The sequence below is a fragment of the Sminthopsis crassicaudata genome, chromosome 3, assembly GCF_048593235.1.
Source record: "Sminthopsis crassicaudata isolate SCR6 chromosome 3, ASM4859323v1, whole genome shotgun sequence".
In the NCBI taxonomy this organism is placed as follows: Eukaryota; Metazoa; Chordata; class Mammalia; order Dasyuromorphia; family Dasyuridae; genus Sminthopsis; species Sminthopsis crassicaudata.
This window is the reverse complement of record NC_133619.1, coordinates 235,853,528-235,925,616: the sequence shown is the minus strand read 5'-3', so window position 1 is coordinate 235,925,616 and position 72,089 is coordinate 235,853,528. Positions and strand designations below refer to the sequence as shown.

The following is a 72,089-nucleotide window of genomic DNA, read 5'->3' as shown; positions in this document are numbered from 1 at the left end:
TCATTAATATACAATAGCATATTACAAGCATTAACCAAGCTGTCACTTGAAAGCTGTGTTGCTGAGATCCCATTCCTCTAATCCTTGAGCATTTTTATTTAGAGGTTTTGTGCCTCCCATGCAGGGCTTAGAACAAGTTAGAAATTGTTTACCTGCATAGAGTAAGGATGTTCATTTCCCCTCTCCTAGCACTAACATCAGGAGAAATGAACACTCATCACCTGTACTTAATAGGACAAAAACAAAGCCTTTTCTAGCTTTCAGAGTTTTCCTGTTTTGTTGTCTCTACTTTCAGCTAGTGCTATACCAGAAATAACTTTGAAAGAATGATGGCTTCTTTTAAGGATGGAGGACCCAAACTATATAGAAATTCAAACTGAATGCAAATAACTCTCCAAAGTAAAATGGCCTTTATGATCAATACATTTTAACTCATGTAGGATCAAGATAATTCCTAAAGAAACTTTACTTTTTCTGAACCTCAGTTTCCATAACATTAAAAATTAGAGTTTTTGATTAGATAACTTCCAAAGTTTCATCTTTTATAGAAAGTGTGTTAACACTCTTAATTCTTGTAGCTTTCCCTCTTTAATTAATTCCTATTCATCCTATATTTAGGTTATTTGTACATATTTATTTGCATAGTATCTCCCCCAACAGATTATGAGCTCCTTGAGGACAGATACCATCTTTTGTCTGTTTTTGTAATCCCTATACTTAGTTTACTACCTGACACATACTGGGTACTTTAAAATGTTTACTGACTGATGTCATTAGATGTTAGGTTCTTACTAAGTGCTAATGAGATAATGAGATTTTGGGTTCTTACTAAGTGCTAAGTCGGTACTTGACAATTTTCTAGTTCTGGCCTTTCCTGGTAGTTTGACTTATGAATTCCTGGGGAAGAGCTTGCTTGCTTGGGAGGAGCAAGTTCATTGGTTGAAGTGGTTCTTCCCAGAAGCCCTTGCATTATCCCACGCCCATTCTCTAGAAGGATAAAGAGGGCAGCAATCCAGAGATAATCAGTCTCTGCTTTAGAACAGGCTTGACGAGGCTCTCTGCAGGAAGGGAAGTCACTTCTCTGGATGACAGTTAACGGCAACTGTCTGGAGACAACGGTACTCTACAGGAAGAAGAATCTGTCCGAGAGATTTGAGTTGACACAGCAGATCTCCTCCCAGAGAGTGATCGGCAGCTTCTGGAGACAACAGCACGTTACAATTAAATGCCCTTAATTTTATAGATGTAGAAGCTGAGGTCTAAAGAGATTAAATTAGTTTTAGTTTTCAAAAGCCACATAGGTAGTAAATGGCAGATTCAGTATTTGAATCCAGGCCTTTTTTTTTTTTTTTTTTTTTTTTTTTTAATAATATGGCCACTCTTGCCAAAGTAAATCTCTCTACTTTCTATCTTACCTTCTCCAACAGATCAATTTTCCCCCCTCTATAATTTCCACTTTTTCACTTATCTTTAATTTTTCCCTATCTTTCCCAGTCTCTCTCTCTCTCTCTCTCTCTCTCTCTCTCTCTCTCTCTCTCTCTCTCTCACACACACACACACACACACACACACACACACACATTTCCCTTATCTTCACAAAACATTCACTTAATTCATCCATTCCCTGATAGTTAGCGTCCTATCTTCTTTTCACAGCTAAACTCCTTAAGAAGGCCATCTATATTCGTAATTCCAATTCCTTTCCACTGATTCTGTTCTTAATTTTCTGTAGTCTGACTTGTGACCTCATCATTCAGTCAAAACTACTCTCTCCAAAGTTATCAATGATTTCTTAATTGCCAAATCTAATGGCCTTTACTCTGTCTTCTTCTCTGTTGGTCTATGGTTTTTAAGCACCCCCCTTCTTGATACACTATCCCCTTTGGATTTTCATTGCATGTTCTCTTCTGGATTTCTTCCTAATTACTTTTTCTCTTTATTGTTATCTTCATCTAGGCCATGCCAAATAATTGTGAGTGTGCAACAGCATTTTCTTCCAGGACCTCTTCTCTTCTTCCTCTAAACTGTTTAATTTAATAAGTTTATCAGCTTTTATTGACTCATTTGTCATCTTTATGTATATGGCATCCAGATCTATTTGTCTAACCCTAAAGTTTCTCTTGACTTTCTGGCTCACCTGCCCAACTGCCTATTGGATATTCCAAATCAAGTATCCTACATCTTTGAACTCAACTCTTCCAAAACCAGAACTCTCTGTATTTTGGCTCAAGTTTTCCCTTCTTCCTAAGTCCCTGTTATTGTAAAGGTTACCACCATCTTCTTAGGCACCCAGATTTTCAGTCTAGCTGTCATCCTCAGTTTATCATTCTCTTTCAGCTAATAAATCCTGTCATTTCTACCTTCATATCCTTTAAATAGATTTCATTTTCTCCTCTGACTGACACTACCATAATGCAATTAGCACTACATGTAGTACACCAGCACTCATCACCTCCTGGCTAGACTGCTGCAAGAACTTACTAGTTAATTGACTTCTTTGCTGAGAATAGTAAATGGAGCTCTTATCTTTGAAGCAAGAAAAGCAAGGTTCAGATTCACCTTTGATACACACTGAATGCATGAAGCTGAACAAGTTGCCTAATATTTTCTGCTCCTGAATCCAATATTTCCTCTTTCACCTTAGCAATCTTTTCATCCATGGGTAGCTCTCTGGGACAATCGCCTCTCTTCCAGTTGAGGAATTTTCTTCTGGGACCTCCATTGAAGAAAATGCTTAGACTAGCTGTGCTTACTTCTCTTACAACATTTCTGGCTTTTGTACCTTACTCCCCTTCCCTGCCTTCCATAGCATTTTTTAATGTGTTGGTCTCTTCCCACTACAATGTAATCTTGAGTGTTAAGATTATTTTTCTGTGTATATTTGTATTTCCTTCCCCTAGTGCCTAATACTAACTAAGCTCTAGATTCACATTCCCAAATGTCTGTTATACATCTAAAACTGGATGCTCCATCAGACATATTAAACTAAATATATTCATTATCTTTCTCCACAAATCTTCACACCTTATAAGTTTTCCTGTTCCTGTCAATGATACCATCATCTTCTAAGTCACCTAGGCTTCTAGCTTAGATGCCATTTTCAATCTCTCTCAATACCCAAATCCATTCTCTTACAAATACTTCTCAGTTTTATTTTAATAAAGATAATAACTCTGAGATCCAGCTTCTTTCCTCCTCTGATGTTGCCACATATATAGGACCTTAATACCTCAGGCCTACGCCATTGCAAGAAGCTGCTGGTCAGTTTCCCTGCCACAAATTTCTGCCTACTCTAGTCTATCCTCTACTCAGCTGTCATATGAACTTACCTAAAAAAAAATTAAGTCTGACTATGTTATTATCCTTCTTCATAAACTCCAGTGACTCCTTTCAGAATCAAATGTGAAATCCATTTACGTTAAAAGTGCTTTGCAATTTGCCTCTCCCCTACTTTTTCAGTCCCCCATTTATTCTGAATTCCTCTGACATTGTCTTTCTTGTTGTTTCTCACAAAAGATGATCCATCTACAGGCTGTAGACATTTTCATTGTCCCTTCCTTGCAATTGAAATACTTTCCCATTTCATTTTTTGCTTTCTTCCTTCCTTGATTTCCTTCAAGGCCCAGCTAAAATCTTACCTTCTATAAGAAACCTTTCTTGATTCACCTTAATTCTGTCACCTGATTCTTAGTGATTATTTCAAATTTTTCACCTATATACCTTGATTTTCTTTTGCCTTTATTTGTATCTTCAGTGTTTAGCATAGTACCTGGAATATAGTAGATATTTAATAATGCTTATTAACTGACTGACTGCTCTGTATAGGACTTTTACTAGGGATAATGATCAGGAATCAGTAACAGAACCCTTAATCTTCCTTCCCCATTTCCTTCCACTATGAGAGTTGTAACAGGGACAGTAAGTATAGAACCAAGAACCCATAGTGAGGAAGATGCCTAAGCAAAATGAAAAACTGAAAATTGTAGTCTTTTACTGCTTTTTCTCCATTTTCAGCATAAACAAATTATAGGCATTCTTTTTCAGTCTCCTTTAGTTATCTTTTATTTCACTTGGCCCATTTTTTGTATTATTATGAAGGTTCTATCAGAGAATTGGTTTGGGTCTGAACTTTTTACTGTTTTATCTTATCAGAAGTTTCTCTTGTTACAATATTTTACTTGTGATTGGGTGGCTTGGCTGGAAAGGTTCCAATATGACCTTTGAGAGATTTGGATCCAAATATCAAATTATGAGAAAGATACGCTCAGGGCAGTTCCTTTGTGCTACTTATTGCATAATGGTAATATCAACAAAATCTCTGATTCATACCTTCCTCCCTGGTCTTGGCCATTGTTCTCAAATAGTTGTTTTTTACTCAAGGAACAACGAACACATACAACATATAGATGCATGCACAAATGCACAAAAAGATACATTTTTTCTTTCTTTTTCAATGACAAACTAAATTATCTATTTGGTTGGTTAGAGAAGCACAGCCTTGATTATTTACATGCAATCTTTTTTTTTTCCTATTACTGTAGAAATCAAAGTCTTCCTGTGATATCTGCTTCTTGATTGAGATGAAAATTCTCAATGTTTTATCAAAAGTTTTCTCTTCTCAAAAACAACAGTTAATTAGACTTAGTTTCACAATTGCTTGTCTCCTGGAATAGGTTTCAGGAGAAAAAACTCCTAAGGAATAGAACTAGTGATAGCAGAGAAAAAGTCAGTCAGCACTTAATATTGCAATAGAAAGCCTTGATGGGGGTTGAAGGTGGAGAGAACAGGAAAGAACAATGCTATCTGTATTTTACTAAATTTTCTGTGAATGGCATTATAATTTACCTGGAGTTGAGAAAAAGGGAAATCATGTGGATTCCATGTGTAAAACATCAATTTAAATATGTAACCTATATTTTAGCTTTGGTTTTTCTTATGCTAAGCTTTATGCTTAGGGATTACCTTGAAAAGTGATAGCTTTTGACCAAGGCTATTTATTTCAAACTGTGATTACAGAATGCTTGTATAATCTATCCCTTGGAAAGTAGTACCAGGAAATGTAAGAAACTATTGTTTATAATGCAGGTAACAGCATGTTTAGGATAAATATTCCCTTCAAGGTTAATAGCAACATTGGTCCAAAACACCTTTATTAGTTGAGAAGCCAGAATCTAAATCTGTGCTGACATACTGAAACATGCACACTTATTTTTGTCTCAATCAAAGAATGCAATCCATCCCCCTTGGTATAATTACAAGGGAGTAGGCAAACATTGCTTAGTAACTGCCAAGTGAAACAGTTTATATGTTTTTAACTTTTGTACCAGTTCTACAATTATTTTTTGAAAAAAAACCTTTTTCCTCAGCTTCACTGAGGCTATTTACACAGGTGAATGCAAAAAACATGTATATTAATGGATAGAGTTCTGGACTTTACGTAAAAAGACTTGGGTTTAAATATGACCCATAGCAACTCATATCTTTGTCTCTCAGTTTCTTCACCTGTAAAGTGAAGATTTTTAAGTTACAACTCTTAATCTAGGCTCCTTTGATTCCAGAACTATATTTTTTAAATAATCCTAGTTAATATTTTTCATTCTTTTTATTCTGCTCAGGAAATGGTATTGCTGTTCAATCAGTTTGGGGTTTTCTTGCAAAGATGCTTGAATGGTTTGCCACTTCCTTCTTTAACTTATTTTTCAAATGAGGAAATATCTAAATGTAAACTTTACAGTATTCCATTCAAGACTCATACCCCTTCTCTCTCTATCCCTATCTCTAATACAAGCCAATCTACCAGTTCTAAAACCAATTAACTGCATTGTCATTCTGTCTACATTTGATTATACTGTCCACTAAAATATGAGAAATTTTGAAAAATGATATGATGAAATTCTAATTTATTCTGCCAATTGAGTTGTACTTATTCATTTAGTAATCCTCTCATGAAAAAAATCGAGCTTAGTCTGACATGAATAATGGTACAGAAAGCCTTTTTCTTTATTTTTAATTAAAGTTTTTTTTTATTTTCAAAACATTTGTGCAGAAAATTTTCAACATTCACCCTGACAAAACCTTGTGTTCCAAATTTTTCCCCTCCCTTCTCCCACTCCCTCCTTAGACAGCAAGTAATCCAATATATATTAAATGTGCAATTTTTCTATACATATCTCCACAATTAATCTTACTTAACAAGAAAAATCCAATCAAAAAGGGGAAAAAAAAAAGAAAACAAAATATAAGCAAACTGTTATCTCCAGAAACTGCAGATTGCTCTCTGGTCTAGAGACTTCTTCCTCCAGAGAGCCACCTCAAGTCTGGCCCGGACAAGAGACTCTCTCTCCTCCAGAGAGCCACTCTAACTCTGACCTAGAACAGAGACTCTCTATCTCTGGAGTGCCGCCAGAGAATGGGTGTGGGATAACGCAAGAGCTTCTAGGAAAAATTACTTCAACCAATGAACTTGCAGGATCCTCCTAAGCATGCAAGCTCCTCCCCCAAGAGTTCACAAGTAAAACTCCCAGTAAAGGCTGGAAGTAGAGAATTGTTAAGTACTGACTTAACACTTAGAAAGAACCTAACATCTCCCTCTTTCTTTTGATTTAGAACATAGGGTGGTCATGACCTTGAAATATAAATCCATCAATATGGGAGGCATTACACATAATTACATAGATTACATAAACACATACTAACATAGTAACATAATACATGCTAGAAGTATATAACAAATAACATGATCAAATAATCATAAATTGAGAATTTATAAATGTCCATAAGTCCATTGTCCATTAGTCTCATCTTGTGTTAGGAAATCCAATGATTCCTGCTGGTTTTTAAAGTTCTTTAACAGTCTTCCTATTAGCCATGCTCTTTCAGTGTCAGATGTTTCTTAGATTTTCTCCTTTGTTTTGAGGTCTTTCTCTTTTTCTGTCTCTCTCCAATGGACAAGGCAAATACGACTCATTGGCACCCATCTGATTCCTTCTCCATCTGAAGAAATACAAGCTCTTAGCTGGTCCATGAGCTCTTAAATGTCCAATTTTTCCACATTGGAAACATCGACTAATTTCTCTAGAAGTCCCTTGCCAGGAGGGACCCTATCTTTCCATGTTCATCATAGTCCAGGTGTAAAAAGCATTTGTTCCCACTGTGGCACATCGTCTTATGATCTCCTCTAAAGGAGCATCTTTGTCTAATTCCCATATAATTCTTTTGCAAATCTCATTGGCATTTTCCTTAGCCAGATGTCTGGTCATTATTTCTGTAGCTGCATTTTCTCCAATAGTTCTTTTGACAGCAGTTTGCAAAAGTCCCACAAAATCCGCATAAGGTTCATTGGGACCTTGCTCTATTTTAGTGAAAGGCTCTCCCCGATCTTTCTGTCCAGGGAGGACACCCCAAGCGTTTATTGCAGCCTTAGCAATTTGCTCATATATTGTCATGGTATAATTAATCTGTTCCGAATTCTCTCCATACTGACCTTCACCAGCTAAGTGCTCAAAAGTGAATTGTGTGTTAACTCCTATTTCCAAATTGCAACTGACTTGGATTTTACATAATTCATGAAACTCCGCAAGCCATAGCAAATTTTCTCCAGGTTCCAGACATGTCCTTGCTATGGATTTCCAATCATTCAGGGTTAGGACTTCATAAGACAAACCATTTAGTAACATTTTAACATAAGCTGATGTAGCCCCATAAAGGGTACAACCTTTTTTCAAATCTTTAATTTTATTCAAATCTAAAGGTGTATATCTTCTCCTTTTTTTGACCTACAGAGTCAGTATCTTCAATCACAGGATATGCATGTATAAAATCACTTATATCCTGTCCTTCTCTCTTAGCTTTAACCAATGCTTTTTCTAATCTTGTTATAGGCTTAGGCTGTTTCACAGGCGATTCTGTTTGTGTTACTGCCTCTTCCCCTCCTCCTTCTTGCTCCACTCCTAAAGGATTAATTGAGGGAGGAGATAGGAAATGCTTCTATTGCTCAGAATTGTACTTAACTTCATTGTTATCTGGTTCATCCTTTTCACCTAGTTTAGTTGACACCTCCCCATTTTGCTCCTTCTTTTCTTCCTTTAGCATAACAATTTTTAAAGCCATTTGGATTAAGTTGTAGGTATGAAGTGTATCTTTGGAAATTGAGTTTGGTTTGGAATTGTAGTATTCACCTAATTGCTTTCCTACTAATTCCCATTCATCTACATCCAATTCTTCTTCCAGAGAAAAACAAGGCCATATGACCTGCACAGTTTTTAAAAGTTCAGTAATCTCCTCCAAAATTATAATCAATCCTTGGCTTTTCATAACCTTGATGATGCTCTCTAAACATTTTCCTTGAACAGAAGGCATTTGCCCCATTTTACTATCAGAGATTGCTGGTTTAGCCCTTAACAAATTAAGTTCCTTATTTGTTTATTAGAACTCTCACTTAATCTTTAACAAAGTTTCCTTGTTACTCACAGTTCTGGGTCAGAGAGACTGAAATCTGGATCAGAGGCTTTTCCACTGGAATCAGGATCGTGTCTGTCCCTATTCAGGCGCCAAATTGCCATGGTCCAGTCTAGCTCCTCTGAAGGGCTCAGAATAAGTCCTTGTCAGGATAAGGAAGAGTCCTTGCCCCACGTTGTGGGATGCCAATATGTAACATGCTGTTGTCTCCAGAAACTGCTGATTTCTCTCTGGTCTAGAGACTTCTTCCTCCAGAGAGCCACCTCAAGTCTGGCCCAGACAAGAGACTCTCTCTCTCCTCCAGAGAGCCGCTCTAACTCTGACCTAGAACAGAGATTCTCTATCTCTGGAATGCTGCCCTCTTTTATCCTCCCAGAGAATGGGCGTGGGATAACGCAAGGGCTTCTGGGAAAAATTACTTCAACCAATGAACTTGCTCCTCCTAAGCATGCAAGCTCCTCCCCCAAGAGTTCACAAGTAAAACTCCCAGTAAAGGCCAGAAGTAGAGAATTGTTAAGTACCTACTTAGCACTTAGTAAGAACCTAACAGCAAACAACAACAGCAAAAAGTGAAAATGCTTTGTTGTGATTTGTTAGGTTTTCTTGAGGTCTCTGTGCAGCCTTTCTTTCAGCAGAGTAATCACCACGAGAATAGCCAGGTGTTAAAGTCCAAAACTTTTTATTGTCTCCTTTGCCTGGTGTTTAACTAGCTTTCTTGTGGACTTGGTTTCAGTGGAGAAAATGCAGGACAGGCCACCACAGTGATGTGAGATGAAGTGAGTCTGAGTCGAAGGGTTTGTCCTTCAGCCTCCAGCCAGGTGGAAAATGGAATGAATCTGTTTCTGCCTTCTTTGGATGAGATTGTTTCAGCTTATATACTCTACATGGAAGATAGACCAATCAGAAGATTAAATCAATCATACTGAATTTAGAGAATTATTAAGCACCATGCTAAACTAGATAACAATCCACTGATTTAACATCTTGTAAGAATCCTTGTTACAGAGTTCTGGCCCATAACAAGTTCCCACAATTCTCTCTCTGGGTGCAAATGACTCTCTTCCTCATAAAACCATTGGAACTGGTCTGAATAACCTTGCTGTTGCAAGGTTGAAAAGAGCCAAGTCCATCAGAATTGATCATCACATAAGCTTGATGTTGCTGTGTACAATGATCTCCTGGTTCTCCCCACTCAGGAAGCCTTTGTCAACCTCTAGAAGTTCCAATGCCTTTCCTTTGTTAATTATTTCTTCTTTGTCCTGTTTATAGCTTGCTTTTTATGTATTTGTTTGCACATTGTCTCCCCCATTATATTGTAAGCTCCTGGAAGGAAAGAACTGCCTTTTGTCTCTTTTTATACCCCCATGCTTAGCACAGTGCCTAGCTCATTGTAGCAACTTAATTTATGTTTATAGATTGATTGATTCACTAATAGTGGACATAGTTCATCTTTTGTCCCCTAGGATATCTGTCATTCTGACACCTCAAAATAATAGAATCAGATCCCATTCATCCCCTTTCAGCAGCAACAGCTAACACTTCTTTAGTGTGCTGAAATATAATTTGTTTGGACCTGCTAAGTTTATTTAGGCCTGATTATTTGAATTCAAGAGAAATACCTGGAATAATAATAGTAATATTCAATAGTTGTTTTTCCAGCCCCTTTTACAGATCAGGAAACTGAGGAAAACAGGGTTAAGTGTCTTGTCTAGAACCACACAGCTAGGAAATATTTGAAGTCACATTTGAATTCAGGAAGATGAATTTTCCTGACTCTCGATATACTCAGTATACCTAGATTATTCCCATGAGGAATTTATAAAAAATACAAAATAGATATGTTCATTCCTAGTGGCTCATCTTAATGAGGGAAAGGAAAGGGGGAACCCCATTTCTCAGCACATAGACAGTAAGATAATCCCATGAGGCGCAGTGTTCCCTGTAAATGAATTTACAGGCCTGACAACCTAGATTGATAAAAAGAGGTTTATTGTAGAAATTTGGAAGTAAAGTTCAGTTATAAAGACATCAGGGCCAGAGGTGGCCGCTGGTGGGCAGAAACCCTTACATGGCTGGAAGGATACCATGTGTTGGCTAAGATGGCTCCTGCAAAGAGGGCGCTCCGGCTCATTTCTTTTATACCTAGAAGATGATGGGTGGTACCCCTAAATTCTCAGTGGGCTTTTCAGTTAGCTAAGATCAGGTGAGGGCTGGGGGAAGCTGAGCTGATAGTGGGGTAGGGCCCGGCTATTCAAAGGGTGCCTTTGACCAGGATTTGTGAATCAAGGTCAGCCATGGGTTGGGCAATCAGAAAGGAATCTTAAAGGGACTTCAACCCCCATCAATCTCTTCTCCCCTCCTTGCAAAAGATTGGGAATTGATACCTGAATATCTTTAAAATTGTACCCTTTCCAGCAGAAAATTGTGAGTTTCTATGCTTATCTGAGAAAGCATAGCATAATGAATAGGGAATTGGAATTCCATCTTTGCTATTTAATACCTGGAAAAGCTAGATGATGTAGTGGATAAAGTGCTAGTCCTCGAGTGAAGAAGACTCATCTTGCTTAATTTGAATCTGCTCAGACACTCACTGTGCGACTCTGGGCAAGTTGCTTAACTTTATTTGCCTCAGTTTCTTCATCTGTAGAATAAGTTGGAGAAGGAAATGGCAAACCAGTCCAGTTCTGTTGACAAGAAAATCATAAATGGGATCACAAAGAGTAATACACAACTGAAAGTAACTGAGCAACAACAAACAATATCACTTACAGTAAGTCAGAATACTTCTCTAGGTCTCATTTCCTCATCTTTGAAATGAAGAGATTAGAATTGATGAATTATAGGATCCTCTCTACTTCTTTGATCTATGATCTTTTCCATTTTTTTTTCTTTTACTGTATCTGTCTCTTTTTAAAAGCATTGGATGGGAAAGTCCAAATGTATCCCATTGCTATTGAGGATAGATCATAATATTAGGAGATTTCTTCCATATAATTCTATTTTTGCTCTTCCAATTTTATCTCCAGTGTTTATCTCTAAATGGACAATATGACTTAGCTTCGTCTATATATCAAGTGCTTTACAGGCTAATTTTTTTGCTAAAAGATTTTGTTGTTGTTGCTGTTGCTACTGTTATTCTTAGCATTATTATTTTGTGAAATGATCGTTTGCAATCTTTTATTTTCCTCCCCAGTTTTTTGTAATATATATTTAAACTATTGTTTCCTTTAGCTGATCTATGTATCTCTGTTTAAAATGAAAAAGAAGTGTTTCTTAACTGAGAGGATTTGGGGATACTTTTTAGTCTCTTCATTATAACAATTTTATTGCATTGGTTAAATTTTTCTTACATGAAAATCTTCCATTTTGCTCCACTTGGAACCTGGAGTCCTTGGATCATGTGGGTTATAATGTTATTTTCCTTAAGCCTATAAAAACAGAGTATATCACTTATACAAATATCCAGTAAAGAGAATGGAAGAGTTAAATTTATACCATGTGACACTCTACTTAAACTATACCACATCCACTAGATGATACAGACTAACGATGCTTGCATTGCTTCTCCAGCTATAGAAGTCAAGCTGTGTGACAACATCAAACCATTTGGATTAACCTCTAGTGTTCAAATTCAAAATTATTCTTGGGAATTATAATTGATATTATTCAAAATATTAAAATATGAAATCTATTTTCTGTATTTAATGGGTCTTTACCTCATCTAGGCTTTCATCTTTCAGCTCACACAGCCTTCTATGTTCACTAGATGTAGAGATTTATAACCATGTAGTTTATTGTACCTAATATAATATGAAAAAAAAATAATTAAGTGCACCTAAACTAGTCAATGAGTCAATGAATATTTATTAGTGTCCATTTTCCATCAATGGCTCTGCTTCATCAGCAACATCATACAATATAAGTTGATCATTTGAAATTTCATCACTTGACATAACATAGTTTTCTGATACTCAACAATTTCCTGACTCACTCAGATGAAGCAATAAATTCCTCCCAATATCTTTCTTTATAGAGGGTTTAACATTTTTCAGGTTAACTTCTTTTTCTATCAACATCTCTGCTTGATATCTACTCTACAAATAAACCATATGACCATTGTAGCTTCTTGTCCTGTTCCCTCTTCTTCCCATTACCCCCTCCCACCTCTGATTTTCAGCTTTCTTTTCCTATGTTATCTTTGGCCAAATAGATTATAAGTATTTTGAGAGCAGGGACTTTCTTTTCCTTATTCTTAGCACTTACAATGCCTAGTACATAACAGGTATCATTTTTATTTTATTGGATTTATTTATTTCTTATTGAAATGCTTTTAATTGAATACAAAGCTCCTACTATGTGTTAAGGACAGGGGATACAAAGAGAGGCAAGCAATGTTTGTAGAAGCCCTTTTTGTAGTGGCAAGGAACTAGAAATTAAGTGGATGCCTATCAATTGGTGAATGGCTGAATAAGTTATAATACATGAATTCAATGTATTATTATTGCTCTATAAGAAATGATGAACAAGATGATTTCAGAAAAGCTTGGAAAGATTTATATGAACTGATGCTAAGTATAGTGAGCAAAACCAAGAGAAAATTTTACACAATAACAACAAAATTATGTGATGCTCAACTATGATGGATGTGGTTCTTTTCAACAATTAGGGGATTCAAGGCAATTCCAATAGACTTGTGATGGGAAGTGCCATTCACCTCCAAAGAACTATGGAGACTGAATGTGAATCAAAGCATAGTATTTCCACCAATTTTGTTGTTGCTGTTGTTATTTGCTTGCTTGCTTGTGTTTTTCTCCTTTCCCATGTTTTTTTCCACTTTTAATCTGATTGTTCTTGTACATCATGATGAATATGGAAATATGTTTAGAAGAATTGCTATATCATATCATTTTGCTTGCTGTCTTGGGGAGTATAGAGAGGGGAAATAAAAAGAAAAATTTGGGGAAAAAAAGGTTTGGCAAAGATGAATGTCAAAAACTATATTTGCATGAATTTTTGCATGTATTTGGGAAAATAAAATACTATAATAAAAATAAAATAAATAACACAAAGAGAGACAAAAGTCATTTCTGCTCTCAAGGAATTCTAATAGGGAAAGAAACATGCAAACACTTATGAAGAACAAACTACATATAGGATAAATTGCAAATAATTAACAGAGAGAAGAACTATAACTATATCTGAGAAAAAAACTGAAGAAGTAAGATTTTAGCTCAAACTTGAAGAAAGATAAGAAAGTCAAATGGTAAAGATGAAGAGGGAGTATATTCTAGTATAAGGGAAAGGCCCTTATGGGCCTATGCATATGTGAATATCCCTAGATTCAGAAGATTAATTTCTTGTGCCCAGAACAGCAAGGAGTCCAATGGCCATGAGTTGCACAGTATGTGGAGTCAGGGAATGTAAGGTATAAGAAAATTAGAAAGATAAGGAGTTTTATTATGAAAGGCCTGAAAAACAAAATGGAAAAGTTTATATTTTATTCTAGAAATGATAGGGGGCCATTGCAGTTAATTAAGTAAAGATGTGACATGACCAAACCTGTAATTTAGGAAGATCTCTTAGATAATAAGCGATGGGGAGAGTTGTGGCAGGGAGATCAAGCAGAACACTGAGAAGTGTTCTTCTGCACCCTAAATCTCTATCCCATTGGCCTCCTAGATTTCAAGTGTGGACAGGGTGACTCCTGACATCATAGGAAAGAAAGAGAGAAGGGGGATCCATATTGCACGTCAAGATCATGGAATTCAAACAAAGAATTTTTTTAATCATTAATTTAATCATTAATCAAATAATTTCTCCTCTGCTCAATAGCTTGGGCAAATTCATAATACCCTTTCTGGCTTAGAAACTCTGGCTCTTTTCTCTCCAAACTTCAGGGTTTCCAACATCTCTTTGGTGTCAATTTTTTCCCCAGATTTCTAGTCTTTGGTTGCAATGTTTTCTGGGCATTGTGGCACCATGGAAGGACTGGACCTTGACTTTCGTTCTTCCTTTTGTGGTTCTAGTCCCTAGTTACCTATCTCTATCACTTTCAAAATAGCTAGGAAATCTGATTCCAATGACAGCAAAATAAATCAAAGGAGCCAGCCCTGTATGCCAGAAAGGCCAGATTGTGGGTCCTTTTTTCTACTTTATGGCTTCCTGTCTGTGAGCACATTCAGGACAACACAGTTTCTGTAGCTCTACCTATTACTCCCCTGAGAAAGATTTAGACAGTCTCATGTTCAGTGATATGACTCACTTTTTGTATTCTGTGGAAATTCCCTTAGCTTTCAGTTCCCCACAGGAATGAAAAGATTATATAGACACAGTAACTACTTTTATATCTATAGTATTTGTATTTTCAGTGGCTAGTTTGTTTAAACAGATAAGCTTAGAGCTATATAATTGCATGATCTATTCTGTATTCTTTATTTTTAAATTTATCATTGATTTTTATAATTATTTTAAGCTGTCAATGATCTAAATACAAAGATAAAGTTGATTCTTAAAAGAATTCTGAATCTGTAATCAGTCCTCTGAGTCACAATTTCATTTTCTGTGATGTTGTTCAGGCTTCTACAATGGCCACCTTGAAACTCTTGTGAAAATATTCATGATTTGCAGATGCCTCCTTTATTTTGTTTCTTGATTCTGAACCATATTTTCCAATATTTTTTAAGTGCTCTTCCTTGTACCAAGAATTGAGCCATCCTTGGTCTGGAAGATTTTCTTAGTTCCTTGATATAATTCTCTACTTCATCATCCTCTGTAGCAGATGTTTTTTTCATAAGTTGCAATTATCTTCATGGTGGTCCAGTTGCTTATGCTCAATAAGGACATTGCAAAGCAAAATGAATAAGTGTTTTGAACAGTGGGATCTTTTCATTGTCTTTCAGCTCATGAAAAAACCATCTCCATCAGTTCCATTATTTACCATCTGATGAGAATCCATGAGCCATCTTGCCACTTAATTGATATTCCTTCATTCTGGTTTCACTTATACTGAAACTGTCAGTATGGGTATGGTTTATGTTCTCTAGGCATATACATGAACACATTGGCTAAATGTTGCACATTTAGAGAATTGACAATGTAATTAATGGGTATCTAGAGTAGGACTACAAAATTATCATTCTTAGCATACTATGCTTCTATTATTGTCACTACTGCAGAAAAGGAAGTGTCTTAATAAGACCTTCAAATGTTTTAAATGTATAAACAAAGCTGATGCATCATTCAGAAATGGGCTAGGTTTGAAATACTTTCACTCATCTCTCATTATACATGTATATATATATATATATATATATATATATATATATATATATATATATATATATAATACACAGGTATATATTGTTTCAGTTATAGAATAGACTAAAAGGATTCAAGTTCTTAGTCTATCTTAAAACCATAACCACATTCATCTACTCTTCAGAGGATTTTTTCAAAGTGATCTTCTTCAGGGTCTCAATTTTTTGAATACTTCAACACTAAAGCTTTTATCTCTTGCTTTTGTTCCATAGCAGGTATTTTTTTGTTCTTGTTTTCACTTGATGATGGCTCTTACATTTTTCATAATATAAAACATGGTAAATAATATATTGGAACACACTTTCCTTAGTCACAAGTCTTTCCATTATTTTTTGTCATCCGTAATTTTTATTCTTTTGATATAGCTTTATAAACCAGAAATCCAGCCCCTTAATGTTAAAGTTATGGGCTATAAATTGGGGATTACTGAAAATATTCATTTCTCAAATTTGATACACTTTTCTTCCTCTTCCTCTTCGTTCCTGGATCCAGTTCATCATCTATCAGTCAGAGAGTAGTGAGGAGAGACAAATTGTGTTTAATATAAATACTGCTTAAGTTTCCAATTAAATTCATGCAATTTTTATTTCAACTATTTTTTTTCTTTATTATAGATTAGGATGGATAAAAGGATATAAATATTTTTGTCAACCTTAATTCACTAAAAGGAAATATGTGTTTGAATTGGTATGTTCCTTAACGTAAATGATTTTTAATGCTTGAATCATACCCTCATTAGCAGCATGAAAGGAAAATTCCTTTTGTTTGATGACTATATTTCTCTCAGACCAAAGTGTTGTTTCCTTCATTCTGAGTGTTTCAGGAGTGTGGTATTTTGACCCTGACTTGCCAGATATTGGCAAAACATTCATACTTTTCAAAAAGAAACACTTACCTGTAGCGAGCTGTCGTCTCCAGAAGCTGCTGGATCGCTCTCTGGGAAGAGATCTGCTGTGTCTTCTACTCAAATCTCTCCGACAGATTCTTCTTCCTGTAGAGAACCGTTGTCTCCAGGCAGTTGCTGTTAACTCTTGTCCTTAGAAGTGACTTCCCTTCCTGCAGGGAGCCCCGTCAAGCCTGATGCAATTCAGAGTCTTTTTTTATCTCTGGGAGTCCTCTCTTTTATTCTCCCAGAGAATGGGCGTGGGATAATGCAAGGGCTTCTGGGAAGAACCACCTCAGCCAATGAGCCTGCTCCTTCCATCAAGTCAACCTGAGTTCTCACCTTGTAATTGTCCAACCTGAATTCTCACCTTGTCACTATCCAGACAACCCGAGTTCTCACTTAGTAATCCTAACACTTACCCTTCTTCCATCTATGTCTTTTTTTTAAATCAATATTAATATTATTGTCTTCTTTTTGACATTCGCTTCACTTTAACATAATTAACAGTTCTGGTATATTTGAAAATATGATTTTATCCACATTTGTTTTGCTCTATTCCTTCTCAAAGCCTTTCAAAGATTTGACATTGTTGATACTGAAGAACAACCTGGTATAAAAAGAGAACTGGTATTAGGAAACCTGAATTTTGGTTCTGATAAAACACTTTTTTATTGTCAATTGTACCATAAGGATTTTTCTAAACCTCAGTTTTCTTATCTATAAAATAAGAAATACTTTAATTGCCTATGCTCACAGAGTTTTTTGTGACAAAAATCTCATGTATCTAAAAACATTTTTACAAATTGTGCTCTATTATTTTGTTGTCTATTATTATATTGTTTTGGTTGTTTTCATTCTTATCAGCAATAATTTAAAGAAGAGTGAAGCATTAATTTTAACCCAATTCTGACACTGGTCATTTCACCATAAGAAAAGGAAAATTTTTGCAGAAAAATAATTCTTGACATTCTTATTCAGTTCTGCCATACTATTATTGGAGTGGGAATTCCTCCTTGAATAAAGTCATTACTGACAAGTAGCTTACTGACAGTTTTTGATTGCATAAAAAATTTTAAGCATGATACTAGTTATTGCACCACTTTTTGAATTCCTTCAAAGACGAAAGGGAACATTATATAGTGTAGAGCACTGGACTAGGAGGCAGAAAGTTTAAGTTTTCATTCTGGTTTTGATAGACTGTGAAATTTCAGTCTTCACGTTCTATTTCTGTAAAATAAGGAGTAAGACAGACTCTATATTTTCATGCAGCTCTGACCATAATAAAAGTGGTAATAGTAGAAGAAGTGGTGGTAGTAGTAGTAGCAGCACTTATAGTAGTAATATTAGTAGTAGTGATAGTAGTAGTAATAGTAACTGTAAATAGATATAGTAGTGATAGTAGTGGTAATAGTAGTAATATTAATAGTAGTAGTATTAATATAATAGTAAATAATAGTAGTAATAGTAATAGTGATTAATAGTTGTAGTAGTAGTAGTAAATAGTAGTAATAGTGATAGTAGTGATAGTGGTGGTGGTGGTGATCGTTGCCATAATAGTAGTAGTAGCAGTAGTAGTAGTAGTAGTAGTCATAGTAAACTAAGAAAAACTGTCCCCATGGACAGGGTCCTATGGGCAAAAGTATAAAAATAATAAGAAGTATTTTATGTATACTCCTTTGTTTCTCCATTTTTTGATGTTCCCATCTCTTGTCCAGTATCTAGGACTCTCATTTTGATGTTCTTGTTGCTATATATGTATGTAGCATTACTCAAAATAAGGAACTTATCAAAAATAATCTATCCAGTGTCCCATTTCTTCAGACTCTTTATCATCATATTGATAATTAATTAGATGAACAAATCAGTTTTAACGATTAGCCTTCTTTCACTTCCTGGGAAATATTTATGCCATAGTTTCTTGAACTGTGGTTAGTAAACCCTTGAAGGTTTGTCAACAGATTACTATTGGTCTATGAATATGAATAGGAAAAAAACTTGTGCTAACTTCTAACCAAAATTTAACATTTTATTCAATTATGAATTTTTATAAATTCATTATTCTTAGAAAGTATTTTTAGATTTCAACAAACTACAAAGTTGTTCAAGATTTTAAAAAATTTTGGAAATGGGAATGAATGAATAATAATAATAATAATAAATGAGTTCTGAGCTATTCATTTTAAACCTGGTCTTTTGAAGCTAATTTCTTAACCCCAAAACACCTCTAATTTTAGTCACAAGGCCATCAGATTTAGTAAATAGCCTAAAATATCTACACATAATGTTTCATTTATTTCTTAAATTCAGGTACAGATTTTTTAATATTTGGCTATATACTGGTAAATGGTTAACAATTGGCTTTCCAGGGGAAATGTACACATGAAACATTTTAAGTTTAATTTGCATTATTACTATTTTTAAGCATAGAAAATAAATAAAATTAAATAAAAATTTGACTTAGAGTATTTGCCAATTGTAAATTCTATAATTCTTACATTGAAAATTTCAAGATATACTATTTTACACTGGAAAAGTCCCCTGGGTAAGAGGATTTTTATTCAAATGACTCTCCCCATAAAAGTCACTTCATTTCTCTTAGCTTCCTCATTTATTAAATGAAAAAACTGGATTAGATTGTCCCAGATCCCTTCTAGTTACAGATGAATGATTCTCTGGTCACTGACAAGAAATAGAGCAATTCTAGAAGTTGCCAGATCATGCAGAACTACTTGGGATTTAAGTTCACATTCATTTTAATGTTTTGTGGTTTGCTTTGTATAATTTAGGGTTGGGCAATCCTTAGCGTTTAAGAACTTATTTTTTTTTCAAATCTCAGATTAAGCAGGAAAAAACCCCAAAGAATTCAGCCTTCCTGCTCCCTGGGGTTCCTAAAACCTCAGTATATTTTCTTATAACCTTAGGTTAACTTTAGATGTACAGTGAAACACAAAATCCACCTGGTTTGAGAGTGTTTTGTTTTGTTTTTTTTTTCTGAAAATATTTTGCCCTGTTCTAACAGTCTTGCCTTGGGGAAGGTTTTGGCAGATTTTCTTGGCTAAATCACTGCACCATGGCAGCATAACCAAGAGGGAGTTTCCCTTTAGGATAGAAAATCGTCTCTATAGCCCTAAAGGCCAAGAACCTTGTAAGCCACAGTCTTCTGGCTAAAATCTTAGGTGAGAAGATAATTACCTTTCTGGTAAGCATGTAGAAAATGTCTCCAGAAATTATTGAAGCTGTCTTCAATTTCTACCTTAAGAAAGAGAGAAAAAATAAAACCTAAATTGTTAACCCCCTCTATTACTTGAATTAGGGAGGTAAGCAAAATGAGTATAAACCACTTAAGTCATAGTCCCCCAACAAAATATGAATGATTATAAAAGATAAATATTTTTCTACCTGAACTTTAGCATTTCTCACACCTTTGAATGAGGCTGGATCTTTAGTTACTCTGTGGTTCAGCAAGTCACAGGACATTTTGTTCATAATATTTTATAATATGAATTATTACCTGATGAGCAATGACATTTTGGTTGGAAACATATTATTACTAAAATAACTCCATTAGTTGTCATTGGCTTAGTATATTTCTTTTATAAATGGCAAACTTTGGTGCCAAGGTAGAGGAGAGGGAGAATAATTACTTCACCATTTTGGTGTGCATTTTCACTATTATATCAATATGTATTTTCAAAATATGATTTTTTATTTTTTTATAATTTTGCAATTTAGTTCTTTGCATGACAGGAAATAAAATGTCAGTTTAAAACATCTTAAGTAAGAGTTTCTTAAACTGGGATCTATGGACTTGGAAGTAGTAGTAGTGGGGGAATAAATTTTTATTTTAACTAGCTTCTAAATTAATTTTAGCATTTTCTCCAATTATCTATTAAAAATAATAGCAACACTTTTTATGAAAAGTTGCACATGTACTTCATAAACTTCCCAAAAGGGTATAAATGAGCACATAAAAGGTTAATAGACCCCTGCTCTAATTGATTAATCTAATTAAACACATTTAGTATTAATAGGTTATCTTAGTAGCCTCTCTTATAGTTGCCCGCCTAACATATCATCCTCTATTTTGCCAAGAAAAACATGGAAATGATAATTTTTAAAAGCAAAAATATTTTAAGAAGTCTTTGAGATCTCCTCTAATCCCAGTTTAAAATAATTTCTATCTTGTTTTAAAATAGCTGTTCTGTGGACCCTTGTTTACATAACAAATTAATCACTACTTTAAGATCTTAGGGAAACAAAAAGACATTAAAACTGACAATGCAACATTTTCCCCCTATTTTCATTCTTTTCTGTGGACAGACTAGACTAGAGACTGCAAGTGTATAGCATGCACATTTAATCAGGCCAAATTTAAGCAAAGGTTTTTTCTCATTAGCACACTTTGGCAATCCCTATTGCTGTCATGCTACAGTGTTAATTGGCTGCCTAATATGAAGTATCATGCTACCAAGGGACTTGTGATGACTAGGAGATCTAGAAATCAGCACTAAATTGCAAAGTAAAATGTGTGAGTTCATCTTCTCCTTTTACCATCTGGAACAATCAGAATTTACAAAATTCCAAGAACACAATAAATCTTTTGTATTCTTTACCCACTCCTTTGTTGCCTACTTCTTCTTGTCATTGTGCAGTCATTTAAATCATGTCCTGCTCTTTGGGACCTAATTTGTTTATATTTTTATGGGTTTTTTCACAGAGAATTTGAGTGGTTTGCCATTTCTTTCACTACCTCATTTTACACATGAGAAAACTAAAGCAAACAGGATTAAATGATTTGGTCAGAGTCACACAGCAATTAATTGCCTGAGGCTAGATTTGATTCAAATCTGGCACTCTTATCTACTGTATTACCTAACTGCCTACTTCTGTCTTATTCATATTCTTTAGTAAGTGATAGTCTCCTTTGGAATTTAAGACCCCCAAGCAAACATTTCATTACACTGCCTGTCTTCCTGAATACTTAGTTTTCTCTCAGAGATGGGCTAAGTGAATAAAATCCCAGCATTAGAAAGAACCATATAGAAGGTACAAAAGACAAAAAAATTAAGAACAAGCAAAAATAAGAGATTGCATTGAATGTTATCCACCTCTCAGACTATAGGTCTAATATAGTCTATATTATTATTAGACTATAACATTATAATCTATTAGACTATAAAATCCAGAATGGCAGGGTCACTGTTTTGTCAAAATGTCCTGCTTTCCCCAGCTGCTAAGATGAGGCACTACACCTTCCAGATCCTTATTAAATATGTGTTTGGAGCATGAAGGAAATGACAAGTTAAGTTGTCCTTAAAGAATCCTTTAGTAAGTGCAATGGGGATCAATCTGACACATGTGCAGACCCCATTAGCTTGTTTGGCTGATGTAACCTCTCCTTACAGAGGACTCTAGGGAGCTTGTTTCTGGGATAATAATGATGTGTAAAGGAAGTACCTTAGAGAGACTTTGGAGCATGAGTAAGCATTTTACAACTGGTTCCAGTTAGATAACCAGATGGTGAGTATGAAACTGATGGAATGGCTTCAAAAGAATTTTAAAAGGCTTGTCAATAGTAGCCATTCTTATTTTACATAGGTAGCTTTTGAAAAATCTGTGACATTTTCTCAGAGTGACTGACAAGAAATCTGAAGGGAAAAGATCTTAGGGACTTCATATCTCTAAAATCACATCTGAATCTGCAAAGTAAATGGGTTTGCCTAGAATTTTTTTTTTTTTGACTGTAAATCTGTGATTCTCTTTGAATCTTGAGGCTTTCTGGGAATCACAGTCCCAGAAATGGGCTTCAGACTTTGGCTTCTGTATTTGTATTTTTCCCTTCTAGGGGAAGGGAATGGAGCTTTTTTAATTTTAAAAAGTCTTAGAAGTGCTTCAGCACCCCAGAATTCCAGGGTTTGCTTTTTCTTACAGCCAATTTAATATTGATAACTCAAGATTGTTTATTTTGGACCCCAGCCCTGTAGGGGATGAGACAAAGAATCATCTGGGAGCTATCCTACCTGGGGACATGTGATATAGAAACTGAGCTATTTTGAGCCTATTTCCTAACAAACTGAGGTAGTATAGGTGAGTTTGTGTGAAGTAGGTTTAAGGACAAATGCTTATAGGTTTGTTTTTTATTATATCTTTGAAATAAATATCCTTCTGTAAAAACGAATTAATGTTAAGTAATTACGTGGAACTGAGGTGCTAGTCACAGCTCCCCAGCAATAGGGAGAAAATCTGAACTGCTGGAAATAGAGAAAAGACAATATAAACCCTCAGGATTATCCCCTGAAACCTTGAGACTGCAAATGTAGCAGCCTGGTTCTGAGTTAGAAGGCCAATCTTCATGTTATGACATTGCCTTTGCATATCTACAAGAGCTTGAAAAAAAAGATTTCAGATACAGGTACTTCCAAAGTAGATGTTTTTCATTTGATAAATAGGAGACACTTAGGACACAATCCTAAGTGTTCTTCTAAAGACTACCGCTAATAACAGTTTCATGAATTTCTTCACTTTGGATTAGAAAAGACTCTGGGATCAGAGCCAAGGACTATGGATTCTAATGATAACTAGTACAAACACTGGGTAATTTTGCAAAAGCATTTTGACACAGTGGGCCTCAGTTTTAGAGTCTGCTAAATTAATAGTTTCACCTAGATGTTTTCCATGGTCCTTTTGGATTTTGAATCTGTGATTCTCTTTGAGTTATCTTGAGGGTTTCTGGAAATCACAGACACAGGAATATTCCAGTGAACTGACTGCATGCTACTTTCAAATTCTCAGAAAAAGACAATCCCTCCCCCTTTACTAATCTGTCATTTTTGTATCAGGATAATGGAGATGTTTTCAAAACTCCTGGCTCCCTTTATTCATAATTGCAGCAAGATGAACAGCTCTAAACTCATCTTACTTTCTTGCCCTCAACTCATCATATAATAGGCAGGTTAGGACATACTTTCCCATTGGTTATCAAGGTTTTCAGGAGGGGCTGCCAATGAAAGAAGGACTAAAAAGATCTGATTCCTCAGGGTGTGACCTAAAATCCCTAAGGCTAATTAGTCTTAGAATTTAGGGTGGAAAGGAAACTGAGCTAGTCTCTTTCAACACACAGCATTTGTTTTATGAAAGGCATGGTTCTAAGCTTATATTAACAGACTGTCTGGGTCCACTGAGATTTAGCTACTTGTTGGAAAGAAATATTCAATTCTATTAAATTAATAGTAACACTTCATTTTAATTCTAATACCTGAAGAATTTAGTTCCTCAAGATTATTGTTATCCTAATCTCAGTTTATGCTTGCATGGTTAGAAGGGTAAAAAATAAAATAAAATAAAATAAAAATTAAAGAAAAAAAACTATGATCTTTTAATGCCCTTCTTTGTCTTATCCCATTTGTACAATATTTTGAAAAATCATATTTAAGCTATTCTAAAGGAAATGTGAATATGAATGTATTTAAATTATATACACTTATACACACATTACACAATTGAATATGATTAAGTTCATGTGCATTCATTTATTGCAAAAGACTTCCAGGATTGATTCCAAACAGCCAAGTTTGAATGTTTATACTTTGCTGCCATTGCTGTTAGCTTTTGGCATAGTTCAGGTCTTTTTTCCTTCCTGAAGACAAATCCAAAAAACTAAAACTGAACACGGAGTCGCAAAGAGTTGGAAAAGTAAAGCAGAGAAATAATTGAACAATTTCTCTCATCAAAAGATTTTTCACAACCTGAATTGTCAGAACAATTATTTCAAATTTTGAAACTTTTATGAAGAAAAAATAGGCCCTTGCTATGTTTATAATGAGCCTTATTTAAATTCCCATAGTATATTACAAAGATATTAAATGACAAAGGAACAAGAAAAACAGAGCTCCTGTAGCAATGACTTGGAAAGCTGTTCCACCTTTTCATGGTTTCCTTTCATAATTGTGAAATATTCAATACTGGTAATTGTATATATGTGTATATGTATGTGTATGTATGTGTGAATGTGTATACACACATGCATTTATATGTATATATATACATATTTATATGTATATGTGTTGTATTGTATATCTGTACACACCTAGATACTCTTTTGGAAGTTAATTAGAGTTGTGATTGAAGTAATAAACCTTATACTACATTTATTCTGAGGTGAATATATTATGTAATTCTTCTATCACTTATATTAGTTATTGTGCCTTTAAAGTACTCAACGCGAGACTGGAACAATGGTATACAAAACTAGTCAACACACTGATATGAATCTCCTCATATGAATTCATTGTTCAAGAATAATGATGATGTTGTAAGTACCAGATAATGGTAGGCGCCAAATGTTGAAGTTTGGTCCTATGAAGAATTCACAATTGCCATTCTCTTTAGCAAAAGGAAGGTTTATTTAGGAGAAGAAGTTACAGAGAAAATGAAGAGATACAATAAATACCCAGAATGGTAAATATGAAGTAGAATTGGGAAAGCATAGAAAGGGGTTTTAATAATGAATGTTAGGAAGGGCAAGTTCCCTAATGGAATACACAATTAGCATGGGAACACCCCATGCAATTATGGCAAGCTTTAGATGGCAGGCTAAATTCTAAATGCAATTTAGCACCATAAAAGAATTAATTATAATAAGGAGAAACACAATACAAGGCATAGTGGATGTTGAGAAAGAGAATAGTGGGAGAAAGAGAAGAAATAAGTGAAGGGATCAAAGGAGAGACACTACATGCTTAGGGAAGGGGTGAAGGGAAAGACACCAGGAGGCACTCCCAAAGGGGGTTCAGCAAAGCCAGCATGGGCCAAAGGCAGATGAACAGAGAACATTTAATTTACTCTCAGGGACTTGACTGACAGCAGGCTGCCCACAACCCCCACAGACGGTGAGCCTCAGGGGTTTGACACAACTGGGATTTTTGGCTTTACACAGCAAGGTAGGGCTGCTTCAGGGTACATGAGCAACCCAGAGAGTGGGACCACTAAGCTAAACATATTCTATCAAGCTTTTTCTCTGCTTGTTCCAAGAAGTAATTCCATCAATGCTCCAGTCCCTCTCTGCTACATGAACCCAGATATCCAAGTCCTCATCAATAATAACCCATTATTGAAAACCCTGTCCTAATTTAGTAAAAAGTAGTAAACCAACAAAATTGTACATTTTTGTCCAATGAATTTTAGAATTTTAGAATTCATTTAGTAAAGTAGTTAGATTTCTCCCAAAGTTATATTTTATATCTCCTAACAACTTGCTAAATCATTTGCTGCCAAGGAGTTAAGTGTTTCAACAAATCCCAATGGAATAATTTAAAAATTAATTTCACAATTTGAAAGTTAATGTCCCAGGATTTCAGGAGAATGTTTTTACTTTCTCTCTTAACTTGACTGGCATATGAATACTCTATAACTATTCTTTGATGAAGAATCAGTATTTTAGAAACTGGCATTTTAAAATTTCTGTTAATTTTTCTGACATGCAGTCTAAAATTGTCTCATTGTTCCTGGTTCTGCCTTCTAGTGTAGAACAAGTCTAATCTCTTTTCCACAAGATATGTTTTCAAATACAGTGCCTCTCATTTCTAATACTATGTCAAATAATAAAAGTGATAATGATCTTCATTGCATTATGCTTGATATTATTAGAAACATATTTGACATTTTTCTATTACATAAAAGATTTACTCTTAGATTTAGATACATGTTATTTATTGTGTTAAGTAAAGTTATGTATTAAGTAAAGGTTAATTTAATTTATTCCTGTGTTTTTTTTAATTTTTTAAAAGATAAATGGAGCTTGAATTTTGTCAAAAACTTTTTCTCTATAATAATGATTTTATTTTTATTGTTAATATAATTTATTATGTCTATAATTTTTTTTAACTTTGAACTCACCCTTCTTTCCTGATATAAACCCAACCTGATCAGAGTTTTATTTTTCTGTTTGTTTCCTTAAATATGTTGGTGTACTCTCTTGCAAATATTTTACTCTTTTTAACTACATAAGCATTGATAGCGTGCCTCCCTTCCCCTTTCAACTATCTTCTCTTTCCTGTATTAAACACTCAGTTACTTCAAATAATTCTTATCTGACATGTACTCAAAGTTGTTCACTATTCTGATTATCCTCTGGATGCTTCTTCCCAACTTATCATAAATTGTGGTCCCTAGAATCTATGAGTCAATAACATATGTGATCTGAGCAGAGTACGGATTGCAGAGTACTTAACTGCTATAAATCTTGCCTCTTTTAATGTACTCCAAGTTCACATTAGCGTTTTCAACTGACATCACATTGTTGACTTAACACTGTGCTTGATTTTACGTTTTTTTCTAATACATTTTTTATACAAACTACTATATAGCTATGCAATCTCCATCTTGTAAAGTGAATTTTTGGAACATGTGTAAGAATTTAACTATTTAACTATGCTGATCCATGGACAACAGATAGAAGTTCCATGATCTAGCTCATAGAGCCTTTCCAGCATAGAGTTGTAGAGATTGTATGCTGCATGATATAACCTTGATAAGCCAAGTCAACTACATGTCAAAAAGAGGCATCAGAAAAGAAATCTTATTTTATTATCTGCAAAAAATATTGAAACCTTATTGTCATCCAGTCATTCAGTTAGGTCTAATCCTTTGTGTTTGCATTAACTATAACATGCCAAGCCTTTCTATTTTCTACTCTCTCTTAAAATCTGTCCAAATTCATATTCATTGCTTCCATGATACTATATATCCATCTCATTTTCTGCCATCCCTTTTTGCTTTGGCCTTCAATTTTTCCCAACAATAGATTATTTTCCAGTGAATCCCATCTACTATATGTGGCCAGAAATTATTTTATTTATTATAAATTCATGCTAGGTAACTTTGGCCTTTGGTTACTTCTCTAAAATAATTTTATTTAATTCTTGCTGGTTTCCTAGCATATCTCCCTCAGTGACTCTAGCAAACCTTTTCTTCTGTACTCAAGCCCCCAGTCATTATCCTGCTCCCCCTATTCTCAATCAATGACTCAGACTCTCACTTTACTGAAATTGAAGCTACTAAAGAAATCACCCTCAACACCCACCTCCAAATTAAAGACTTTAGTATGACTCCACCCTTTTTCTCTTTCTCCTCTTTAATCCTAGAAGAACTTGGCCAAGTTATAGGTGGAGACCCATGTCTGTGATCTGTTTTTAATCTCTTTTAGGACTGAACTCTACATTATCTGAATCTTTAATATTTTCAATCTTTCCTTTTCTGCTACTTTCTTCAAATAGTTGTCTCTTCTAAAAAATAAGCAAATACATAAAACCCATAAACCAACACCTCTAATGTCTCACCCCAAGCTCATTAATCATCCTCTTTCAATATGACTTTTATGCCCACATCATGTTATATAATCTTTTTTTCTATCAGTGACCTAATTATTAGACAAATCCAGTTTTCTTTCTCAGTCTACATCATAATCCTTGAATTCTCTGTAGCATTTGACAATCAATCCTTCTTGATACTTCCCTTGGCTTCCATGACACTGTATCATCCTTATCTCTACTTTAGGACCCACTGGTATTCCAAAGGGAAAAGAGATTTCTTAAGGGGTACATAACCACCAAATAGGACAATGACCATCCCATATTTCAGAGGCTTTTCTCCAATATTATCGATGAGCATTCTCCCAACTCCACCATCTCCTGCATTGTGCAAGTTCCAACTTTTCTTTTTTCAGCCAGGTATCAACATTTCAGGGCACTTATAAACAATGATGCAGCTATCTGCAGCAATTTCAGAGGTATTGCCTGAAATATTTTTTCTTCCAATATGCCCTTTCTTTAATCCCAGATCATCTCATGGCTATAGCAAATGTTTCTTGGGTCTCTGTGTACTAAAAAGTGGACAGTGAATAAAATTCTATTCTCTCTTAAGTGGCACAAAGCAGCTTGTAGAGGATGAGAAAACTTATTTGAGTCAAGATCTATCTTTTTTTTTTTAATCAGAGTTCTCCTCAATTCTTTTGAATACTCTTTTGTTTTGAGTTTTTTTGTAATTTTTTTTGTTTTGTTTTGTTTTGTTTTTTTACTGAGGCAATTGGGGTTAAGTGACTTACTTGCCCAGGGTCACACAGTTAAAAGGGTTAAGTGTCTGAGACCAGATTTGAACTCGAGTCCTCCTGATCTCAGCTGGTGCTATATCCACTGCACCACCTCTTTGCCCCCGGATGAATGGTATTGCTACCAATTAAGTTACCTACGTATACAACCTTGTATATAAATGCTCTTCAAAAAAACAACAACCCAAAAACAAAAAACAAACAAACAAACAAACAAAAAAACTTATACTTAGTAGGCGTCAGAAATAAAGATGAACCCAAATCATCTTCAGTCTAAGTCTAGAACTTTATACAATCATATTATCATTGAACTTAGTGTCATCAAAGCTTTTACAATCAAGCTCACACTTTTGTGACAATTTTTCCTCATCAAAAAAAGCAGGAACCATTCATAGTGAAATACTTACTTTTCCATGGTAATTAGAAGATTTTTCTGCCTCTGTGCTTTGGTTCAAGCTGCTATCTCTGCCTGGATCATTATCCCTCCTACGCTACCTTTTAAATTCCTGCCTATCCCTTAAGGATCAGCTAAAGGTTGCCTCCTCCTAAAAACCTTTCCAAATTCCTTTGCCAGAAATTATCTGCCTTCATCAGAACTATATAACTTTAGTACACATTGCATTCTTTTGCCATGTTATAGTTTAAATTCTAGTAATTACATTCATGTTTAGTCTATTCTATTAAATTAAAACCTTCATGAGGACAAGTTTATATTTCATTTTTCTTTGTATTTCCTTTAATACATAGAACAATACTTTGTATAAAGTACTTAGTAATGTTAATTAAATATATATGTGCATATGTATACACCCTGACACCCATATTATATATGTGTGTATGTATACATATATATATATGTGTGTGTGTGTGTATATGTGTATATGTATATAAATATGTGTCCATAGCTGATCTTACCTACAGAAATGGTATGAATGGGAAATATATGATCTAAATTTCTATTAAAATATAATTTCAAATGTGAATAAAATTGAGTATGTATTATATAAATATATTTATTACATATATGTGTGTACATAATAAATATCCCATGTGTATTTGGAAATATATTGTTAGGTTCATGTGTGGGAATTGTTTATGGACTCATGCTCTAAGGATATGTTCTGTGTCAGCTTTCTTGGTCTTCTCTATTTAAAAAATCAAAAGAATTAGAAATCTTCATATGCCTTCTCATTTTCTTCTTTTGAAAATATTGTCCATAGAGAAAGGAAACTATTTTTAGGTAAAAGGTATACTTGGTATTTTGATCCTTCCTTAGCATTATGATCCAATAACATCTTTTGTGTATATGAAACATATGGATTTATTGATATTTAAAAAGAGATTTTTCTTGCTTTAATACAAAGTATGGGGAGAAGCAATATCTTGGAGAGATTTACAAGCAGTTGAAAACCAATAGATTCCTTGTGCAAAAGTTAAGCCTTATCAATTACATGAACCAAGTCATTCTAGGAAAATAAAAAGAAATAACTATTCTGGTTTCACTAAACAACAAACAGGTATAGGTTCAAATCTAGGGAATATTACTTACCTAATATGTTCCTTATTCCCAATAAGAAAATTTCATTTTGCGGCATTTTATTAGAGGATAAAATGTATTTCAAAGTTCCATTTCCATAGGAACAAAATTTGGAAAGTAAACACAAAACGCAATAGCTTAATTAGATGACCTTGCTGTTGAATGTGTAGTTTCTAAAAAAGTGAGGAGTTTTCACTTGGTGTAGTGTGTGTGTGTGTGTGTGTGTGTGTGTATGTTTTGTAGTTTCTGTATTAACGTATATGGATTGTATAAACTCTGATCATTTACTAAGTCCTATTAAAATGCCTTATCATTGGGTAGAGATTTTTAAAAGCTACGCCAGCAGACATATAGTTTCTGCCAAATTGTGAAACAATTTGTGGAACACTGGAGGCACATTGTCCAATTTTGGCAACAGATAGTATCCAGTTTCTGATATTAAGATTAGCTAAGAGACTGAGACTCATTGCTTGTAGGTTGACAATTTTGTGGTAATTTTTTTTTTTTTTTTTTGTCATCAAATCTTTGGTGAATTGATTGAAACCCCTGAAACAAAGAAAATATAAAATAGTCCTCAATCCTGTATTAATCCCCTTTTCCTTCTTCAGTTATGTTGGAAGAATGACAGAAAAGGAGGCAGATTAATGAGGCAAGTGGTTTATATCAAGATGATGCTAAAAATGGAAGGCCTTTGGCCACTTATAAAATCTACTCCTTATATTGGTAATCTAAATGTGAAATCCTTACCCAAATCCAGATGGATCTTGTTATCAATATTGTTAAATTTTTATGTAAGTTAAACTAAAAGATAGAAGAAATTTCCACTAAATTGAAGGATGTTTTTAACTCGTTCTCTTTGAAAAGGCTGGTGGAGTTGGTTTTATCACATGTTCATTTTGAGGTATATTTGGTCTTCTTATATTGAAGTATGTATGAGTACTTTTTAAAAAATCACTATAAAGATAAGAATTTGTAACTTATGCATCAACATTTTTAAAAAGTTAAAAAGGTAAACATTCTAAGATCCTAGTAGAAACACTTCAAATCAATTATATTTTCATACATTGAGACTTCAAAATAAAGTTGGTAAAAGGCAGTGAGGATAAAAGAATATACTGAAAATACACATCAAAATAAGGGAAGAGAGAGAGAGAACAAAACTTCACACATATGTATGATAATATAGTCTTTGAGAACAGAGTTAGAAAGCACAATAAGCAAAAACAACTTCTCAAACAGGAAATATTTCATATTCTAGAAAACAGAAAACAACCTATTACTTATTTAGGAGTTATACCTAAGTTATATATCTGTTTGCTACAGGAAAGATTTAAAAATTAATACGAATGTACAAAAAAGAATTGTTTGAAACTAACAGAAAGAAGAAGAATGAAGATTGGCTGGCCTGTTGCCTTCCCCAAAATGGAAGTCCTGGGAGAAATTTACCAGGGGGAGAAAGGATTTAGCTTATAAAGGGATGTTCCAATATAGATTCCACATGCTGTTCTAGGGTGAGATGATATCTGAGGTATGGTGACAAAGCCTAGAAAATCAAAAGAGCAATAGTAGAATGATGGAGAAAATGTGGACATAGATACAGAAAAAGAAATTAATCTTGATTAAAACAATATTATATGGAAGTTTAGCCAATAAATCAATTGACAAATTGAGAAGACTTTAAAAAAGGCTGACTATTGCTACACTTAGCTATACTTTATAAGGGCAGCATCAGTTTAAAATGATAAAATAAAATAAAACATTTGTAAAATCTGATGGAAATAGCAAACATATGGTAATTGTTAGACTTTTTAATCTAGTAATTATGGCAATTGATTTGCATCTACTTCACACACATCAGAGGGGTAAAGATGACAAAAAGGTAAATGAGAAATGTTGAAATGATTGTAAAGAACAATCATTCTCAATAGCAATTTGAAATTGTTGACAAAAAACTTTAGAAACATGTTTGTAAATAATTCTAAATTGCTTTCCAGAATATCTTCAGTATGTCTATGTAAGATATATGTATGTACATGTGTATTTTCATGTATTTACATATATACATATCTATAATAGTTGTTAGGGAAATTAATTTTTGCTTCTCTGTGAATATTTATTACAATAAATTTTCCTTTTGGTATTTTTACTTGGGGGCAAGAAAGAGGAAAGAAGATTTGCTTAATTTTTATAGAGATGTGGGGGGAATGCTGTAGTATGAAATGTTGCATGCATTTTCAGATAAGGTCACTGTATTACACTTTTGCTTGTATTTTACTGTAAGAAACCATTTTTGAAGTATTAATAATTTGCAAATATTTGTAATATGAAAAACACTCAACAATACTTTAAAAAACTATTCTTAAAATAATAATGAAGGATTATGAACAATATCATCTCATAAATCAGAAAATCAGTGAAATCTAAAATTAGTTTTCAGAAACTTGGCAACACATTCAATTAATTAAAAATTTTTCTAAAGCATTTAGAGTTGAAATTAGAAGGTAAGCATTAAACAGATAAAGATAGAAAATATCTGCAAATATTTTTCAAACACCTTTCATTCCCACGGAAGTCAATTTTCTTCATACTTCAACTCATAATATAATCCCATATCTATTTATACAAAAGGATAAATGGCTCTAAAGAGAAATAAAGTTAGAAAAAATGCTTGAACTTGGCCAAAATGCACAAAGAAGCCCATACCAGAACCAATATGATTTTGAGGAAATTGAGAGATTTGAACAAGGGAAAAATATTAAAAATTGGGTAGGGGGGAGGAAGAAATTCAGATTTTATTCCCATCTAAAAATTACTCTAGAAAACACCATTATCACCAACATATTGATGATATTGTTTACTGATATTATTTATTTATATACATAGTAAAAACATAATCTATGCACATATCAAAGACATTCTTAAGAAAAGAATTGGGAATAAAGATCAAATAAGAATAGGTACACAAAAAGAAAAAAAATCTAAGATATAAAAATTAATCAGATAACTAATAATTTTAAAATGCATAATAAAACAACTCTGATTCTACCACATGCCAAACAAATTGGTGAAATTCACAAATTAAACAAAAGAAAATAATAAGTACAGGAGGGGCTTCGGGAAAAGAGGAAAGTTGATAAATTCTTGCTTGAGTTGTGATGATGCAATCATTCCCAAAAGCAGAAACTATCTGCAGAAAACCATTCAACTGTGCACACCTTTTTCTGTATCTCAGAGATCCTACTACACATACTATGTTCTAAAGAGATAAAATAAAAAAATTTTCTATGTGTGTAAAAATATTTATAGCAGCTCTTTTGTAGTTGCAAAGAAGAGATAATGGTATAAAAATGTAATGGAATACAAATATGCTAAAGGAAATGAGATGGTTTTAGAGTTATCTAATGATGCTTATATGAACTGATATAGAGCAAACTATGCAGAATGAAAGAAACAGTTTCTAATATAACATAAACAGTATAAAAAACAGCATAAAAAAAGTAAAAAATTGTGAAAAATTTTAAAACTCCAATCAATCCAATGATAAGCTGTGGTTTCAGAGAATTATTGATGAAGAATGTTTCCCACCTAATGATAGCAAGTTAATACGAAAAATGAAACACACATTTTTTTGATATGACCAGTAGAGGAATTTGTTGTGCTTAACTATGTTTAATTATTATAAGGTTTTTGTTTGTTTGTTTCCTTTTTTAAAAAAGTCAGAGAAAGGAGGGGTAGAAGAAAAAATAATTGCATGAAATTTCTAAAATATAAATTTTAATTAGGATGGCTGAAATCTTTGCTTCCAAAACTTGTATTAACAGACAAAAAGGAAGTGGATTCCATAGAAGCTATAAAATTATATTATATATTCAGAGACATACTACATCAATACATAGATTTTAACAGATTGCAACACATCCATCTTTAATTCCATTAATTAGATCACATTTTTTTGAAGCTGGCTATCTATTTCATATCTTGATTGTAATTAAACTATTACATGATGCAGCAATCATTATATAGAGGAGCCAAAAATATTTTCAAGAATGAAATAATTGTTTATGTGAATAATTGTGGCTGTGAAGAAGAGTGAACTTTCTGGAATTTATTTCCTTACTCTTATAATAAAAATTATCTCTCTTCTTATTCTGATTAAGAAAAGTTTTTATTTATTTAAAGATTATTGTCTATTATTTTGCATAGAAATTTTCATACTGTTATTTATATCCATAAAGAGAAAGAGGAAATATCCATTAAATATCCATTGATAAAATTACAGATACCCCCTGAGTTTATGGTGTATGACACTCAATTGAAAAAATTCTTTGTCAAAAAGAAATTAATTGAAGCAAATTCTCCACTAGAAATTATACTATAAAGAGAATTATGATCCTGACTAAGGGTCTAATGTCCCAATATTTAAGGAATGACCATTATCACAATATTTGATCAACTCAAAACAATGTACATCATACAATGTAAAATTTCCTATTATAGTAACTAAGCCCTTGTAATTTTTTTTTTAATTTTATTTAAGAGATCTTTATGGGAAAAAATGCAAATCCACCAAATAAGAAGACTTGGATATTCTATCCATTAATAGGAAATAGATATTTCAATACTTCATACCCACAAACTGTAATGTTTCTATTAACAGCTTTTAAAAATTTCAATATCCTTTCAAAATTAGTAATTAAAGACCAAGTAATGTTTCCCACACAATAAATAATACTTTTATGCCTTTTATGCAATATGAAAAAAATTAAATGTTTGCTAAAATTAAACACCTATAATTTAAGCTTAAACTTAAATTTTATGTAACTTGGGGAGGGGGGAACAGTATCCATTAGGGCAATGTGCATATAAGCAAAGATTTGTGGACCTGAATTTCCTTTCAGGTCTGTACAGTAAGGATAGGTTTTATTCCCTTAATAAGATAATAGGAATAAGTTTGTCAACCTAAAATACCTACCTCCATTTTGTTTTAAGCCCTCTATTTTGTGATTGAGTTGTTTTTCAAAAATGTGATAAGCACTTGAGTAGTGTGATGCGGTAAACAATATGTGTTCTTAAACTGATAATTATAAGTGGACCCTGCAATAGAACAGACTACCGATAGAAAAATATTATAAACAGTTTCATTAGTAGCTTATGTAATAAATTAATAATTAAATTGTGGGGGGGGATTAGAAATGTTGACAATAAAAGACTAGAAGAAACACATCAGAAGCCCCAGCTTTCTAACTTGCTCATAGTTCACAACTTAGACAGGCTTCTGCTTTCCCCTCCCCTGAAACTCTAGCATTCCTATGTTTATTTGGATCTAGTGCTAAGTGATAGGGATCTACCAGATGACTACTTAGGACAGAAGCAAATGACCTTTAGATAGATAGAAAGGGAACTAAGTTGTGGGTACCTGTATGAAAGATATTTACTGGACCTCTAAACTCAGACTAGTGGTTTGTTTTTAGAGGGAAATGGTGCTGATGCAGTTGCATATAGTGCAATAGATAGAACATCAGGCTTGAAGTCAGGAGACTCATCTTCATGACTTCAAATTCAGCCTTAGACTTTACTTGCTGTGTTACCTTGGACAAAATACTTAACCCTGTTTGTGTCAATTTCCTCATCAGTAAAATGAATTAGAGAAGGAAATGGCAAATCCCTCCAGTATCCTTGCCAAGAAAATCCCAAATGGGGTCACAAAGAATCAGACATAATTGTAATGACTGGACAACAGAAATCATTTGCATATATTGATAAAGTTTAATTGCATGCATTGAGAGGTATAAGTTTATTTCAATCATACTAGTTCATTTTTATAGCACAGTTTTATATGGAATTGTCTATAAGCAGACACCTTAAGGATCAAATATGATCATACCTGAGGAGAAAGTAAAGAAGAATCATTAAATATTTGGATCTTAGTAATAAACATGAGAATATTCCAAACAAAGTAAAAGCTGAGCCTTTTAAGGAGAGCTAAATTTGTTCTCCAAAGAATCAATCAACAATCAACAAATCATTTTTATGCACTTTCTGTTCCAGGAATTATATTAAGTACTAAAAATCTAAAGGCAAAAATGCAAGTCTCTACACTTAAAGAGCTCATTTTCTACCATCATCATTATCATTACCATCATCATAGCTAACATTTATGGAGTGCCTATTACATGCCAAGTGCTTTACAAATATTACTTCATTTGATCCACACCACAACCTTAGGAAGCAGGTAGGGGTAATACTATTCCCCCATTTTAGATAGGAGAAATCTAAGGCAGACAGAAGCTAAGTGACTGCCACAGAATCACTATATCCAAGTCAATATCCAAGGCTAGATTTGCATTCAATTCTTTCTGACTCTAATCCCACCTAGCTACTTCCTCTTTTATAAGAAACAATATCTACACACATAAATAGAAACAAAGTAGATGATTAGAGACTAGAGCTTATGTGAATTCTTCATAAAATAGTCTTTTAGGTAACCATCCACTTGGCATTCAAAGAACATGGACAACTCATCAGCAATGTATTCTCTGCAGTTGAGCTTGAATGCTTGACATTGAACTTGAAAAAGGAAATAATTGTCTAGTACCTTATCTTGACATGTATTCTTCAGAGTCTATTCAAATAGAAGCAATTCAGTTTTGTAACATGGTGCTGGTATACGGTCCAATTTTCATAAACAATGAAATCAGCACAACAGTTCAGTAGACCTTCAGTTTGATAGGTAGCCTAATACTTCTCTCCCATTCATTTTTTTTTGTGAACCTTCCAAAGACAGAACTAGCTTTGGCAAAATATTCCTCAACTTCATCATCTATGCAGACATCCCTGGAAAATATACTGCCAAGGAAAGTAAATTTAATAACAGTATTCAAAATTCCTCCATTTCCATGTATGAATGGTGCCATTCTGACTGGTGGAGAAGCTCTGTTTTATCAGTGTTGATTGTCAGGTAAAACTTAATACAAGCAGCAGAGAATTAACTAATACTGCATCTCAATCATAGAGATTTCATTGATAAAATCATCTGTGAACAAAAAGTCATGCACCAGCTTCCCCTCTACTTTAAGGCTTGGTTTTAGACTTTTCAACTTAAATAATTTATGATTAGTGTTTAACTTTCATGTCCTTTTCATTCTCATCAAAAGTATCCAACACTATCACTGATAACATCATGCTGAAAAACAGGAAAAAGCATAAATCCCTGCTTCATTTGGTGGATGACTGGGAAAGTATTGTAATGCCAGAGAAACTGAAGCAAGATAGAAATTAGAGAATTTTTAATATTTTATTAATTGGAGAGTTTGATTGATTGGCAGGATTCTAGTCTCAAAGTATCCAGTGGTGAATGTGAGGATCCCAAGTTTCTGGGGTTTTTTTGTTTGTTTGTTTGTTTGTTTGTTTTTTAATAGGCCTTGAAACAAAGAAAGAAAAGAGCGGGAAGTTTCTGGGCCATAAATTTGGTTGGGGGGGGAGAGAAGAAACTAGGGAGCCAGAGTCAGGATATCTAAATAAACAGAAGTAAAGATGTCAGTGAGATATCTGAGATAGTTTTATCTTTTGGAATATTTAGAGGGGGGTAGTGCCATAAATTCTTGAGGACAGAAGGAGTTAGGAGCCAGGAAGTCTGATCTCCCCCTTATCTTGAGTCTTACATTAACAATTTATAACCTTAGAACAGTGGCCTTCAGTCTGGAGGGAGGTTTTGCAACTAGGGGATTGAGGCAGAACAGTTAAGGAAACTGAGGCAGAACAATTTAGGGAAACTGAGGCAGAACCAATTAGAAAAACTGGTCAGGACAATTAAAGAGAATTGTGGCACAACAGTATGAAAGTATTATTCATTATCCAGAACTCAGAATCCAGACCATGATAAAACTGGCCTGCAATACTGATGAATTTCTACTGCCATGACCTTTCACAAATTCTGATGACTGACATCAGAAACTTTGGTCAGATTGATGAACATTGTGTACAGACTTCTGGCCTTTCTCCTAGAATTATAAGGCAGTGAACAACATATTGACCATTTCTTGGCTCTTTCTAAAGCTGCATGGCTTTAGGTAAGTGAGTGTCTTCCAGGTAAAGGATTAGCCTATGAGAAAGTCTCTAACAAAAATCTTGCTCACAATTATTGAGAGAGATATTGCCTAGCAATTGTCATAGAACAATATATTTACCTTTCCTTTATGAAGATGGACAATGAAGACATCCTTGACCTCTTGGAAGGATAATGTCTTCTTGCTATAGTACCTAGAAGATTTCAGTCAGCTTTAGTACGATAGTAGGTCCTTTGTCTTATGAATCTCAGATGGAATAGAATCAACTTTAAGTGCTTTGCCACATAAGAGGAGCCTAATGGCATTCAAAACATCTTCTTTAGTTGGAAGTTCAATTAGAGAAGTATTGACTTCAATCTTAGGAAATGGTCAATAGTTTCAATATTTAGTTGATGATGGTCTGTTGAGAACACTATGGGATTTTACCTACCCATCTCTTTAGAAACATGTCCTCATCACATTCAATGTAACTTCATCAGTGCTGAATAGGTGAGGTGCACCATAGGTATCTGGCACATAAATAACCTTCAGGGCATCATAAAAATATTTTAGATTATTACTATTAGCATAAAACTGAATTTCCTCTCCCTTTTTAACTGAGCCAAGAATCCTGTATCTTTCTAAGCTTGTTTTTCACTTTACTTTTTTTGGAGTTAAACACTACTTTCTTAAAAATGGACAAACTACTCTGCTACTAAACTCTGGGATGTTCTAATTTTCATTTAGTAGCTTCTGAATTTTCTCATCATTTTTTCAAACCAATCTTGATGTCTGCAAGTGTTCTGGTCCAAATGAGTCAATATGGCTGTACAACTAATCTCTGAAAGCTGTCCACTCCTTTTCTGCTCCACTGTTCCCAACTCTTTGTTGGTTCAGCTTTTCCTCCAAATCAGCAAAATACTAATCAGCCTTAAAGAAGTGTTTTAATCTGTTTGACATTAAGTCTTGCCTTAAGGGTACTGAGCCACACATATTGTCTTTGACAACCTCATATCCTGTCTGTCTCTTCTCCTTACAATGATATAGTCTATTAAATACCAGTGTTTGCTGTGAAGGTACATAGATTAAAATTTATTGCACTTAGGTAAAAAGAAAACAGTATTGGTACTGAAAAGGTCATGAGATGCACAAGTCTTCAATAGTAAAAGATCATTGTTGTTGCTATTTCTGAATCCATTCTTCCTAAAGATTTTCTGCTATATCTGATAGTCTTTGCCTACTTACTGTGAAGTAGGTAAATATGATTAAATGGATCATGGTATGGATGATGTCTTTTGACTTACTGTGAAGTAGGTAAATATGATTAAATGGATCATGGTATGGATGATGTCTTTTGACTCACATATAAATTGGATTTAAGTCAGACAGAGTTACACAAATTCATCAGCTTTTCTTTCTCTTCCAGAGTCACTGAAGTTCAGTAGCAAGACAAAAGTCAAGATAACTAGCCATAGCTTGATATGTAGTGGATGACCTTTGTTTCTTCAATATCTAACCAACCTCTAAGTACTCCACAGCATTTTCTTCAGCTGCCTTCTGGGCCATTGGAACAAAATATTCTCATCTACTCATTCTGCCACAGGAAGTCTTCAAATGATTACAAGTAGAGTAAAAACCAAATAAAAAAAAGATAAGTAGGAACACTATATTTTGATGAAAGGCACCATAGACAACTAGTAATATACACACTAAATATCTATCCAGCAATTAGCATAAAATATATATATATATTTTTTATTTTTAACTTTTTACTTTCAAAATGCATGTATAGAGTTTTCCTTGTGTTCCAATTTTTTCTCTTTCTTCTCTCCACTCTTTCCTTTAGAAGCAAGTAATCCAATATTTGTTAAACATGTGCAATTCTTCTATATATATTTCCACAATTATCATGCTACTCAAGAAACATCAAATCAAGAAGGAAAAAACACGAAAAAGAAAACAAAAAGTAAGCAAACAAACAAACAAAAAAGCTGAAAATACTATGTTGTAATCCATAGTCCTCTTTATGGATGCAGATGGCTTTATTCATCACAAGATCATCAGAATTGACCTGAATCACCTCATTGCTGAAAAGAGCCATGTCCATCAGAATTGATCATCATATAATCTTGTTGTTGTTATGCATAATAATCTTCTGGTTTTGCTCATTTCACTTAGCATCAATTCATGTAAGAATCTCCAGGAGAAGACTTTCTGAAATCATCCTTGATTGTTTTTTATAGAACAATAATACTCCATAGCATACTCCATAACTCCATATACCAATAACTTAGTGAGCCATTCTCCAAATAATGAACATGCACTCAGTTTCCAGTTTCTTGCCACCACAAAAAGGGCACCTGTGGATCCTTTTCCCTTTATCATAATCTCTTTGGGAAGGAGGCCCAATAGAGACCCTGTGGGGATCAAAAGGTATATATAGTTTGATAGTCCTTTGGGCATAGTTCCAAATTACACTTTAGAATGGGCGAATAAATTTATAATGAGGAGAGATAATTTAAGAATAATTCAACTACTGAAAGTCATAATTTAAAAAAAAAAGCTTAGACATCATTGTTCAAGAAATTATTAAAGAAAACTTTCAAAATATCTCAGATCCCTAGGATAAAATAGAAATTTAAAGGATCTACCAATTAGCTTATGAGAGAGATCCCCAAATGCCAATTTTCAGGTACATTATAGCCAAATTCTAGAGCAAAATTCATGTAGGGAAAAAAGGTCTACAACATTACAGAAATCAATGCAAAAAATATGAAAGAAAGCAAGTCAATAATAACAAATTTCAAACCATATTACAAATTAATAATCATGAAAAAAATCTGGTACTAAGAAATAGAATGGTGGATTAGTGGAATAGATTAGATATGAAATACCTGTGGGATGATTTGCATAACTTCACAAGTGGTTTCTTAAAATGGTTGAGGATAAGGAAGATAATCTAGAACTCAAAACTTTCAAAAACAAATGTAATTTTTTTTCTTTTGAATGTAACTGGGGGAAATATTAAATAAATAAAATACACAGTAGGAAATGACAATAGCAATCTAATATTTTATAAACTCAAAAATTAAAGCTTTTGGAGTAACAAGTCACAATGTGCCAAAAATTTCTAGGAAAAATGGAAAGCAGTTTGGCAGAAGACCAACCATATACCAAAATAAGGTTAAAAAAGGTAAATGATTTAGACATAAAGGATTTTATCACAAGTAAATTAGAGGAGTTTGGGAAAATATACATGTTAGATCTATAGATAAGAGAAAAATATAAACAAAAGTGATAAAGAGGATCAGAGATAATAAAAGCAATAAATTTGAATACATGAATTAAAAAGTTTTGCACAAACAAAACAAAATATAGTCAAAATTAGAAGAAAATAAACAATCTGGTAAAAGAATTTCATAGCAACTATCTCTGATAAAAATCTCATTTCTCAAATATTAAAGGAACTGAGTCAAATTTATATAGAAAATAAAAGCTATTCCCCAATCAATAAATAGCCAAATAATATGAACAGGAAGTTTTGACAAGAAGAAATCCAAGCTATCAACAATCACCTGAAAAAATGTTCTAAATTACTATTGATTAAAGAAATACAAATTAAACAATTCTGAGATACCACTTCATACATCTCTAATTGGCTAACATGACCAAAAAGAAAATGAAAAATTCCAGACAGGATATGGAAAAATTGGGACTTTAATACACTCTTGATGGCATTTTGAATTGATCCAACCAACCTGGAGAATAATTTGTAAATATGTCTAAAGAACTATACCCATCAATATTACTGCCAACATCAACATTACTATATTCCCCAAAACATCCAAAAAAGGGAAAGGACTCTATGTGGACACATATATTTACAGAAGCTCCTTTTATGGTGATAAACAATTGGAAATTGAAAGAATGTCCATAAATTGGGGATTGGCAGAACAAGTTGTATATATTTGATTGTTATGGAATACTATTGTGCTATACAAAATGATGAGCAAAATGTTTCAGAAAAATCTGGGAAGTCTTATATGAGATAATGCAAAAATAAAGTGAGTAGAATCAGAACAAGCTCCATAGTAATAGCTATATTTCAATGCTGAGTTGTAACAGACTTAGCTACTCTGGATCAATTAGATGATCCAAAACAATTCCATAGAACGCATGATAAAAAAAAAAAAAAAAAAAAAAATCCTATCTACCTCCAGTGAGAACCAATAATATCTGAATGCAGAATGAATCATGCTTTTTGCACTTGGTTTTTCCTGCTTTATTTTTTACAGGTCTAATGTGAAAACATGTTTTATATGACTTCCCAGATATGACTGATACTCTGTTGTGTGTCTTTTCAATGGATGTGGGAAGGACCAGAGAAAACAAAATAATTTGGAACTCAAAATTTTTAAAAATTAAATTTTGAATATATATGTATATTAAATAAAGTGAACACTGAGGGGAAAAAGTGACTTTCTGTCTGTTTGTATGTCCTTGACACATAGTTAAGAACATAAGTTAAGAACTTAATGTTTGTTAGCTTGAATTCTTCATTCAGATGAGGTAAAAACTAATTTTTGGTGTCAACCAACAGATAAGGAACTCAATAAAATCTGTTTTAGGAAGATGGAAGAGGCTCTCTTTAAATAAGAAAAAAGGTTTTGAAGTCAAAGGAAGCCCATTTTTTTATGACCATTAGGTCCCCTGTGGAAATATCTAAAAAAACACAGGATACCCTCAGAGCCCACAATCAGCAATAGTCTACCCACATGATTCTTAAGTTCAGGTTAGTATATCTTGATGCTGAGAGTCTTAATTATCCACATTTGTCATTGCATACCAATAGTTTATGTATGCTAATAGTCAGTTTAGACCATCAATAAGCTCAGGTAGATTTCTAGATCTTTTAGACTAGTGACTAAGCCTACTCATTATAGTTTAGAAGAAATGGGAGCAATGGTTACCCATGTAGTCTAATCACATCCATTATTGAAAAACATATAATGTGTACTTTGAAGCTATAATATTTGCTGTCATGTTTATGACATGATATGATTACTGTCCATTCTGCTTTTATGATTCCTTGAAACTGATGATAGACTGGTATGTAATGTAATTATATTATTCATTTATGTAAGATATTTTGCTATGTAATCTATGCATTTGGTTACTTTGGTCAACTTTGTTATAATATAGAATTATAAGAGACCTTTGAAATCATCTAGTACAATTCCATTTCACAAATGAGGAACCAGAAAACTATTTGAGCTCCTAAGAATATAGATTAATAGAGGGCAGAAACTATTACATTTTTCTTTTTTGTGTCCCCATGGCTTAGCACTGAGCTAGGCATTTAAAAAATTGTGTGATTGGTAGTCCAAGATCACCCAAATAGCTAGTGGTAGAACCAGACTGGACCCTCAGCTAGTTGACTCCAAATTCAGTGCTTTATATTACACAAGATTTGTTTTCCATAAAACATATACATGTTGCCATCTACATTATTGATTATGTGCTACATATTATTTTTACCTCTATATAAGTACTAGCTGCATCTACTTATGAGTGCTTAGAGGTATACAAGTGCATTGTACTCTGTAGTTATGATAATTACCTGTGACTTTGTGATACCTTGTTATACTTATGAAATAAAGATCCATAGATGTTCAAAGTGGGTCCCATATAATTAGCAAAGTCTACAGATGTTTCATAAATATATAGTCCATTTAACCAAGAATAACCCAACATAGAATCTGTCATAAATAGGATCTGGTTCCTACCAGTAAATTAAAATATCTGTCTTTTGTGGCTTCAGATAATTCATAATCATAGGTTTAGCTTGAGCTATAAAGATATTCATTTCAGGAGGTGCAGGAAACTGAAAAACATCAAAGAAATAACTGGAGTGTATGCTCAGAAAAGAAAAACTTAGGGCACATATGTTCTTTAAAAGTAATTTTTTTTTTGTTCTTGCTTCTAGGAGAAATATTCTAGGTTAAGAATATCTTTTTCCTCATCTCAAATCCCTTAACATAGCTGCCTACCTACTTCATGCATATGACAGGTCCTACTTATAGGACAGTATTATATACTTTCAATTAGTACATTAAACTCTCATACCACCACTTGAACCACTTGAAAAATCAAATATATTTTTCCCACATGATATCAAATAAATGGTTTTATTATTTGGAGATTTTCTTATAAGAATCAATTGATTTGGGCACCTTTAATTTAGAATATTTAAGAAGCATAAAATGGGGGAAAAAAGAGGGAAAAAATCTCTTCTGAAGGATGTTAGCAATATCTTCTAAAGGGAAACTAATGTAGGTATTGGATTTAGTTACATGCTTTTGCTGGTAAAGAGTTGATATTTTCCCACGGTTCCTAAGCCAAAGGAATTCCATTATATTAAAAAAAAAAATGGTAGAAGTGGATTCAGGAAGAACGTGGCTTACCTGCTTCTTAGACACTGAGTTGCCATGAGACTACAAACTAATCAATAAGCCTTTTGAGTTTGCATTTCCTTATCTCTAAAATGGGAATCATGATACCTACAACTTCTTTACTAGCTAGACTTTTTCAGGCTCAGATAAGATAATGTTTGCTAAAGGCTTTGCAAACCTAAAAATACTACAGCTTTTACAAGAATAGAGAGAAATGAGAAATTATGGAGTTTTACTGGGTAATTACTTTCTTCATTGTGCCCACTTTAAAAGCAGCTTTTCTTTATAGAAAAGGTTTTCACTCAAGTCTTTATATTCTCAGCCCCTAAAGCTAAGTAGAAATTTTTTTGAGCTTAAGACTCCTTAAGGAAGGGGTTTATGTACACATTTAAGCTCCAGAAACATGGAAAATGAAGTGGAAGCAGATCAAAAGACACAGTCACCCCAATGACCTGAATTATTCAGATGAAATTATTTTTTACCTAACTGTTTGAATTTCTCAATTCTCTGCATACTTCACATGGATACATCCAATCTAAATCTTGACCTTAAAATAAAGCAGAATGGAAATCTCAAGAATTAATGTTGTTATAGCCTCTATTTATATTGTTTCCATTAATAACTTCCTTCCAGCGATCACATAAATGAGATCCTGATAGGGATAAATATGTTTCACATCTTTAAAGATTTTTCCTTTGCTGAAGAATGTGGAAGAAAGCCTTTTCATTTTCATTATGATGATAGAATCAGAGATAAAAGGAACCTTAGACTATGTCTAAGTATATAAGTATCCTGAGGCTTAGAAATTCAAGCTCACATAGCTAGTAAATAGTAGAGATAGATCCTACAAGTGGAGCACTTCCAATAATACTGTCATACCACCAAAGCAGTGAAATCTCTTCTCTGGAGACTCTATACTACTTTGACATAATGGATAATGGTCAGGTCTTGGAAAGGAAGTTCATAAATTGAACTTTCTTAATCTAGATATATCTAGACACTTTCTAGCTGGATGACACTGAGCAAGGCATTGAAACTCTGCTTCCTCAACCTGTAAAAGGAGGACAATAATAGTACCTATTTTACAGGATTGTTGGGAGGACAAAATGAGATAATATTTGTGAAACACTTAGCACAATGCTTGGCATGAGTTTAACAAATTCTTGTTTCCCTTCTTCTCTTTATGAAATCTCGATGGACTGTGTGGACTTCAAAAAAACATTTCCCACTTGTTTTGACCTCAGTGTTTTTCCATTTTTCTAACCCCAAATAGAATTTTTTTTTCTTAATACCTTTCACTGCTCTGAGTCATCACCCTTTGGATTAAGTCAGTCTAGCTTTTGCATATATGTCTTCCTTTGTCAAGCACACATAGACTGAACTCAGGAGGATTACAAACTGGATGGAGTATACAATTTTTACATGAATATAAAACTTTTAATGTCAACTTAAGTTAATGTGGGTTCCAAAATGAGTGATATTTTTGCTTAGAGAAACAATTTATTCATGATCCCTATGTTAATTTGAAGTTGTAAGAAGTTTGCTAATCATTCAGGAATGATTATCCAAATATTTATGACCATGTTTTCATGTAATTACCAAAGATTATGGATGGGTTTCAAGGCTTTCTATTACCTTCATGGTTAAATATAAAATCTATTTATCTAAAACTCTTCAAAAGCTGGCCCCCTTCCTAACTTCCCAGTCTTCTTATATTTCGTTATTGCTCAATCATGTCCACCTCTTCTTGACCCCATTTGAGGTTTTCTTAGTAAAAATCCTTAGCAAAAGTACCATTTCCTTCTCTAACTCATTTAACAGATGAAGAACCGAAGCAAACAGAATTAGGTGATAGCTAGTAAGTTTCTAAGGACAGATTTGAACTTAGGAAGATGAATCTTCTTGAATCCAGGTTCAGTATTCCATCCACTTTGCCACCTAGCTGCACCAATATTATATTCCTTCCTACTAACCTTTTTTCTGTTGCACACACATAAAAACCTCATCACTTCATCCCTCTATTCTCTGCTTTTCCATTGTCTGACCCTCAGCTAGCAAAGCTCTTCTTTCTAGTCTTCTTTCTAGTGATTTCCTTTAAGTCACAACTCAAGTTGCACCTTCTTTGGGGGACTTTTCTTATCTCTATCCCCTTCAATATGCTAATGCCGTCTATTTCACCTTCCATCTAATCAATATGTTTTGTTTTGGTATTACCCAATTCTTTACATTTTGTTTAGCTAATTTGAAGATGAGCTCCTTAGGGGGAGAGACTTTTTTCCTTTCTTTCTATCCTCAGGACTAAGCACAGTGACTAACACATAATTAAGCATTTAATAAATGCTTTTTGATCAATTGACTATAGTCCTTTGGATTATCAATTTAAAAAAAAAATTGTTCACCACCCAAGATAGATTTAGTTCTACACAAAGATCATCGTTAGAGATATCAGCACTATTGGAAATTTGAAACTCTTGTGCATAATGTCTATTTCTCATTGGGACAAGCTCTAGCCAGAATCCCATAGAGCTGGCAATAGCTGCAGAGCCACAATATGTACTCTGTAACATATCAAGTAGTCAGACTTCCTTAGTTATGTTGGGAATAGAGGGTATTTAACATCAAGAAACTCATATAAATCGAATTTTCTTTCTATGCTTTATAAGAGTCAGTGTGGATAGTGAGCTAACCTTGAAATTAATAAGAACCTGGGTTCAAGTTTCACTTCTGATAAATGTGCTTTTGTGATCCTAAGAAGTTCAGGGAAGTTAACAAAGATCCACGATTATAACTTGAAGAAAAGGTACAGAGAGGTATTTTCTACACCTAGGGTTTTCCCATACCAATGAAATTCCATGTCCAATCATATCACTTCTTTGATAAAGAGATTGAAAAAATATAAGCAATCTAACAAGGAATACCTTAAAAAAATAAAGTTGGTATAAGTTCTGTCTAAACAACTAGCTTCTAGGTTATGCATTTAGTAATCTTTAACTATTGTGCATAATGGTAACCATGAGGTACTACAAACAAATGCAATTTTGCACTATGAAATGCACTTTGAACATGGCACTGAGACTCTGAAGATTAAAAAAAAAAATGACAATTGTTCTCAAGGAATTTATTATCTAAATGTTAGCATGGAGGAGGAGAGAAGAAATCACAAAAAGCTATTATATGACAGAGAATGAGAAAAATCCAAAGAAGGCTTCAACATTCTCTAAGAAATTTGAGGAAGAAGATTATTTTTACATGAGTGATCAAATAATAGATTAAGTCAGGGAAATCTTCATGGAGAAAATTGTACCTGCATTTAATCACAACTAAAGGAGAAACTTAGAAAAATACTAAGAGAAGGAAATGTCCATTCTGTTCAAGGACCATGAAATGATAAATCCAGCCACATAACAAACACTCCTCAGTAATTTTCTAGTACAGCCCTTTCATTTTACAGCTAAGGAAACTATACCCAATGTGTAGGAAGCAATTTGCCGAAGTTCATATGAGAAGTATCAACGTCCAGATTTGGAAGGTCCTCTAACTTTAAAGCCATTGCAATGTATTATTTCTGCCTATGGACTGGAGTTGAACAAGATAGTCAGTCATAAGTGATCTGAATTCTTAATGACCAGAAGGAAAATGCACATCAGTGAAACCTGGGAGTTATCTGAGTGCACATTAGAGTAGTGTAAATAAAGGTACTGTAATGGGAGAGGGAGGGATAAACATAAGATAGAGAAAATAATCCATTCTGTTTTAAGTATAGAGTACTTGAAAAAAAAAGTAGTATGACATAAGGATGAAAAGATAGGTTGACATTAACTAAATGTGCAGGTGGACACTATCAGTTTGCTTTCCCTAGCAACGATGTTTTCCATCAAATCTGACATTTAAGACTTTGTTATTATTTAGTCATGCTTGATTTTTCCTGATCCCGTGGACTTCTCTGTAGGGTTTTTTTTGGCAAAGATCCTGGGCTGGTTTGTCATTTTCTTCTCCAATATTTCCCCATTTTAATAGTGATTAAGTGACTTAACCTAGAGTCACATAGCTAACGATTTGAACTCAGATCTTTCAGACTCCCAGACTGTCAACTATTTACCAAAACAATTAGCTTTCCCTTCAGACTTTATAACCAATTATATTGTTTTCTTTCTGCGATATTTCCTGTTCTTTTCTTTGTTCTCTTGTACTGCCCAAATGAAAGCTAATATGGCCCACCTTGTGGTCTTTTTCCACTTACTGAAGAGCTGAAAAGACCCCTTTCATTGGTAATTGCTAGTCCTACCAATAAATTGAACATGTGAAAAAAAAAAGAAGGAAAGGTAAAAAGGTAAGTTGAAGTTTCTTCATTGAAGACCTTTAAAGATAAGATTATGAGTTTCTGATGTGTAAAATAAAGAGGAATAGAATGAAGTTGAAAGGTTCCACTGATAAAGTGAAACAGTTGGCAGTTCAATTCACAGAGCATAATGCTGAGAATCATGAAGACTTGAGTTCAAATCTGAATCATCCATTTTACTAGATGTTAAGTCTCAATCTCTATTTGCCTTATTTTTCTCAATTATAATGAGGGGAAAATAATAACAACTATCTTAAGAGAGTTGTTGAGGATAAAATGAGATGATATTTGTAAAAAGCACTTAGAATAGTGCCTAATACATAGTAGGTACTATATAAATGTTTATTCTTTCCCTCTGCAAAAGACACTTAGAGATCTAATGAGCATCATTACTCTAAGGTTTATCAGTTTGGGGATAATAAACTAAAGTGAATTTGAGGACCCATGGTATTTTGAAATTATTTTCAAGGATGATCTAACTAATCTTTTCCATCTCTGACGGAGATTGTGGTTATGCTAGTTGTGTTCAAAGGGGTGGGTCAAACTCAAGAAAACCTTTGTACTTTCAACAAACTGGAAAGCTATGACCCAAATATAAAAAATTTACTATTTGTTTCCAGTTTCTGTTTCTGACTCATTCTATTTGGACATTTATTACACTCTTCCAATTATGAGAAATAAAGACTGGCACCTAAGAAATAAGGACAGAGAAATAATGATTTTACTGAAGAAAAGAAGATGTTGATACTGGGGTAATTAGATGCCATAATTTATTTTGCTAACATTTTCTTTAGATTGGATAAAGATGCTGCTCTGAAGATTTTTCTCCCCAACTAACATTTGCTTTTCCCATTTTCCCTTTAAATAAATTAGTTAAATAGTCATGAAAAAGTCATTGATAATTTTCTTTCATCCATGAAAATGAAAAATATATGTGGAATAGATGTTGCCATCTGTTTCCTAGAAGACCATCTATTTCCTCTTAATTTGTTTCTCCTTCTTCAACCCTTCCTAGCTCTGGAATTGTTCATTTAGAATTTCAAGAGGAAGTCTTTTCTAATGTAAAATTTATGCAATGTAATGTAAAATCCATTCTCCTCTTCAATAGAGAGGCAGAGAGATGGATTGGGATCAACTGGACTAGTACCAATATTTATTATGAAATATTAATTCTAGAAGGGAATTTTAAAATTATATAGTAGAATTTTCATTAAAAATAAATTGGAATCCAGGAAGTTAAGTGACTTGTCCAAAGTCATAAACTTAATAGAGGTAGAACTAATCTCCTGATTCGTATTTCAGGGGTCATTCTAATGAAATAAATTGTCTCTCCCAGGCAATACTAAAGTTAGGATATAAAATGGTCATTTTTCCTTGAATCTCTCCTTAACTTGGCAAATCCTCTTTTGAGTGCTATTTACTGAAACAAAGATACTCAGATTTCCACAGAGAGTCATTACTTTAAGCTTTATCAATTGTAGAATTATAAACTAGGATTATATCAGCATTTTGAAACTATTTTCAAGGATGAGCTAAGTAATCTTTTCCATCTCTGTCAGAGACTATGATTATGCTGATTGTGTTCAAGTAGCATTCCAAACTCAAGAAAACTTTTGTACTTTGTACTGTACACTAAGTTCTTTTACCTAGAAGACAATGTAAACTATATTAAAAAAAATTATGAATCGACAATCTCTTTGTCAATGTTAATACTAAGGAACCTTGGCTGTGTTTTGGCATACTTAGAAAGTTTGGAGACTGTGTTGATGTCTGGGTCATAAAGGAAATTGTTTCAGTAAAGAAAGAGAAAACTTCATTTAGTCCTAGTAGTCAGAAGTAATCAGTAAATGTGAGTATAAAACTCTAAAATGCTGGAGAAAAATGCCTAATTGTCTAAATTGTGGAAAGCAAATACTTAACGAATATCATTTTTTCCTATCTAACAGCCATATTTATAAAAAAAAATTCTGTAAAACTGAAGAATAAATTATAATTTCAGGGAGATGAGATTTCTTAGAAAAACAAAAATTAAAAATAGTAATCTCAGGGGGATAAGAATTCTTTAACTATTGAATCTTTTGACATCTGAATCTTTAGGTCTTGGCCAATTTTGTACACAAACACTGACATGAGTTTAGTGACTAAATTTGAAGTCAGGTTTCCGATGTGGTTTAAGTCTTAATTTTATACTTGGGTGAAATGACTTGGATAATAGAGCATAGTGCATTTTGAAATTCAGTGAGAGAATGATATTTTCCCCTTTTAATTAGAATTTTCTTTTCAATTGGGGCCTTTGGGATTGTTATTTATGTTATTTTTTTCTCCTGTCTCTCTCTATATTTTTTAACCAAGGATACTAGAATCCAGCTTATTTTCCATAAGAAGAGCTTTGCCTACACCCTTAGGTCTTAGACCAACTCCCCTGATGACAACGAGGGATAAAATTTCCACCATTAACCAAAACCATATGCTGAGGTCAGGATGACATCAGTGTAGTTCTCATAGAATAATGAGAATTTGGGAGCTCTGGAGAGGAAAAGAACTCAATTCAGTGACATATTTAGTACTATATTTTATACCATGCAGCATATATAGTACAAAAGAAAATCTCTAAGACATTGATTTCAAATTTCTTTTCCTGTCCACATGGGAGAAAAGATACCAATTGGCCAAAGTGGGAAAAGCAATTTTCTTTATCAAAATATACACTGGTTTCTCCTTGCCATATTTCTGAGCTAGAAGAATTCTCAAGTAAGTGCATAGTCCTAGTTCTTTATTTTACAGATACAGAAAATGACACGCAGGGAGATTAAATTTTTTACCAAACTTAATAGCAAAATTGAAAGTAGAATCCACATTCCTCTCTCTGATACTGGTATTTTGCTTTGTTTTGTTTTTCACAACAAAATGCATTGGCATAGAGAGGCAGCAAGATGGTGCAGTAAATAGAGCAATAAACTTAGTTAAGAAGACCTGAGTCAAAACCCTGGCACTTAGATTTGTCAGTTATTTAACCTCTTTCAGACTCAGCTTACTCACATGCCTCCAAACTCACTTATTTCTCCTAGTCTTATACATTAAGATCAAACAGTTTAACTCTGTAAAATACTTGAAATCAGTTATCATGTGCTCTCTGATTCTTCTTTTCTCCTGAATATTCTCATTTCTTTCAAATACTTTTCATATATCATAAACTTAGGGAGACTCAAAATTCTAGGTCTCCTTAATATATCCTCATATATCCTTATATCAATGTTCTTCCTAAATGTGGTATTCAGAGCAACTTTAGGACTGTGATCAGTTATGAACATTGCAGTTTAGAAAGGGCATAACTAGCTGGAATGCAGCCCAAGAAAGTCAGTCAGGATGTCAAGGAATTTTGAGTTCATGCTATATGAGAATAATTCAAAAGAACTGGTTAATGATTGTGTACTAAAAAAGACTCAAAAGGACATGTGATAATTGTGTTCAGGTAATTAAAAGGCTTTCATTTTAAAGAGGGATTTGAAATTTTAATTGGCTACAAAGGGCTAAACTCTTATAACAATAGGAAACTTTAGGCATGACATAGGGAAAAGAATTTTTAGAAGGAAGAATGGATTGCCCAGTGACTAGTGGGTTCCTCTTAATTTGAAGTCTTACAGCAGAACCTAGATGACTATTTGTGAAGTATAGTATAGTAGGAATTCCTACTTGGGTATGAGATGGGTTCTATGGGTCCTAAAATCTAATCCAATTCTAGAATTCTGTGAGATTATTGAGTGTTCCTCAGCTTTCTTCTTCTACTTCCCAAAATCACATGCATTTGGTATAAGCAAACTTATTTTATATTATTCTAAGGAGCTATTGGGACAATTAGACATTCCATATTGAGAAAAATTAATTTGAATTCCTATCTTGAATCATACACTATAGTAAATTTCATCTGAATCAAAAAAGCTAAATATATATTCAAATGCTGAAATGGATCCATTTTTTTTTTTTTTTTTTTTTTTTTTTTTGTATATCAGAATGTTTTCTCTAGTGTCTTAAACTGTAATACACCTACGTCTGGTTTTATCAAACTCTTATTCATCTCTCTTCTCTCTCTTATAAATTTTTCCAGTATTGAAAACTGTCTTCACTTATTACCAACATCACATTGATACAAGGGAAGCACTCAGTCTGTCCATCTGCCATCCTTTGCCATCAACATATGACCAGCCCATCTTCTTTTCATATCTTTCATTCCCCTTATGGGAACTTAAATTAAGAACTAGAAGTACCTCCCAGGCATTCTCTTGAGCAATCTCTTAGTCTAATGTTCTCATTTTATACAATATTGACTTATTATGCAAGGTAACACAAGATAAAAGAATCAGAGTCTCTGCTTTGCACTATTTTTTACTTTATTCTTTTTCCCCCCTTTCATTCACCCCCACCTCCTCTAAGCAGACTATATTTAAGCACAGACATGTATATATAATATATATATATGTGTGTGTGTGTGTGTGTGTGTGTGTGTGTGTCTGTGTGTGTGTCTGTGTATACACATATATGTATACATTTATTATATTTAAACATTTATAAATATATATGTATATAAATATATACATCCACACACATACACATACCTACACTAAGTATCAGATTTGTACAAAACTTATCAGCAGCCACAATAAAATAGTGCAGGACCTGGAATTATATATACCAAAATTCAAAAAACTAGGCTTGTAGCCAAAAATATCATATTCAGCAAACTTATCCATTATGTTGAATGAAAAAAAAATTGGAAATTGACCAAACTTGCAGATTTTCTTTCAACCACACCTGATTCAATAGAAAATGTAACATATAAAAGCCAGAATCAAAGATCAATTTCAAGGAACTTAACATAGACAAATTGTTTATGTTTTTTACATAGAAATGCATATCCTATGTTTAAGATTGAGATCAACAATGGATAGCTCAAAAGAAAGATTGGGACAGAGCTGAGTATGATCTGCCTCTAAAAATCAAAACCACCTAGGAAAAGATAAAAATAGTAATTATGTTATAAAAATGAAGTGCAAAGGAAAAATAGACACAAAGGCATTAGAGGGGGGAGGAGGGATCAGAGTTCTGAAAATCTACTCACTTCAGGAATGGGTAAATAGGCAACAATATATATATCAACCAAAACCTATAAAGAAATAAGAAGGGAGGGATGGACAGAGGGGGAAACATAGCATGAGGAAAAAAGACATGTGAGTGATCCATGAATGGGGGAAGATTAAGTAATAGCAAGACAAGTTAAGGAGTAAAATTAAAGCAAACAGTGGGGATAGGAAAGAAATTTGTGTGTATATGTGGGGGAGGAAGCAGAGGAATGTGTGTGTGTATGTGTGTGTATGTATATATCTATATATGTATACATAAATATTCTTCCTTAACTATAGCCTCCTTAGGGGAGGTGGAGGGGATAAAAGAGGAGAAAAAGAATAAAGTAAAAAACTGTGCACATTAGAGAACAAAAGAACAACCTACAAAGAAGTAAAGAAAAGATAGACACCTAGGAATATAATTTCTTCTATTAATATATACCCTTTCTTGAACTGGTAATTTTATTCTATATTTTGAATCTTCCCTAATGTTCTGTTGGGCATATAACAATGTTCTATTTTGTTTTGTTTACTTTTGTTTTGTTTCTTTTTATATTGTTTTTTAATAATATAAATATTTTTTAAAAGAGACCTAAGAAAAGGTTATCTTCCTTTAGTGTTCAAGGGATAACCTAAGAAGCATGGGATTTCCTAACTATCATTGCTTCGATCTTCCACAGCAATATGTTCTCCCAATATACCAATTGCCAATTATAATTATCATCTCCCTTGTCTTGTTGATTGAAACAGTGATTAGCACTATACCATCAATGAACATCAATTAATTTTTAAAAAGGAAAATTTACTAAAAAGATAGCAAAAACAGCAGTACAAATATATCCCCCATACCCTCTCCTATTACCTCATTATATAGGGAGAGTAGTTTTAGATTTAAAGTGGATGCTTTCATGCATTTACCCACCAATTTCATTTATGAAAGCAGTATAAGTACTGAGTGGGTCACTCCTTTGTTTCAGCAGTAACATTATGTCTCTTGTGTTGATCATTTTATGTGCCATATCAAATCAGTCATTAGTGCTTCATCAAGTCTGATTGCTGGTCAATTCTGGTATAGATTCTGGTTTCTGAACCTATTCAAGATCACTGATGTCTCCCTATGCTTGGTTACTGGCAAATTCTAAAGTGAACATCCAATCTATTGAAGCTCATGAGGTCACAGCAGTATCTAATGCTCTTTCACCTGAGAACAGGAAAGAATATACACAACAGAAGTAAAAACAGTAGCAGAGCCTTGCACTCATAGGTCGTTGATAATGAAGTGAGAGAAAACCTTATTCAGTAAGAGTTCTATTGCATTTTTCTCTTCCTTACTTTCTCACATCCAAGGAAGAGAGAGAGATATTTTGCCTGAGTAGTGCCATTTTGATAAAGTTCTGGCTCAGCAGTCAAATAAAAGTATTTTTCTTCATTGGGGTAAATGGAATTATCCATTGCTGTTCAATGGGATTTGACTTTTTGCAATATTCTTTTCTTTTTGATAAAAATTTTTATTTGGGTTTTGATTCTAACCAAATTTTCTTCTTTCTCCTTCTTTCCTCTCATCTCCCCATGTTAGTTGTTTTGTCTAGTAGCCAAAGACAGATTAAAAAAGCACAAGAGGTGAAAGGTATGAACTAGCAGATGGGATAGGAGGATGATTTTTCCCTTCATGGCTGTGAGGATGAGGAGGAAAGTGAAAGTGCTGTAAATTGGACAATGTTCCTTACTAACACCATAGCTCATTACTACCTATACCTACTAGCTCATTCCTGATAAGTGACTTAGATCCAGATTTATCCTTTGCTCTTGATCTAATTCCCACTGTTATTTCTCTTCTACTGGCTGTCACTATGATGCCTGATTGAATGATCTTGAGTGAATCTCAAGAGCTATATCATCTTGATCCTGAATCAGCTTAGCATGGCAATCTCTACCCGCCTCATAATTGCTCTATTACTTTTCTTCTCACATGAAAGATATGGAAAACTTCTTCATTCACCTTTAGGGATCTGTTTAGGGACTTTTCAGTGAGGAGACTCTCTCTACCCTTCATTACTATGTCTCAGTTGCCTTCTCATCCTGAGAATTTCCTCAATATGGTTTTCTTACCCTAGAGAATATCTCTCTTCCCTTTTCTCATTTCTTTGTAGTATCTCCATATTGAGGAAGAGGAATGTCTCTACTCCTAGGATCTCCTTCTCTCATTGATGAGCTCCTCTTGGAACCCTCATTTTCAGAACGGTTAATAGGCCATCCAGCCATCATTTCTTTCCCAGCTTGTTTTTTTTTTTTCTGCTCTTTGTCACATTTTTCCATACCATTCATACTTTTTAGCTCAATTTTATTAGAATGTAAACTCCATGAGAACAAAATCATCCTTTCTTTTTGCTTTTATTTTTATCTCCATTGCTGACATATAGTAAGTACTGAATAAAAGCTTGTAGATTGACTATAAGTAAAATTAATAAATTCTGTTCTATTCTGAATTAATAGTCTTAAGTATTGCATGGGGCATTGAGAGGTTAACAAGGGTCACACAGTTAGAACTTGTTGGGGAAACTTGATAGTGAATGGAGAACTAGCTCCTTTCCAAAGCTAGATCTCTACCCATTATCAAAAGATCAATTATCTAGACAGAGTTAAAAGCCCAGCACCATCTCTGAGTAATTTGCATAGAATTTGGCAGATCTAAAGACAGTTTTACCAGTGCCTTTTATATTGATGCTTTATTTCTTTTTTCCAGCAAAAGTTGTCATATCTTGTTGTGCATATTTTAGTGAATGCATGTATTTTCCATTCTGTAATGTTATTAATTGTTTTGAATACTTATAAGTCAAGGGAAGAAAAGCAGATCTAGTTTTGTGGGAGTTGATTATAAGACTAAATTGCACCAATTTGTTAATATATGAAAGAAAGAAATATAGCTTTCATGTTTTTAAGTATATTTACAATAACAGAAAAAGGAAAAATAAACAGGCAAATCCCTGAGTTTTAGTAACTTCTTAAATGAAAGAAAAGAAAATTCAATCTTCAAATGAAGTATCCTCTCTATTCAAAATTTCCTGGCATTGCTTCATTATCCTCAGACACCCTGTCTCCAGATACACATCCAATAGTCAGCCTCTGAAGTGTTGATTCAATGCACTTCCTTCTTTTGCATTTTCAATCACTCAGCTTTTACCACTATCTCTAAGAAAATCCTTAGTGGCTCCTCTCCATACCTATCAACCTTCCCAAAGAACTTTCTGTCTGATATAATACTGTTTAGAAGGCCTGTGTAAGTTTTTTACTGCCAATTCACTTTTACTCCAACTGAATCTTAAACTCCTTAAATTGTTTCAAAGTGATAAATAGGGTTTAATAAAAATAAGGGTTCCTGGTTACTGAAATGTGTCCCTGTGACTGTATGTTGTATTTAAAAGCCATGCTTCTGAACAATCCTCTGCTTAATCAGAGGAAAACCAACCAGATCTCATACACCTATTCTAGTAAAATCTGAAAACCTCATTCGGCCATTTGATGACTAAATTCAATGAGAAATTATAATAAGTCCCTCCATCTGCCCCAGAATTGAACAAAAATTCAGTCAGAAGCCTAGGGGGCTAGCTAGTATTGGTATATGTAGATTAGTTGGCAGCCTCCAGCTCTCTCACAGAAGCACCAGATATATGTAGAGCTCAACATCAAGAATCAAGAGTAGAAGATCCCCACAAAAAATCCTCAGTACTCAGAAATCCCCCAAAATTCCTGGAGGTTTTAGAAGCCCATAGTAGGGATCTTAGAAACCATTAAGATCAGCATCAATTAGTTTTGCACAGCACCATAAAACAGAAAAAACCCAGGTGCCCAGAGACTATGATGTTCTTAAACTCGTCTTCCTTTTTTTTCTTTTCCCCCAATTGTATTGATGTGTTTTGTTTTTTACATTACACATATTTACACATTACTTCCATTTTGTGAAATCTCTTCTAACAAAGTAAAGCAATTAAATAAAATTAATAATGCAGTGATCTCATGCTAAAGCTCATGCAACATTTCATATGTGTAGCATTTCACTATCTCTATTTTAATCAACAGAAGTTTATTTTCTCTCCTACCTCATTAAAAATAAAGAAAAAATTTCTTGTATTAAATATGAAGTTAAAACAAATTCCCCTAAATTCCCTCCTGAACACACACATACACACACATACACACACACACACACACAGACAGACATATGTATGTGTTCATGTCTTATTCCACACTCCATCACCTTACTTCTCTCATTTATTTTTGTTAGGTTTATCTGGGAATGCCCTCCCATTATTATATTCTTATTGTCTATTTATCTTTGTAATTCATTATTTTTTTCTTTTTAAATATTTATAAATTGTGCCATTGGGTTCATATATATTAAGTATTTAAATTCATTTTATGTTAAATATTTAATATATTAGGTATTTAAATAAAGTTATTTTGGTCTTCTTTGAGCATGAAGACAATAATCAACTAACTAATTGGGGTGTAGTGTGTTCAGGGAAGACTGGTATTTCCAGTGTGAGAGCTGTCAAGTCCTTTTTCCTTTGATTTCCACCTGATTCCCCTGTTACCTGTGGCTCCAAGAAGCTATAGCGTCCATAGTGAGTACTCCCGACAACCTGTTTCAGCAGATGGTCTAAATCAAATTAAGGATAACCAAGGAGTTTCAAACCCATTGGTGACTTGAAGGGAGGCACCTCCCTAAGTATGTAAATATTTTCCCTGGTACAATGAGAAGATGAGAACAATTTGTTCTAAAGGCCAGGAAGGCAGATGAAATAGATAGTATGGAGTGCTCAGAGTTTTATTAGATGTGGAAGATAACAAGATCATCCACTGCATCTTGAGCCATTACTATGTTCTTGACACTGTCACTAAGTAGTAATGGTTCGGAAAGAGAGAGTAAGGCTGGTGATTTTGTGCAACTCTCTGTCATTTAATGGGCAAATCAAAAGATACCATCCATACGATTTTACTACTTTGACCTAACTCAAAGTTCTCTGGTGACAGTCAAGTGATGAAGCAGCAGATGTGGATACACTGGGGATGTAGTCCCAACCCTGCCACAAGTGACCCAGGACATAGGGTTGTCTTCTCTCTGAAATCAGCAATGGAATTTGGCAGTCCCCGGGTACCTGATCAGCAGTCCTTTTTTGAAAACTAAAGAGTGTGAGTTCTCCATAGAATAGTCTTTTTGACAAGTATACATTTAGCATTTGAACAATGTGGCTAGCCCAATGGAGTTTGAATGCTTGGCAGAACTGAGGACAATAATTTGACTCATGCATGAATTGGATTTAAGGTATACAAAGATGTACAAAGCCATCATCCTCAGATTTATCAAAATCCAGTGGCAAGACAGAAGGCAAGATGACTGGAGATAGTGAAGGATACAGTGGATGACCTTAGTGTCTTTGATGTCTAAGATGCTCTAAGTGCTTCACAGCATCCTCTTCAACTGCCTTCATGTCCAGTGGAATAAATCGTTCTCATCTATTTATTCTACTGGTAGAAGTCTTCACTTACTTTGGTAGACACTCCCTTAATTCACCAATAGGTTTGAGACCTATTTTATTTATTTATTTATTTATTTACTTACTTACTTATTTGATTTATTTATTATTAAATTATTTAATTTAGAACACTTGCTGAGATGGTTTATTGGGATATGGCCACTGCATATGCTATAGCTTTGTGGAGTCTTAGGTGAGAGCTGAGTATCAGATAATCACCAAAGGTTGATGAGCAGCCATGAAAAAGGTCTACGTCTTACACATACACACATGCACACACACATACAAATATAATATATATAATTATATGTATATATATATATATATATATATATTCATGTGCAAACATATATGAGAAATGAATAAATATTACTATTATTGTCTGACTACATGTGTAACCACTTTTTCAGTTTCATCCATACTTACATACATTAGTCACATTTAAGTCAGATAGATCTAGCTCTTTTGTGACTTGCTGATTTGCATTCCTTATATATAAATTAATGAATAATGTGAATGAATCTTATCTAAACCATAGTTTTGCTTTCCTAAATTTGAACATGTGAAAGGTCTGAATTGGATATCAGTATTTATATGTTCTGTGAATTTCCTTACTTTAATAGGGCTTTCTGGAGCTGAAATTCTAAACATGAAGGTGTTATTTAGGGATGCAATCCTCCCTCTCACCTCCTTGGTTAAACTGAGAATTCTCTAGGTCTGGTGCAAGATTGTTGGGATATAGGACAAAAAATATTTTCTTCACTAGAAGTGTCATTTTCTGAGCCAGAATCATGTTCAGACATTCTTTAACCAACATGTAGGTGGTCTTTTTACTCATAGTCTGCTGAACTGTGTCCACTTCCTTCCTGTACATCATATATTCAATTAAGTCTCCTCTGAGAGCAATAGATGATTGCCATGAATTTGTCTTTACAGGGTTTTCACTACTCTTTTGGGATGTTCTATAAACAGTCAAGTTGCCTTATCTTTCTACAACATGATGTAGAATCATTCCTCATTAATCCACTAACATCTGTATCCCTTAAAGACCTCAATTTCTCTATCTACTTGATAACAGCCTTGAAAATGTACAAGGGTATCATCTCACCATTTATTTCTATCAGAGCTCTGCTTTTTTTTTCAGCTGAAAGATATATTAGTTAATGAGAAGTTGCATCCTTTCCATTTGATACCTTACAACACAAGTCAATTGTTTAGCTAGCTGTGATCTCTTAAAAAACATACACAAGTGTGGTATATAGTCTGTAGGATTTGTCCTGATTGAGTAGTCTCAAGTATCATTAATGCCACATGATGATTCATTGAGAACAATCTTTCACTGTTCATAACATAATCAGTGAAGTGTGATTAAAAAGCTCAGAATAAAGATGTCCTTATGAAGGGTAAGGAGTAATCCTAGACTTCAGGATATCTACCATAGCTAGTGCCTTATTCCCAAAGCCTCTGCCTTGGTCATAATGGATACTAGTAGGGAATCTATTATATTATTAGGAATTCTTATCTCAAAGACACTTTAAGAGACAGAAAGTCTGTCTCATTTCTAGTTGAAAACATGTTCTTAAGTTCTTTTTCCAGAGACAAAGTCAATACAGATAAATCCCAAAGGTTTACCAATGCAATGATTATATTCTTTTTAAAAATTTTAATAGCTTTTTAATTTTCAAAATACATAATGATACTTTTCAACATTCACCTTTGTAAAACCTTGTGTTACAATTTTTTCTCCCTCCCTTCCCCTCACCCCCCTCCCCTAGGCAGCAAAAAATCCAATACAGGTTAAACATAGGTGGCTTTTCTAAATATGTTTCAATGATTTACATTTGAAATGATTTTATTCTTGAATTATGAAATACACATTTTCTTTGTATTCATATTGAGTAAAATTTTCACTTTTTAAATGATATCTGCTGTCATTTGAGGCTAATAAAATAGATTTCTTACTAAACTCTAAGGCTCTCTCATTACCTATTATCACCTAGTGTTCCCATGGCCATATGAAAAAAAACTTTTCCTGCTACCACGTTTGGGGTAAATTGTCAAAGAGTAAAGATCTTTTCTAGTAAGAGTCCCTCAAGTCCCATCCTTGCTTCATTGAATGTAATCATTTTTCATGGTTCCTTCATTAGTTATCTGATTGTACTACAAGTAATCCAGAGATAGCTGAGGAAGAAAAGAGTTGTTTAATTTTAAAAAGGGGTCATGTACACTGTGGACATGCTATCCAGTGAAAGTCTGAAGTTCTCAGCTGTTCTTATGTTAATTATGGTCCAGGTCTCAAAATATAACCTTCACTTTTCCCCTGGGGTACCACTATAGCTACAATGTTATGCTACCTTTGGGAAAGTGTATCTGTACCTCTATATTTTTCTTTCCTAGCTAGCAATCTATAATGACTTGGCAAATGATTATACTGCTAAATTTCTATCAAAATCAGCCAAAATCCTACTGGAAACAATTAACAGCTTTAGCAAAGTTGCAGGAAATAAAACAAACCCACACAAAATCATTAACATTTCTATATATTACTGACAAAGCCTATCAGCAAGAGATAAAAAGAGAAATTCCATTTAAAATAACTGTAGACTAAATAAAATATTTGGGTGTCTATCTGCCAAGCCAAACATAAGAACTAAATGAACACAATAACAATTTCTACCAAGAAGTAGGTAATTTATTAATGTTTGGGAATTTCCATTTCTAACTGTCCAATTCTCCATGATCCCCTTTTGGGCTATCTTGGCAAAGATACTGGAATTATTTGCCATTTCCTTTTCTAAGGCAAACAGGATTAAGTGACTTGCCCAGAATCACACTGTTAATAAGTGCCTAAGGCTGGATTTGAATTCAAAAAGATGAGTTTTCCTAATTTTAAGTCCAACCCTCTGTCCATTATACCACCTAGGTGCCCTTTGGCAATTATCAAAATATGTCAATCAATTGTTGTCACTTCATTATCTGCACTTTTCAATGATAAAATGTACTTAATACCAAGAATACCAAACTGTTTGGTGGGTCACTACTAATCTCAACATCACTAAGATCTCTGCTGATAAATGAAATCAGTTTCTAGTGGTCATCAGTCTTTTAGAACTGTTCTCCAGGTCTCCTCAAATTGATATCAATGTATAAGCCAAATGGCTTACTTGGTTTTCCATAGGATAAGAATTATACATATTTAAGACACCTGAACAAGTCTTCAATTTTTTTCCCTATTTATCCATTTACTAATCTTCAAAGAGTTTGATAAGTTTCAGCACAATTTGACCTTCCTTGTTCTTTTGGTTTTAGTTTTTTTTTTTTTTTTCAATCACATATATATTATATATAAGTATAGTTCTTAATGAATTTACAATTATATTATACAAATTCAGGGTGGGGGAGAATGGAAGATTCTATAGATATTAGTTTTCGGAGAGAGTTTCTTTTTCCTCTGGGTCTTTGTTTATGTTGCAATACTCTGTGACCCATACTAGAGGTTCTGTGAAACTTATACTAGACAATTGACAACTTACAACAAGTCTTCCTTGTCTCAACCCTGATCTTATTGCAAATGCATCTAGCTTTTTTTCCATTACCTATAATGCTTGTTGTAGGTTTTAGATAGATACTGTTTATTATTTTAAAGAAAGCTCCCTTTATTTATCCCCATGATCTTTAGTATTTTAACAGGAATGGGTGATATGTATTCTTTGTTATTCAGTCTAACAAGGCTCATCCTGGACTGTAAAAATTTTTTAGCAAATTTTTAATAAAATTATGGTTATAAATATGACCATACTTGCAGTTGACTGTCTAGAATGGCAGTGCATTTCACATTATTATACTTACCTTTTTTCCTCGATTGGGGGTCTTATGAGTCCACAGAGAAAATTATAGATCTATAAGGTATTAATGATAAATTCATATGTTGTTGTTGTTGTTGTTGTTTTTAATCCAGAGTGGTCTCATTCCTTAGTTTTATCTTCTTTTTTCTTAAGTCCTTGAAGTCTGAGTCCTTGGAAATTAGTCTATTACACACCTACTCTACTTTCTTTTTCTGGGCATCACTTGTGTGTTGCTCCATGTCATGGTTGACGTAAAATACATGGCTGCTTCCCTATGTCCTTCTAAATGATGTTCTTTTAACAAATAGCCATGGTCACTATTTCTGTGACCCTTTATATTTTCTGGTAGAACAGTTTTGTCTATAATTACACCAAGTTTTATGCAAGGGTTACAGTCATAATATACCTTCATTCATTTTAACTAATACTGACAAAATGATTAGAATACTAAACCTGTCCTCAAAAATTTTTTTTATCTGTGCATATCCTTTAACCCAGCAGTGTTTCTACTAGGCTTACATCCCAAAGAGATCTTAAAGGAAGAAAAGGGACCCACATGTGCAAATATGTCTGTGGTAGCCCTTTTTTGTAGCAATTAAAAACTGGAAACGAAGTGGATGTCCATCAATTGGAGAATGACTAAATAAATTATGGAATATGAATGTTATGGAATATTACTGTTCTGTAAGAAACGACCAACAGGATGATTTCAGAGAAGCCTGGAGAGACTACACAAACTGATGCTAAGTGAAATGAGCAGAACCAGGAAATCATTATACACGGCAACAAGATTATACAATAATCAATTCTGATCGATGTGGCTCTTCTCAACAATGAGATGATTCAAGTCAGTTCCAATGATCTTTTGATGAAGAGAGTCATCTAGTCCCAGAAAGTGGACTGTGGGAACTGAGTGTGGACCATAACATAGCATTTTCATTTCTTTTGGTGTTGTTTGCTTGAATTTCTTTTTTTTTTTCTTTTTTGATCTGATTTTTCTTGTGCATCATGATAATGATATAAATATGTATGCTTATATTGGATTTACATACATTTTTGTCATGTTTAACATATATTGAATTCTTGCCATCTAAGGGAGGAAGTGGAAGGGAGGAGAAAAATATAAAAAAGAAAAAGAAAAAATAATAAAAGATTTCTTATCTAATAGAAAAGCAAGATTGAAAATAATAATAATTTTTGATTTGTCAGTATAGGTGCTTCCTCCGTTGGCATATGTCACAACTTTGCCCTCTCTAGCCCAAACAATTCATCACTTAATGTCACAATAGCTAAACAAAAATCTGTCTACACTTAAATAGATTAATTCACAAATAAGAGAAACAATTCATCACTAGACCAATACTCATAGAATTCTAACATTTAAAGCTAGAAGCATAGATGTGACTATGTATCCCGTGTGCTGCTACATAACATATCCACTTACTTCCTCTGATAAGAAGGTAAGATTAATGGAAATGCCCACTGCATATTGTGCATATGACAAAAAGGGATCTTTTTGGATTATGTAGAACAATTCCTATATTCCAACTGGGAAGTACAGTGCAAACTGGAGCCAGAAAGACCTGAATTCAAATCCAGCCTCAAAAACTTAATCGAAATATGATGCTGAGCAAGTCATTTAACATTTTGTCTCAATTTCCTCATCTATAAAATGAGCAGGAAAAGGAAATTGGCCAATCCCAAATGGGGTTAAATGATTGAAATAACTGAACAATAACAGGAGTTCATTTTCTTAATTTTAAAGATGAGGATAATGGGACTATTATATTCAAAGAGAATGTAAATATATAAATAGAGAATAAATTCATAGAGAATGTAAATATTCATTTAAAAATAAATGCCAATATTTGAATTCAATCTTCTGATTGAATCTAGTATTCTTCCTATTTTATCATACTGGACATCAAAGCCCTTCCAATTTTAACAAAACAAGTCAGAAATAATACATTTCTCTAGTACATCCTCTAGAAACTCAGGATCACATTCATGCCAAATTGAGGACTTTCATAGAGAATAATATATTTACAGCAAGATAGATTTAAATCCTTCTAAAATACCAATAACTCTAATCCCAATTATATTATGTGCAACAGGTGATTCGTTATATTTCTGTTTGTTGTTGTTCAATCATTTTGCAGTCATGTCCAGCTCTTCATGACCTCCATGTGGGTTTTTTTTTGCCAAAGATCCTAGTGTAGTTTTCCAGGGTCACATAGCTAGGAAATGTTTGAAGTCAGATCTGAACTCAGGGTCATTAGTCTTCCTGACTTCCAGCCTGACGCTCTATTTACTGTGCCACCTGATACCATATTTTTGTTAAACACTTTAATTTCTTAACAGCACAAATAAGAAAGAGAGAAAAAGATGATGTCACAGGGTTTTTTTCTACTAAGAATAGGTATGAATATTTAAAGGATGACCATGTAGATGCATGGATTTTAAAAATACTTCCCCTATTTCCATTATCATGAGATTTTTGCTTTTCTCAGTAGTTTATATTATTGAGTTACTAGAAAGCTATTTCTTTTCTTGAAGTTTTTGACTGTATATAAGAAATGAGAATATAATCTTAAAATTTGATACTTGAATTAAAGCATCTTTCCCCATTAAGAATTCCTTTAGCCTCAGACACACCATCTCCATATATACATTCAACCTGGTGCTTTCAATATAATTAGTAGCATAGTTCCGTAGTTGGTTGAAGCCAGTGGAATGAATCCAGGAATGTGTTGAAGTGTAAAGATTATGTAAAATTATGTTCTTGGTTTTGCTGTCCATCTAGATCTTACATCTTTCTACAAGTTGTATCAGGTAAGTCTTGAGTTATCCATAATTGAAAAAAATGCAACTATATTTATAGTATCATGTCAGTGGTAGGCTTCTAGGTACTGTCTTCCCCCTTTAGATCTTTCTTTCTTTTTGAGTATTATTTAAAGTTCTAAGTAAAGAATAAAGTGTAAAAATCCTTTTAACTTAACTCCTGAGAGGGATACATTTTATGTTTTGATCACCTTATTTACACATTAGAATGAAGGACCCCAAACCAGGTCCTGTCCTCGTTTTTCATTTGTTTTACTTTTAAATGGAGAAAAGGAGAAAGAATCATGAAGTTTTTGTATGGCCAGGGGAAAGAGGAAAAGAGATGCTAGCTATTTACCCACTTACCTGTCCAAAAGGTAGCTGGGTTATCCCAGAAATAGATCATTGGTAGGAAGTCAGGAAGATCTGAACTGAGAAACTTAAAAGCTTTGTGGCTACTTATGGTTATTTAGAAAGTAATTTAGGACAAGTTACTTAAGCTCTGTCAGTCTTAGTTTCTTCAACCATAATGGGAAGAATAAGAGTATCTACTTCCCAGGGTTATTTTGAGGAACAGATGAAATAATATTTGTAAAGTGCTTAGCCATATAATATGCCTTTAATAAATGTCTATTCCTTTGTCCCTTAATACACAGACATTTTCCTACATGAATTCATAGAAGAAGAGGTTATAAAGCCCAAAGGAAGGGGTTTATGTCATCATGGGGTGGGTTGGGAAAAGAGACCCAATTATAATCATATATTGAACTAGGTCCTCAAAATTTGGTTTTTCCCATCCCATAACAACAATTACCCAGATGTTGAATCAGCCACTCACTTGCCTCTGTTCTGGCAAGTCAGATTATTATTAAAGAAAATATCGGGCTCCATATGTTCTCAGGAACCCTTCTTATCCCTATGTTGAGATAGTTTAGTTATATGGTAGGTCATGTTTAGCATCTGCCTTATAATTTGCCTGTGTGTTCCTAGTAGTATGGGAAAATTTTGAAAGGGAAATCACTGATTTATGCTTTGTTTTGTTTTGAGAAAGGCTATATAACACAATGACTACAACTCTGAAAATAATGGGGAAGTCCTGAGTTCAGATCCCATTTCTGATATTTATTAGCTGTGAATCACTTAGTTTCTGCATCTCAAGTTCCTCCTTTGTGAAACAAGGGAGATTGGATTATGTGGCTCTAAAGTTCCTTCAAGCTCTAAATCTATGATCCTATAATTATTTGGTAATAGCACAGGCCTGGAGAGCTATTCTGAGCTAGGCAGATTATAATAATTTATAAAACCTGGCCAAAACTATTATTGCCTAAGGGAATGGTGCTGAGACACAGGCTCTACTATTTATAGTAGGTACTGGACACTGGGATCCTTTCTCAAGCTGAACTGCCAAGCGTTTAAATTCTATTATAGAGAGTGTAATTCTGATGGTCTGGACATGTAGTTTGAATTCCAAAAGTACATACACTTGCCTAAAAGATTATTTTTAGGATGATTCACAGAAAGTAAGTGCTCACATGGAGGTTAGAAGAGATATAAGGAGGACCTCAAGGTCTGCCTGAAAAACTTTTGAATCAATTGTGAGACAAGGGAGACACTAGCACAGGACCACACGATTTGCCTACATCAAATGTTCTTTGCTCTAGGAGCAAATCAGTGTTGCAATAGCTAAAAAGCATCTTGATGGACAAATATAAAAACATTTACTACATGAAGAATGAGGATCATACCTAAGAAAGCCTTTCCATATAGAACTGTCATCAATAATCATGAACATTTAAACCTTTATGTGTATAACTATGGCTGGATCCATTAAAGGACATAGTTTAAGGAGAAACTGTAAGCTGACCAAAATAGATTTTCTGAGGAAAAAGATTTCTGTAACTATGCATGCCTATTTAGCTGTCAAACCTGATTACTACTATCCAAATGAACCAACTCTATTTTACAAAGACAATAAATTCCCTTATGGAGCTCCATGATAGATCTCTATACATTTTAGAAAGCTATTAAGGGTGAAGCAAATGGCTTTTCCTAATTTATTTCTAAACCAAGGAGCACGTACACATTTAAATATTATTTTATCAGACCATTTTAATGAAGATTACATGCATATCAAAAGCAGACAATGTCTAATTTACCATAGATTTTAATTGATTTCTTTTAAATTATTACATAATAATAATCAGATCTCACATACTATTTTGCTCCATTTTGGGAGATGAGAATAAGTAGATATAGTATGAATTATATAAATCATTTCTTGCATGAAAAAATATAAACCAGGAAAAGCATATACATATGCACATGTATATGTATATATACATATACATACATACATAGATGTGTGTATAAAAATTACCTATAAACTGCTGGTAGAGTTGCTGCTGAGTGTCTGAGGAAGTATCTGGGATCACTTAAGTCCAGCTGCTCTTTGGTTTTAGTTATCTAGGTGATTCAAGCATAAGAAAGGAATTTTGCCTGAATCATCATGATAATTAAAGCTGTGTAGACCTCTTTTAGTGTCATTTGACATTATGAGTTTTCATCCCTAACCTAAACTCTGTAGTTCCTATGTAAACTATACTGTTTCAGACCTATAAACATATAAAAATAACTGCAGGGCCATTCATCTGTGATGGAAAATTGCCTCTTGACTTAGCAGGCTTGAACAAGTGAAAGAACTTAACTTACTGCCTCCAAGTTAGCTGGTTTCCAGCCACCACTTTGGACCTCCCACTGCTTCATTTTATTTTGTATTTTATGGAAGGAGTCATTGGAATAGAATGCTGGGAGAGAATTAAAAAAAAAAAAAACTCCTGTTTTTTCTGTATAATGAGACTTCAGTCTCATGCATGGAGAAGATTCTTCTAAGTGAAAAAAATAACTAAGTGCAATATTTAGGCTGGGATTTTTATTCACAAAAAGATTTAGAACATTCAGAGCTAAAATTCCCAAAGTAGTCTTAACCTTGCCTTTTGGTTGGAGACTGCACAACAGATTTTTTCATTACATCATTGAATAACATATCCATGCAGTAATATTTAGAAAAATATGTATGTGTATATATATATATATATATATGAATATGGTTAAAGAAAAAGACACAGTTACATGCCTTAGTCATTACTTAAACAATCTCACTAGACAAGCAAAATGCCACCTAACAAACCAAGTGTATCTTTCCCCCCAAATACCACATTTTTTGCCATATAAAATAATCTTTTATAAAGTCCAAAAAGAGAATGAAATTTACAATACCATCAAGCAGTACCTAGGAGATCCTTGAATCTTAAAAAGTGAGCTCAAAATTTCCATTATCCTAAAACAACTGGAAAATAGGTGGGCCTTATGAACACTGAATATCCTGAAACAACTATTTCTTCTAGAATATTTCTGGTTCCAGTACTTTTGGGGAATATAATTGGTCTATTTAATTTTAGCACAATCTTTTAATTTCTACTCCTTTATGAAAGCTAAGAGAAGAAAGTGAATGTACAGGAAAAATTTCAAAAAATGTCCAACTAGCCCTAGCATGCTAACCACAGAATCCACAAGAGCAGAGATATGGAATACAAAATCTCTAGTCACACATGCATAAAAAGATGTGACTGTCCAGTACTGTGCCAGCTTTTCTACCTATTTCAGAACCTTTTTTTTTTTCTGACATAAGACTTTCAGCAGCACTTGATCATCTTTTAAACCAAACATTTAATCTTTTAATACCAGATTTACCTGCCTGAAATAAATTCATTTAGAGTCATATGTCATGGAAACTCTTGAAATTCTGGACTGATTGTTTTTCTGTGGCTTTTGGTCAACAAAAAAATCTACCATTTATCAATAAAATGAATGACTACAATGATTGGTTAAGATATCAGAAGGAACTTGTCTTAATCTTCAGTTTTCTTAACAGGTGGCTCTATATCTTATACAGTATAATAGAAGATAAGGCAAAGAGAACCAGATAGACCAGCAAGATTTATGTAGTTGTTTAATTTTATGCTGGGCCAAATACAGTAGAGACTAATAACTCCTAAAGGAAATTGAGCAGTGACACCAGAAATGATTGCTATGTTTGAATGAAAGGGGATGAAATTAATCTATCTTTTCTCCACTCTCTGATGTGACTAGACTACAATTTTATCCCTGATCCAAGGCTTTGGCAAAGGATTTGTTGATTCAAGGCTAGTACTTTTCTAGGTAAGTATGAATTTCTTCACCAATTTCAATCTTACAAAAGGTTTATTAAGCATTTTGCTATGTGCAAAACAGTCTGGAATGTGTTTAAGAAATGGCACATCTGACCCCCAATTTTTCCCTGCAACAAAAACCGTCTTTTTTAAGAGAAATATTCTTTCAGTGATGTTAGATGTCTATGAATCATGGAGTATCAAATTTCTCCGGAATTAAAAATGCAGGTTATCCAGAGGGCAAGGGAGAGATGAACAGTGAACATGAATAGGCTGAAACATACATCATCATCAATACACTACAAATGATTGGTGGTGCGAATGATATAAAAGAAAGAGATGACTGGAAAAGGAGGTGGATCAGCCATGTAATAAGAGCAAAAAGTAACATGGGCTGTGTGTTGCACTGGTATCCATGAGGATTCTTTAGCATGTTTTGTGAATCAGCTCTCTATGGAGAATATATGGGAGGATGTGGGCTGCAGTCAGCAGTATTTGAAGAAGCAAGTAATAAAGGGGAAAAAAAAGACATACAGGGAGGGAAGGAGGAAAAAAGCATTTATTAAGCCCCCATCTGCCAAGCAAGCTTACTAGGTATCAGTGCATAGAGCCCTGGGCTTGTAGTCAGAAAGACCTGAATTCAAACCTGGTCTGAGACACTTACTACCTGTGTGACTTAACCTCTGTTTGCCTTAATCCATTTGGAGAAAGAAATGGGAGGGGAAATCCATTTATCTTCTTCAAGATTGCTTGTGGACACTATAGTCCAGTGGTCCTCAAACTTTTTAAATAGGGGCCAGTTCACTGTCCCTCAGACTGTTGGAGGGCCGGACTATAGTAAAAACAAAAGCTCACACTCTGTCTCCGCCCCTCAGCCCATTTGCCATAACCTGGCAGGCCGCATAAATGTCCTCAGTGGGCTGCATCTGGTCCGTGGGCTGTAGTTTGAGAACCCCTAAGTATAGTCCATGGGATCATAAAGGGTCAAACACAACTGAATGAATGAACAACAACAACAATATTCTAAGAATTATGCTAAGAACTTTACAAATATATCTTATTTCATTCTCACAACAAACTTTGGAGACTGATGTTATTATTATCTCCATTATACAGTTAAGGAAACTGAGGCAGAAAAAGATTAAGTGACTTGCCCAGAACCAGATAGTTCCTAAACATTTAACTATGGATTTGAACTGAAATCTTCCTAACTCCAAGCACAGAACTATATCCACAATGTTAGTTAGTGATTGGTAGAAGGTGAATTAAATTTTTTTTAAAATCCTATAACCACAGACTTATCAAAGTATACTCTACTCAAAACACTGAATGATGACTCCTAAGTGAGCCCCAAATTACTTGATGGAAAATGGAAGAAAACCCTAAAAGAAGGTGAAAAAAAAAGAGAGTATTATATTGAGGACTG

At 33.8% G+C, this 72,089-nt stretch overlaps 1 long non-coding RNA gene across 1 annotated transcript; it reads right to left on the bottom strand.

Annotated features, from left to right (window-relative positions):
• Window positions 1-17,231: 17,231 nt before the first annotated feature.
• LOC141560053 (uncharacterized) lies at window positions 17,232-68,874 on the bottom strand. Its single transcript, XR_012487620.1, has 3 exons — window positions 68,833-68,874; window positions 19,853-19,913; window positions 17,232-17,267 (listed from the first exon to the last, which is right to left on the bottom strand). It is a non-coding gene; the product is annotated as an uncharacterized LOC141560053 (long non-coding RNA).
• Between the last annotated feature and the right edge of the window lie 3,215 nt (window positions 68,875-72,089).